This window comes from Cyprinodon tularosa, unplaced genomic scaffold (assembly GCF_016077235.1).
Source record: "Cyprinodon tularosa strain WSP-4 unplaced genomic scaffold, ASM1607723v1 ctg974, whole genome shotgun sequence".
In the NCBI taxonomy this organism is placed as follows: Eukaryota; Metazoa; Chordata; class Actinopteri; order Cyprinodontiformes; family Cyprinodontidae; genus Cyprinodon; species Cyprinodon tularosa.
Genome location: NW_024039756.1, coordinates 115,199 through 187,287, shown reverse-complemented (window position 1 = coordinate 187,287; position 72,089 = coordinate 115,199). Strand labels below are relative to the sequence as shown.

The 72,089-nt window shown below is 39.1% G+C and overlaps 1 protein-coding gene and 1 non-coding gene across 2 annotated transcripts; both read left to right on the top strand.

Moving 5' to 3' along the window:
• Positions 1-12,585: 12,585 nt before the first annotated feature.
• On the top strand, positions 12,586-24,809 carry LOC119776988 (transcriptional repressor scratch 1-like). The gene is made up of 2 exons (XM_038275711.1): positions 12,586-13,428; positions 20,389-24,809. The coding sequence occupies exons 1-2, from the start codon at positions 13,314-13,316 to the stop codon at positions 21,114-21,116; spliced, it is 843 nt and encodes a 280-aa protein (XP_038131639.1). The 5' UTR covers positions 12,586-13,313; the 3' UTR covers positions 21,117-24,809.
• An 11,903-nt stretch (positions 24,810-36,712) lies between these two features.
• LOC119776990 lies at positions 36,713-36,831 on the top strand. Its single transcript, XR_005279856.1, has one exon. It is a non-coding gene; the product is annotated as a U6atac minor spliceosomal RNA (small nuclear RNA).
• The last annotated feature ends 35,258 nt before the right edge of the window (positions 36,832-72,089 follow it).

Sequence of the window (72,089 nt, the reverse complement as noted above, 5' to 3'; positions counted from 1 at the left end):
AGCTATCTGAGTAAATGCAATCTGTCCTGATTCAGACAATTACCCCAAGATAGAGAGCGGAAAAGAAATATCTCTTACAATAGTATTGTGGGTCAGAAAGAGTTTAGGGAAATACAAGGTGAAAGATAAGTGAGCAGTTATGTCAGAGCTTTTTCCACATTTTGTGTTTGTACAGCTACGTTCAAAATAATAACAGTGTGTTTAAAAAGATCTCCAGAACTTCAAATTTTAGAAAGGTTTTATTCTACTTTATTGGGAACACTGCACATTATACTCTAAACTGAACCATGAAGAACATTGCTTCAATAAAGAAAACAATAACATTGGGCTGTTAAAAAAGTAAGAGTGTCAGCTATGTTTCAAATGTACAGCATATGAAGTAAACATCTTTAGAATTTTACTATTATTATAATCATTAAGCTAGCATGTATTTGAATTATTATATTTTCTAAGGACAGCTTCACACAGATTTGTGGACATGCATTCAAGTCCAGGATGATTTGATGAAGTGCTATAGTTCCTGTGCATGTTTTGGTTTTGGTCTTTTGTCACTTTACAAGTTTTTAATTGGATTAAGATTAGGAGATCTAGCTGGTTACTGAGTAACTTTAATTTTGCTGCTCTTGAACAAAGATGCCACCTGCCTTAATGCTGGATTTTCTTGTCAAAAAAGCCATTTTAAAGGTAATTCCTCTTCAGTGAATAGCAACATGAACTCCGGAAATATGTTCAGTTATATGCATCTGATACATTATGCCATGTTTCCGCATTTGGGGGTCAGTCTGACAAACTGCAGCTCTGAGACTCAAAATGAACAATCTTACCTTCATCAGTCCACAGTTTTCTGTCCATTTCTATTTAGACCACTTAAATTTTCCCTTAGCAACTTGTATCCTCTTCTCCGTTTTCTTAAGCAGTGGGACCATGCAGGGCTTCTTGCTGATAGATTAGCTTCCACTAGATGTCTTCTAGTTGTCTCCAACTCACTAACTTTAGACCTTCTTTGATCATCCTGCAGCTAGTATTGCTGGAGCCTTTTTTTAATACTGACTTTTCATTCATCTGGTACTCTGTCCAGTTAAAGCATTTGAGATCCTTTTTGCCAAATATGCTATCTTTTTCTGCACTTCTTTGTATCCCCTCTCCAACCAACATGTTGATCAGAGTATGCTGTTCTCCTTAGCAATGCCTGGAATGACCAAGTATTGTAAGGTTTTCAGCGATAACTGCATGTACAACATGTGTTTGCTTTATCTTTAAAAAAGGACAAACTTAATAACCCCAATTTCACAATATAATAAAACACCTGAGTAACCTGTCTTTCGATCCTGATGTTCCTGACTTGGTGACCATAGTTGAGGAAACATTTCCATCATACTAAACATAATATCCCCTTTGCTAAGACAATTACTGGTAAAAGCATTGTCACATAACGCTCCATACTATATCACAGCTCTGACTGTTCCATGTTTTACTACCAGAGTACTCTCAACCTGCAGATTTACTAGTGGTTCCTAAAATTTCTACTTGTAGAATGGGCGTGAGATCTGTCTCCTCTCCTGTGGGACCAAATAACACTTTTAGTCTGTGAAACAGACATCCTGTCTACTTTCAAGACTAGGATAAAAACCTTTTCCCCTTTTGAAAAAGCTCATAGTTAGTTTGGCTGAGGAGAGCCAGAGTAATCTCTATAGTTTTACTGCTATAGGCTTAGACTACTGGAGGACATATGGACCACTTTGCTTCATTCCACTTCCAATATCCAGTTTTGCATTCTTTGTTAGTTCATCTTCTAACCGTTTATTCTGTCAATTTTTTCTTGTCATAGTTGCTACATCTGGCCTGGTCCTCTATGTAGCTGTGACACATAATGGATGTTTGCATCAGCTGGGCTTCTGCCATCAACAACTTAAATTGTGAATAATAGAGTTGGGCCTGTTTCTTGCTGTTTAGTCCTTTTTTTGTCACATCTAGTTTTTGGATTAGCCTTTACTGTGACGAAGCGTAGGTGTTCTGCTTAAATATTTCTTTCAAAGAAAGAGCCACTTTTTTCAGTGTTGGACAGTAGCACAGAAACAATTATCTTAGCATTTATACCACATTCACAGCGAAAGCGCTTTGGGCAGCAGAAGTAGCCGTTTTACATGCAAAGTCTACGGTTGACATGCATCGAAAGGTCCTGCAGCACCTTTCAAGCAGCAAGAGCGATGCATTTTGGCACACCTGAGGAGTCAAAGAATTTCGTCATGAGAGGTTCACAAGCAGCAGATGCTGGATTTGGAAAACCTGAATATTTCCTGCTCTACGTCCCACATCAACTACGGTAATCAGAGAAGCCGATGTGAGGCTGGCAGGGAGACAGATACAGCGCTGCTGATGCAGAGAGATAAGATCACTCCCCTGATACAGTTTATTAATGCCTAAATTAAATGAAATTGTCAAAACCTGAAGGCAAACTATGCTTGCTTTTTGTTATTTGGGTGTTTGCAGTTTGTGTTATGTACATGAAAAACGCTAACATCTACTACCAGCCGTCATGAACAGTAGGGGAAAACCTCCAAGAGTTGACCCGGCCTGAGGCAGCCTCTACTGGGGATTCCCAGCGACAGCTCACCGCCGATTTAAGGTGGACTTTCTCACTAAAAAACATATTAAAACTACTTTAAACCCACTTATCACAATAAATGTAGCAATGCTGCTCTCTGACATTGAACACAGGGGAAGCACAAGCATCAGAAGCATCTGAACACATTTTATAGGACCCGCCTTAGGAGCATAAAAGATGCTCTTGATTCTCTTCTGATCTTTATGTGTACAAGCATGAAAATGAAGCAGCATTTGCTGTTTTTGCACTCAAATTGCCTCCAATGAGAATGCAGCTTAAGTCTTCATTTACCTGAGTTATATTTGAAATTATTTGTACGTACTAGTTTAGTTGAGAAAGAACAGTTTGATAAACAATTAAACTGCTCCGATCTTTTTTGTCTGTTTCATTGACCGTTAGATAGCAATGACTTGGAAAGCAATGTTAAAAAATAGGCTTTGATGTAGTTAAGCTACTTTTGTTATTTTAATGTAGCTTTCTCTGGTGGTTAGTTTTGGTGCAGTGACGCTTTATTTATACATAGAATAACTTGTAGCTTAACTCATTACATTTTCTAAGTAGCTTTTCCCAACACTGCCTATTATGCTTGTGTACCAGTATTTTCTCTAGCCTCGGCAGGAGGCTATTCACTCTGACCCTTGATCTGCAAGGTTCTTTTTCCCTTCAAGAGGGCATTTTTTTTTGCATGCATGCTTGTGTGATTGATGCAAAATCAAGAACACAACGCATGTTGGCACAAGGTTTTGTTTACTGTCGCTACATGCTCATCCAGAGAGAAAAAGTTCTGCATAGGGAATGCATAGCCAATGACTCAATATAGTCGGCTGGGTTTCCTTAGAAAACTTTTAACCTACTTGTTTGTATGCTTTGTTTGAATTATTAAGTGCTTTGAGATGACATGTGCATCAGTGCTATATAAAATTAATTGAATCAAATAAATTGAATTCAACTGAACAGGACTCTGCATCCATACATGAGTATCCCAATCATTAACATAAATTAATTCATTGAAGATAGGAATTAAAAAACAGTAAGGAGATCAAACAGCTTTATGACTGGAGTATGGGCAATAACGTAATGCTCAACGGGCACAAAAGGAAGATGGTAATCAATTTCAAGAGGTCAGAGAGAAAATGAGAGCATGTATATTTAATATTTTAAAGAATTCATAAATATTACAGATTTCTGAAGGCCAGACTAAAATAACACTAGGATTGGCAAACAGGCAAAGCACAAAATGCAACTTCTGAAAATTCAGATCCAAGTTTCCCTTCCTACCAACATGCTTAGATTTTCAGAGGACTCTGGTTGAAAAGGTTTTGCCATCTGACAGCTTGGTGTGTTTCGGCAGTTCCAATTTGGTGGACAATATGGTGCTTCAGACAATAGTGAAGGTAACTGAAAGGGTTATTTGATTATTTTTTTATCCCTATACAGGATATATTTCAGAGATTCTTCCGTAATAAGACTTATGACATTGTTTAAGACTTTTTGATTTGTTTCTATCAGGCAAATCTTCTGCACATCTTTCTGCCTCAAGCTTTTTATATATAAACACCTATTAAAAGTGCACTTATCATTGCATTTCATATATTTTGGATCTTTTATTGTGTTTCTGTTTGTGTTTACTATAAATATATTTTTCTAAATTATTTCTATATCTGGAAAGATGCTTTTTGATTTATAATGAAATTACAATACATTTTTCATAGAACAGGACAGATGGACCAAGTATTCAAGGCTGCAGCAAGGTGGGGGTGGGGGGGGGGGGGGGGGGGGGGGGGGTGTGATGCGCATTCAGCTCGGCAAAGAACTCATGCTCTTCCTCAACACTGAAGTCCTCAGACATTTTTCTTTCGTTGTTTCTTTCTTTGCACAGGTAAACAGCACATTTCTTCTTCTACGCTTGCATTATTGGCAGAGCAGACGCTGAATGCGCACTTTCATCTGGTTTGGTCTGCCGGCTTCCGTAGCGTCGTGAGCGCGCATGTGCGCGCTTTCAGGAAATCCTATACACTACTGTTTATGCTCTAAAAACATTCTAAATGACTTCGTTTCGTAAATTATGGATGCTACCCACTCAGGACACTTGGAATACATTGGACGAGCAGTATGGAGGAATATTGACACGTTTTTTGTGGACTTTTATGGACCTTTCTGTCTCGGTCACCATAGACCTCCATTATTTGAATGTCAGCAGACAGCAAGAAGCCTCCCAGATCTCCAGATGCATTTGAGATATCAAAAAAGTACTCCAGAGTGTTGTTCAGCATGGGGGTGAGTAGAAAATGAAGGCTAATCATGTTTTGGGTGTACTATTCCTTTAAAGCTGTAGTATTAAATAAGACAACAAATAAGAACGAAAGATAGGGTGTTTCTAAACCTTTTCACTGGTAGTGATATAAAATATAATTTTGAAAAAAGTGCAGCGTTGCCTAAAACCCTGAAACTCTTATATGTATGCTTTCCAAAAAAAAATATTTAGATAAAAAATGCTAAATATGTATCTCCTCTCCTCTCCTCTCCTCTCCTCTCCTCTCCTCTCCTCTCCTCTCCTCTCCTCTCCTCTCCTCTCCTCTCCTCTCCTCTCCTCTCCTCTCCTCTCCTCTCCTCTCCTCTCCTCTCCTCTCCTCTCCTCTCCTCTCCTCTCCTCTCCTCTCCTCTCCTCTCCTCTCCTCTCCTCTCCTCTCCTCTCCTCTCCTCTCCTCTCCTCTCCTCTCCTCTCCTCTCCTCTCCTCTCCTCTCTTCCAGTTTTGGGACACTCTATCCTGTGCTAATGTAAGCTGCATTCAGTTTCACCCAGTACAACAAGAGTCATCAAAAACGGCAAAGAAACAGGCCACATTTCTCCCCTAGCCCAGCACTTCTGCATGTGCCTGCAAATGTGCATGTGTGTATGCGTGTTTTTGCATCTGTGTGTGTGTTTTTGTGTGTGTGCCTGATGGGAAGAGCTGCTCAGCAATATTTAGTGTTACTGCGACAGAACGGCTTTAGGACAGAACAAAGCCTCACCTTCACAAAAAGACCAAATGAGAGGCAAAGAGAGAGGTCGAGACAGAAATACATTCTGACTTTTCAGGTTACATGATTAATGTTTGGCTTTATTAAAAAACAAAGTGTTATAAAAAAAAAATTCTAACTGCCAAACCCTGACCTGAACCACATTTATTTCTCAAAGCACATTTTCAACAAGGAGGACGCTTATTTGTGTCAAATATCATTTGTGATAATAACTTTCTAAATATGGTACAAAAGCTTCAGTACTGCAGAGATTCCAGAACTTAAGAGTTAGTGTGTAATGAATTGTATCAAAGGCAATGTATGACAAAATGATTAGAATTTTGGCAATTTTTTGTTATTTTATTGAACCAATATATATTGAAAACATTGAATCTCACAACCTTTTTAGCATTATTCCACAGCTCCTCTCTGACTTCCTTGAGAATGTAGGAACAATGATGTGGTGCTCTCATTTCAAGGATGTCCCTGTAAGTTTGTGTCCTTTTAGATTAAAGACCAATCATGATATATAAACAAGTTTACACACACACAAAAAAGACCATACCACTTCATGCTTTACATAAGGACAATCACAGAGCAATGTTGTGTCAAGGCCAGCCAACTGATAAAAGTATAACTATAATGAAGATGGTTAAGAGAAGGGCGAATATTTAGATAATTGTTTAGCAAGTGATTGAAATAATAGTCCTGAACCATTTCTAAGGTTTTTAACATTCTGCTACTCCTCCACTTTCAGTAAATGGGGGTTGTAAGACCTGAATAATTTCTGAACTTGAAAGGGCTAAATGTAGGGGGCAAAATTTTCCATGCTTCTCGAATTTGCAAATGTAATTACACCCAAATCACAAGCTAATTTGTAGGTCACACAAAATGCGTGTATTGTGACAGCATCTTAAAAAACAGAATTCTGCATGAAGGATGTGGAACTCAAAGAAAGACTTTCCTTAAAAGCTTTGGCAGTATGTTCAACCTTTGATATTCTACATTTATCATTAAAGAAAATATTATTTTTCCATCTTATGATAGACAGACAGACAGACAGACAGACAGACAGACAGACAGACAGATAGATAGATAGATAGATAGATAGATGTGTCGGTGGAACAGTGGGTTCTCTCTGTGTACTCCAGCTTCCTCCCACAGCCCAAAAACATGACTGTCAGGTTAACTGGCTTCTCTAAATTCTCCTTGGGTGTGAGTCTGTGCGTGAATGGTTGTTTGTCTCTGTGTAAAATGTTATTTTTCCATCTTATGACAGACAGACAGACAGACAGACAGACAGACAGACAGACAGACAGACAGACAGACAGACAGACAGACAGACAGACAGACAGACAGACAGACAGACAGACAGACAGACAGACAGATAGATAGATAGATAGATAGATAGATAGATAGATAGATAGATAGATAGATAGATAGATAGATAGATAGATAGATAGATAGATAGATAGATAGCATTTGTCCCCAAAATACAATTTGCTATTTGGTGATACTGAAGACTGAAGTGTGATGATGACAGCATCTGAGATTTTCCTGTTTTGGCTCCACTTCACACTCAGTGTGTGATGCAGTAAAATGTTGTTACTTTTATCTTTAGAAATTGCACCCAAATGCTCAATTTGATACTTAAACCTTTGGAGATGTGCCCTCATTTTCAAAACATTTAGAGAAATTCCAAATGTCAAGTCCAATATAGTGAATATTTAAAATCAAAGAGGTTTGTAAATAAAAAGTGTAAAAATATGTTATGGGTTACCACTCACTGCTTTGAAATACTTCATATTTACATAAATGTGTCTAATGTCTGTGTATAGTCATGTTTTCACAGACTGATTTCTCTCCGTATGTGCATGTCGGGTTGTAAATGTGTATCCACAGAGGGTCTAATGATGATGAAATATGTTGTTAATGTTGGGGGTTATTTTAGTCAACTGGCAGTTGCTGTAAAGGCGTCAATGTATTGTTCATCAAGCCAGTTGTGCGTGTTTGTGTGTTTAATTGGACCTCCCTGAGCCAGTCTCCAGGTGACGGGACTCATCTGCTCTTCTCCTGATTAAGAACAACAGATGGACGGGTAGGAACATGCACCCCCAACACACACACACAAAGCTCTTCCAGTCATGATGCATCATCAAAAACATTGAGTATGTATATTTTAACCATCATCTTGGCTGTGATCTATAGAAAAACAAACCGTTTAACAGTGAAGCATCTTGACTTCTAATAAAATACATACAACTCCTCTGTCCTCAAGAATCCACACATGAGCTTTACACCATTCTATTAATGCCTCAATTGGCTCATCCCATTGTTATTACCTTTGACATTCCCCCTTCCAACTGAATGAATGTAGAAGCATCACCTTCATTTCTCTGCAGATCACCCTCATTCTGCTTCTATAACCTGGCACCTCTGCTGTCCATCTCCATCTGCCTTACTGGCAAAAATTATGACTTAATTCATAGCAACACTGAAGAACTAGTAGCATAGAGATGTGAGTAAAACTTATACAAAGTCTTAGCAGCAGAATATGTCTCTATTTGCATTGCAAGTAGTTTTTAATTGTAGTCATTGTAGAATTCTAAGGTATTGCACTGATAAAAAGCTTCAAGAGTTTAATAACATTGACATAAAGAACGTACACATATTCAAATAAGTCCTTGTGAATATGCATGTGTGTCTAATAACATGGGTGCGTTTGAAGTATCGTATTCCTGGATAATGAATATATTTGAGAAGTGCAATTGATTACTCAAAAAGATATTATTGAAGAGGTTGTATGAAATAAGTATAAAAAAAGTATAAAATAAATGTTTTTCTTTATCTCTAATTCTCTACTTTCATTGGAACCTTTATTGAAATATTTTGTTTGGTGCAACTTCGGTGTAAAAAATAAGACAGGGGTGTTGTGCAAATATTTACGCAACCTCAGGGATTTGGGCTTGCATAGCTCACAGAGCTCAGTCAGCTTGTTAAGACCAGACATTGTACACAGTCATCACACAAAAAGGACAGATGCTGCAGATTTCAAAGTTTTGCAAGTACTTAAACCTTGTTCCTAGAAGCAGCAGAAGTGGCTTCTGTGAAAAAAAAAGCTCCTACTGAAAATTTATTTGCCGGCAAAATAGAAACACATGGAGAGTATGTGGAAATATACTTTGATAGCAGTTTGCTAATTTGTTGAAAACTTAATGAGGTCTAGATGACTGAGGAAACTTTTGGAGTATAGGTCAGTGGATTGTTTTGTGATTATTTGACTTCAAATAAGTAGTCACTTAGTAAAGTTCAGACTCTGGGGCAGCAGTGGTCATGTATGTTGAACTAATGCACCAACATGGTATATATAGAATGGTCATATTAGAAGCGTGTTTTCTATAGCATTAGCTCAGTTAGCTTCTTAAAGAGATAAGAAAAGTAGCAGTTTAAAACTCTAGTAAGCCATTGTTTTAAAAGTTCTAAGATTATCTGTTTTTATTGTTTTTATTTATTTAGAAATGTAGTTGATACAAAAGCTAAGTGATTAAGGTAATTTTTTGCTTAATAGGGGTAATTATGAACAAGGGACATGCACAGACAGACAGACAGACAGACAGACAGACAGACAGACAGACAGACAGACAGACAGAGATAGATAGATGATAGATAGATAGAGAATACCGCAAGTGCTTATCTGTGCATCCCCATCACACAAAAGTGATGTGTCCCACTAGATTATCTCAGGGAACCCTCAGCACAAAAAGCAGCATGCTCTCTCCTCTCCTCTCCTCTCCTCTCCTCTCCTCTCCTCTCCTCTCCTCTCCTCTCCTCTCCTCTCCTCTCCTCTCCTCTCCTCTCCTCTCCTCTCCTCTCCTCTCCTCTCCTCTCCTCTCCTCTCCTCTCCTCTCCTCTCCTCTCCTCTCCTCTCCTCTCCTCTCCTCTCCTCTCCTCTCCATACTGATGAATGGCTTAATTGATGTTTTGCCCATTCCCTTATTAGAGCGCCACAATGGAACCTGATATTATCCCAAATTTTGATATAAGTACATTGGTTATTCACCTCAAACCGTCATTAACCAAAAGCATCCTAAAAACCTGAAAGAAAAGTAAGATAGTGCAAATTGTTTATTTAGCCCTAGTGTGACATAATGATAGAGAACCTCATGTTGCTCATAGCTGCAATTGTCACATTGCCAACATGCTGGCCTAGTACATCAACAATTACCTATGATCCAATGAGCCATCCCCTCTTTTTTCTTTTCGCGTAATTAAAATTTGTTTTATTCACAAATATATATTCATGGTTTATTTCACTGGCATCCAGTTTAAATATTCTCCATATGAGGAAAGGAAAAAACAAGTTCTCAAAGGTAAAAACAGAATCATACTGTAGCGAGTGTGATTTGAATCGTAAAAACAGAGTCTGATAGCATGTGGTAATATTTCGCTATGTTTAAATGTACAGTTACTTGGATATACTCATATCTGCGCTTTTTCATTCTCCCCAAGTTATACTCAAAAACGATTTTGTACAGTTACCGTATATGCAGCCGGTTGTTTTTACGGACGCAGTCAAAGGTGTAATGGATGACTGCTGGTTCCTTCAGAATTTACATTTTCTCCTATCACTCATTGTTTAATTTCTCTGTGTCTAACGGTGTGATATTAAAAGGATCATTCAACTATCAGGATCTCCTGCTGCTGAGAGAAGAAAGAGGTTCTTCCACCTCCTGGTAGTTTTACAATTATATACAAGTGAACATACAGACATAGTGAAAGCAAACCTTATTGAGCTTATTTTTTATCATGATCTGGAGTGGCTTTACTTAACTGTGGACTTTGTAGTGGACACTGTATACTGAACAAATTCACTACACATGTCCTGTTCTTTTACTGTAATCCCTACATTATTGAAGCTGGAGTGAATCAGCTAATGTTGGGCTGAAGTCCTGCTCCTCTCATTGTCATCTCTTAGATCACAACAGGGACAATGATTGTTAGCCGATTTCATAATTTGCTGAGTCCATGTCTTTTTCTGCCTCTTCTACCCCCCAAACCCCAGAACTGTGCTTTATTGCAAAGGGAGGTGTTCAGAGTTTAACAAAAGAGTGAATGAGTTTATAAAAAGCATCGACTTACCATAGGTAAAAGTAGTCTATGATTTGGACAAAAGATAGATTGAGTCAATAAATGTGTGCAGGCAGTTAAGTAATTTATTTAGACAGCAGGGTTTAGTGCTTTAGGAGTTGTGAAATACTCTAAATGGTCCCTAATGTCCTTATCTAACTCTTTGCTTTTGTATAGCAAAGATAGTAAACAAGGCACATCTTTGTTAAACATTTAATTTAAATGCACAGATAAGCCCAAATGAGCTTGTTAAGCTTCATGCACTACTTAAAATTCTGTTAACAAAGTATTGTTTTCTGTAAAGAACGGGGGATTTTAATTTCATTTCTGTGAATATCTGAAAATATTCTGTGATGATCATAGTATTTTGATATTTAAATTATTAGCGGACATCTTATGACTTATCAGGGCTTGTAGTTAATCTTACTGATCTGTTCATTTTTGTGATCTCATGTACACTTCTATTGCAATCAACTGGTAGATTGCAGTAATAACTTGTTTTGTTAATGCCAATTTGACTGCTTGAAAAACTAACATATGACATTATATAACATAAGTCAATTAATTAAACATAGCTATTGTTACATAATGTTCAAGCTATCTGTTCCTGTAATATATCTCTTATAATGACGGCAGCCAATGGATCCATATGCTACATAAGCTGCCCTTTTTCCACTTGAGCACCTGCTCCTGAAAATGCATCTACATGTAACTTTCACAACTACATGCAAGCTTGTATTAACATTAGCTAACTTTGTCAACTTTTACACGTCAGTTTACAAGCATATCTTTAATTATTTTGCTGGGAATATATTTGCAGTGAATAACCAGAATAATTATTTATAGGCTATCAGATTTGGTAAGATTTGTAATGTCAGTGAATATAGGCCACCATGATAACCATTGTGTTGTATATTGAGCATTTCCTCCAACAGTCATCTCTACAGCATTGTGTATTTGTGGGTCAAAACCAAATAGCACGGTAAACTGTGGATGGCTGTATGTTTTTCATAGCTAGTTCATAAAGGTGTATAAATTAAACGTAACCTAAGCTACATTAACAAGGGAATTTACTTTCTATATTTGAAAAGATGCCAGACTAACCAGAGAAAGAAAAAGTTGAAGAAAGCAAGGAATCCCTTATTCTGAAAAAGGTTCATTCAAAAAGTCTAGAAAGTTGCCAGTGAACCCACTCTGACCCTCAAGCGGATATTACCCTACCTACATATTAATCCTGTGGTTAGGCTACTGTAAAACACTCCATTTGGTCTACTCCCGCTTTGCCTTCAGGGCTACATTAATGATAATTACTAAGCTCTCAGCATGCCAGTTAATATCCCCCTTTAAAAATCCTTGTCATCGCAAAGGAAAAAATAGGAAAAAAGAAAAATTAGAGTAAGCTTAGAAGGAAGAGAAAGAAGTATTTTGTCCCCCCCAAAAAAATATGAACAGTGGGATAGTTAAACAAAACAAAAAAAAAAAACTGTTTAACAATGAGATAGCTAAATCGACGATTGCTTGAAAAAATTCTATTCTTATCTTCCCAAAACATGGCGCATTTTCTCTCTCTCTCTCTCTCTTGCTCGTTCATCCCCCCAACACACATCCCCCCCCCCCACACACACACACACATACACACAAAAGGAGAGTGAAAGACAGGAAAAGAAAGAGAAGAGGGGGTGATAACAGCTTTAATAAATCATCTGGGCCAGTCGCAGCTCCCAGGGGATGCGGGATGGATTAAATTAAGCACTCTCTCCACCCTTGTGTCTATCCATCCATCTATCCATCCATTCTCTCTCTCTTCCCCCTCTCTCTATTTCTCTCTCTCTTCTTGGTATAAATGCCAACAGCTGATCGCGAGACGACACACTTGCGGGAACAGCTCGAAGCAGAGAGAGAGGCGAGGAGAAGAGAGTGAAGAGAGAGGGATCCAGAGAGAGAAAGAGGGGAATCTGTTGATTCATAGGATCAATTTTTATACAATTCTTTGACTTAAAGGGAATTAAAGGACACTTTTTTTTTCGTATAAAGGGATTTTAAATCCATATATATTGGCGTCCTGTTATTCTTAGAGATTTTTAAACCTCTTATTTTTCTCGCATCCCTCCCTCATCATCTGCATCTTCCTCCTCCATTTCTTATTGAAAGAAGCCCGAGCTCTGCGGGGAGTCTTCAATCGCCTTTTATTTCTTTTGTTTTGTTGTTGTTGAAAGCCTTCAGTCTTCCTCTTGTCAGCGAGCGCAAAAGAAAAAAAAAAGCACGAGGCTCCCCACCCCTCCTCCTCCCTACACTGGGAGCTGTCCGGTGCTGAAGTTGCATTTCCTTCCTTCCCTGCAGGAGGACTGAACAGGGCAAGACAGGGACACTCATTTACTGTTTTGACTAAATCATTCGGCTGCTCGGTTCCCACCCCAACCTGAAGACAATCGGCCCCTTTACTCAGTGTGTTTACGGACGGGATCGCCACGCTGGCCAGGCCGTCGGCGATCGGCTTTGCATCCGCGCGAGTGTGTATCGCTGAGTCCGCGTGTACCTTGTGTTTGTGGTGCTCGCGTGTGTGCCGGCGTCTCTCATCACCATGCCAAGGTCTTTTCTGGTGAAAAAGGTGAAACTGGATGATTTCTCCACCGGGGCGGACCTGGAACACGCCTACCGGCACAGGACGGACCTCAGCCTGCGGCTGCATGACAAAGGTAGGTCAGGCTGTCTACACAGCGCGGGACTAACAGGTGTCTCAGATACAGATCGATTCCAGTAAGGCGGAAGGAGGTGAAGTCAGGAGAGGAGGGTGGGAGCAGGTTTCTGTAATAAGACTGGTCTTTGATGCTTCAGACAAAGAGCTGACTTTACCTGATATTTTGAATAATTTTTGTGTGTGATTGTTTTACATTTTACCAGGCTGATAAAAAAAAATCGGAACTATAGCGGGATAAAAAGGCTGCTTCAGATGTATATCTAAAGTATAGCAATAAAGAAAAAACAGACCAGCATAGTCAGGCTGGTTGGTACACAGTCCCATGTACAACCACATGGATAAACAATTCAGAAGCTTTAGAAGCACAATTTTATCAAACTCCTGAATAAGGAGGTCTACCTCTGCCTAAACACTTTACACTGAGAGGAATGACAACACCCAGAGCGATCACTCTTTATGTGCCATATAGGTGTGAGAATATATCCTGAGTAGATACTTTGAGAGAAGCCTCTAATCAAATGTCCTTCTTGACTGCAGTCAGTAATAAGAGATTGCACACCTGAAGGTCTTCCTGTTCCACCTGTGAACATCATATAATGAATCTAGCAGCAGTATTACAGTTTGAATATGTCTGTCTCTCTCTCCCCACAAGAGACACCTTCAAAAAGTTTTAAATGGGGTGGCCCTATGAGGAGGTCAGTTATAATGCAGTGTTGGCACACCAAACTAAAACCTAGAACATACTTTATGTTTGATTCAAGTTACTTTTTCTATCTTATTTTTCCTGCCACTTGGAGCAGGTATCAAAAAATACCTCAACAAACTGTACAGCAAATATCGTTGTGGAAACCTTAAGTGAATAAATGGAAATATATCGAATAAAAAAACAATACAAAGATAAATCTGGATAAAAATATGAAGTCTTTGTTTGTATGTATGGGTTTACATGTATGATGAAGCATATTATAATTTGTCAAAACGGGGAGTAAAAGCTCATCCTCTGGGATTATGCTCTGGAATGAATGAATGTCAATGGTCATAATGTTATGCCTGATTAGATTTTTATTGCATTTATTTCTTCTAGAAGTACATGTTTTTATATCATGGTATTGTCATATTGTTACAGCTAATCCTAATTTCAGTTTCCTTTTAAAACCCTTCAACAAAATGAGTGTTGTAGTAAGTAAGTCTGTTTAATCAATTATTAGTGAACAGCTTCAGACAGCATAGAGTTATCACATGGTCGTTACCACTCTCTTATCTTTCATTCTCTCGATCAGCTATTGAAAATATAACAAAGTTAAATTATACAGCTACTTGTCTTGGTGCAGTAAGGTTCACTTTGTGAAATTAACCATCTCAAGAACTTCTTGTCAGCTTCATTGATTCTGCCCAATGTTCAGCTGGGACCCTCTTGTGCCCACACAGAAAAATAAGAAAGAGCAAAAAAAGATAAAGACAGTGCATGTAATGTTAGTTGTTTACTTCTGTGGGAGTATAAATTCATAACTTTCACACATGCTTGACTGAAGATGTACCAGAGCCACCTCCTTGGTGTCTTGAAGGTTGCAGATAAAATTTCAGATCAAAAATGGACATTGTTCCCTGTTTAAAGCAGTATACTTTACACCTCTGACACACTGATACACTACTACCAGTGCAATATTGACAGCTAAACCAGTGATTTGTTTTCTAACATTAAACAGTGCAATACACTGCTGCAAAGCCAGTTTAGTATCTGACATGTTTGTATATTAAACTGACCTTATCGGAGGCTGGTCCTCCAAACACACTCTATACTGTTTCCTAGCACCAGGTGTTACTGCTCTATTTTTGCAGTGTAGGCATTTTTTTTTTTTTTTTGCACACTGGTTTTCTCGCTCTGGATGATTCCCTCTCTACCTGCAACAGCTACCATAATTTCATAATTTTAAACTGCAACATGAAAACTGTAACATGAAAAAAAAATCAAGTAGAGAAATAACTAATTCTGTTTATTCTAACACATAAGAAAACAGAGTAAAAAATAAACGTCAGAATATTTAAATTTTCAAGTGTAATTACTTATTAAATGCTTTCATTAAAACAGTTTCTCTATCAATTTTTTCAATAGTTTTTAGGAATTCCTGAAACATTTGTGGTCATTATAATTTGGTATAGAAATAGACCATTTTCTTTTTTTTATCTTTGGCAAAGTTATTTACTCAAACCAGACAGTCTCTTTTAATAAAAACTAACTCTTATCCTTTATATTTGTCTCTCAAAAAGATATAAAAAAAAATACTTTTATTGTGAAATTAAAAAATGTAAATTTAGATTTAGTTTTTTAGGTCTGCTTAATAGAAATAGACCCTGCTATGATCATTATAAGATAACTGATTATGAAAGCTCCATCATACATAACATTTTAGCTATGTGCATCAAGGAACAAACTGCTTTGTTTTCACCTGGGACTCGATGACAAATTGTTACACGCCAACACGCGTCCTTTAAGCCAGAAATCCTGTGCTCCTGAAATAAAATAGGTTTTTAATGTTGAGGTTAACAAACTTAACAACCTGCCTGGTTTGACAAAGAGCTGTGAGTAACGCAATCTGTCTCAGCCACCTTTTCTCTCCATCTCTCTGATTTAATCAGCTCAAAGCAGCTTCTTCAAACAGGGCCACAACAGAGGACAATTTAAGGAAAGTTTTTTTTTTTTTGCCTGAACCAACTAGCCTTAAGATTCATTATTTATATGTATATCTTATCAATGTTCCACCGCTGTGGAGATGTCGGCAATGTTTATTCTCATGGGAATGCGAACTTCTGTTATCAAATGTAAACAGATATATCTGCCAGATGGAATTTGTTACCTCTACAATGCAAAAACTAGCGGACCTAATATGCTAAGGGTCAATGAAATTGAAAATGAATGATGTCAAAGATGTCAACCACCAAATTAGACTAAACTGACTGCATATTTTACACAATTATCTTATTTTAGACATGTAAAGGGACCGTAGCAAGAGTGGCACAGGAGTAGAAGTAATAATGAAACATATGACTACAGCTAATTCTCAGTGTAAATGGAAATGTGTGGGTAAAAGTACCAGTGGGAAAAGTGTAGACTGGCATGACTAAGCAGACAAAGAAATAACTCTTAGACTGTTAAAAGTGCAACTGACAAAACAAAGCATTAACTATAACAATATCCAGAGCATATTTACATAAAAAAATAAGTATTTGGTGGATGTATAGTAGATCAGTTTAAAATACAATATCTTTGACTAAAGTGCAGTTAAAAATATTGTGCACCTAGCAGTTTTACAGATTTTGAGTCCTTTAATTTGTATTTGCTGGGATTGTTCTGTTTTAGAAAAAGCTGTGGTTTATTACTATACTATGATACCTGTCTTTAACTTTAATTATCATATAAAGAAACAGTCATTTTATGTGCAGATTCATATATAGAGCAATATAACTTGATGCCTTTACATATTTTGGTCAGTAGACATAATTGATTAGCAAATGATGAATGGCTTGTACATGCAAAGTGCTTTATGAAGTCCAAGGACTTTAAAGCACTGTACACTTGAATACATATACATTAAATTATTTAAAGAAATGATATATGTAATCTATTTTTTTTTTAACCAAAAATAAATTGCCTTGAAACAGCCTCCTCTGATAGCAGAACATAGGAACAAAGGGGTTTTAATAAAAGCTGCTTTATTCATCTGGTTAGTCAAAAGGTTAAAACCAACAGGTCACTAACCCGAGTGAAGCTGCATAGAGACCCAGTTGCCATTAAAATTGATCTGTCTGTGGTACTGATTCTTGCTTTTGCGTGCTGTATCAGCTTCTTTTCGCTCATGTTTAAGGTTAGCCAGTGTGAATTCTTCATTTAAAGAGGGAGTTTTTTTTTCTAAAAAAAAACTCCCTCTTTAAATGCTCTTGAGGGCCAAAAGGAAATGTATTACTAAATTAGTGCAAGACGTACTGCAGATCCTCTCACACCACCTCTTACAGTCACAGGTGTACAGGAGAAGAGGCAGCTGTCTGTCTCATGAAAAGATTTACTAACAGAAGTTTGAGACAAACTCTGAAATGAACTTCTGTTACTTTGGTTACACTAACTGAACGTTGATTTCACACTTAACCACTTATGCAGGACCTGGAAACAGTTGCTGCCGCATTACTACAGTACTGATACTGAAGGACTGCAACTGTCAGTGCAGGCAAGCTTTCACATCTGATGATTTTAAATGCTATATAGGAAACAATTAAAATCTATAATGATAATAATCTAATATACACTCCCTCCAACATGATTCCTCCATAATTTTCATGTCTTATTGCACCTTTTAATGCAAAAGCTTATTTCAATCTGAAAAACTCAGATGAAGAGAAAAGACAATTAGAATAAATTTATTGACACAATTACTTGGTCTTTGGAGCTCAGACCTCGGCAGGAAACATAGTGCTGAATTTTGATAGATATGCATGAACAGGAGTAAAGAACAGGGCTGTTTCCCCCCCAGGCCTGAAACTGTTGGTGGAGTGGAGGTAGATGAAGTTGGTCAGTCTGTAGGATGCTTGTTAGGGAGACGGTATGCTGAGCTTTAAGGGGAGATTCAGTTGACTGCGTGAACTGGAACTAGAGCTTTACTCAGGGACCTGGAAGATGAAAGTCCAGTTCGGATAACACAGGTTGAGAGAACCTGTCTATGACGAGAAAGCATGAAGCGACAGTGGAGAGGAAAAACTCTGTTGGGAAGAAGCCTCTAGCAGAACCCGGCTCAACATGGTGGTTTTCTGCTGGACCGGTTGCAAAGAGATGCAGGATGCAGTAGGAGTCCTGGAGTAATGAACTGCGATGAAGTTTTAGCTGCGATGTTGGAGGAGGGGCTGGAGGTGGGTTGAAACAGGGTCATCTGAATGAAGTCAGACGGTGCAACCACTGCCTGCGCACCAGGCAGACAAGTTGTGGATCGGAGGCCTTTTAAGATGAGCTTTGGATGCTGATTGGCTTTCGTGTAGGTGTGGTTCAAAGCTGATTTGTTGTGTCATACGTGGATGTAGAAGATCAATCAGTTTCTTCAGTTGAACTTCCGCCTAGGCCCCATTTAATACACAATAATCACAAGCTTGGTTTATAGTTCTCAACACCAAATTTCTATATCATTTTTTTTAAATCAATTTGTGTTGCATGCCATGGTGCTTATAGTGATTTTAACATGATCAAGTGCTTACCAATTGAAGGGATATGATATTTTCTGTAATAAAAATGTGCAACCAACTCTAAAGCCCTGCTGTGTCTTTTAATTGCTGTTTGCAACTAGGGTGGATAACTATCAATGTAAAGAAAGAATGTGGTAATTCATGCTCGATTAGCTTTTGTATACTTGGGTAGTGTTCTTCATTACTGTGCATGTCAAGAGAGATAAGCTTTTGAAACGTAGGTATTACATGACTAGCTGTTTGGAGGATTTTAATGGTTTTAATCCAACCTCATTGATGTATTAATCACTGCTTTGTTCTAGGGGAACTGTATGTATGAACAGCTATTAATAAATATTATTTTTATTGTATTAGCAGTTCTCTGAGAGTTTACTCTTATTATATACTGCCTTGCAAAAGCATTCATACACTTGAACTTTTTCAGATTTGTATTACATTGTGATCTACTATTCTAATCTGATACCTACTAACCTACTTAGGTGTAAAGACAATTAAGAAATGCTTAAAAAACAATTGTATGAATTAAAATTTGGAAGGTGGGGCTTGCATTTTTACACAGCTCTCAGATCTCTGATCTCCTTAAATGCAATGTAATTGCAAGTGTTTTATTGTCACCTAATTATAAACAAAATCCATTGGGGTGTAATTTTCTCTTAACGTGAATTGATCTGATCTGTGAATTTTAGAGGTTTAAAAGAGAAGATTAGTAAATAAACAGCATTAAGAGGACCACTGAACATATTAGAAGGTCAGCGATAAGGGTAGGGATTACTTATACAAATATATCATAAGCTTTTAATATTTATTGACACTTCACTCCATAGACAGTCCATAGGACATTTCACTCCTAGTGAAGATCCCTATGTTACAGTGGAGGAGCTGCAGATATCAACAATTTATAAAATATTGATATGTTAACTCATGCATATATTTTATCTTAAAAGAAGCATCAAATACAAGGACATAAAAAATTAAGGTCCAGTTTGCAGTTTGTGACCATCTATGTAGGGAATACAGCAAGCTTATGGGCGACTATACTCTGCCCAGACAAGACCAAAGCTAGCATTTTGCCTCACAACCAAGATGCTGTTGGTGGTAAAAAAAAAACTAACTGTAGATTATTAAGAAAACGTCATTCATGCTTGAAATTTTATTTTGCAGTGTCCTACCATGAAGAGGCTTTACTTAAAAAACAAGAAGAATACTGGTCAGAGTCAACTGGAAAATGGATGGAACAAAATATAGGACGCACTGTAAGAAAAGCTGTTAAAGTTTGCAGAAACTGAATCCCAGCAGGACAAAAACCCTAAACATGCAGACAGAGCTACAATTAAGTAATTTAGATGAGCATATTCATAGGAAGTTTATAAAAAAAAATTCAGACTGCACTTTAGTCATTTACCAAACAAGGGCAAACAACAATTTCAGTATCTAGTTGTGTAGAACTAAATCAAACAGTCTAACAATTATATATCAAAATTGTGCCCTACTTTGCCTTGCTCTGTAATATTAAACTTCTATAGAATTCACTGACGTTTGAAGTTGTAACATGACTGAGTGTAAAAGTTTAAATAAAGTTAGTTTTGTAAGACATGCATACTTATTTTATTCTTCAGAGTCTGACTAATATATCGAAGGTATTTCAAAGATAGTCATTCTAAGCCAGTTCTGTTTCTTTCAAACATTTCCTTGACTACAACTTTGTTATGACACTACTTTCTTTTTTCCACCTTAGCTGCCCACATCAGTGACTACATCAGTCCTGTGGTGTACGATGGGGAGAGCGATGGCGGCATCAAGGTACCCTCTCCTGATCCCCTCTATGATGGTATCCATAGCGACTACGGTGCCCCCGACTCAGAGTCTCCGGACAGCCCAGGCTCGGAAATCACGGATGGCTACATCAATGGGGACACCGCAGTGAGTGAAGGATACACAGTCGATGCCTTCTTCATCACAGATGGCCGTTCAAGAAGAAAAGCCCTCGGTAGCCCCCGGAGCGTCCAAAGGCATACCTGTAATGAGTGCGGCAAAACCTATGCCACGTCTTCCAACCTGAGTCGGCACAAACAGACACATCGCTCGCTTGACAGCAAGCTAGCTAAGAAGTGCCCCACCTGTGGGAAGGTGTACGTGTCCATGCCCGCCATGGCTATGCACCTGCTCACTCATGACCTCAAGCACAAGTGTGACGTCTGTGGGAAGGCATTCAGTCGGCCATGGCTCCTGCAGGGTCACATGCGCTCCCACACTGGGGAGAAACCATTTGGGTGCGCCCACTGCGGGAAGGCCTTCGCGGACCGCTCAAACCTGCGTGCCCACATGCAGACCCACTCAGCCTTCAAGCACTTCAAATGCAAACGCTGCAACAAGACCTTCGCACTCAAGAGTTATCTGAACAAGCACTATGAGTCCGCCTGCTTCAAAGGGCCCTTCTCCCCCCTTGGCCCATTAGAAGCATGACAACCTATAAAGAGATCAAATGAGCAACAAAACTGCAGACACAAATTACCCTATCCTTAAAGACTAAACTGCAGACGGTATATTTTTGGTCAGAATGCGACCTTGCTTTCCCTCCTTCTACCTCCCTAACCCCCACCCTCCCACACACTTCCTCTCCCTCGGAGCCTGTCCACAATGACGAAAATGATGAAGATAGCACAATTTTTCTCCTTGAGATTTTCCCACTTAAGGATTTAAATGATTGACGCATGCACTTCCTTGAAATCTCTTCACATCCTTTTTTTTCCTCTGTCTTTTCAGGGCAGAGACACTGATATTACTGCAGCTTTCTCCTGGCATCTAAATATGACTGCGTGTATTTTCAAACATTAATGATGATGAGAAAAGTGACAAAGACCATAGCGATTATATAGCTACTAGTTTTCCCCATGCACTGAAATGCAGTGAAAGTGTTGTTTTTTTTTCATTTGGATTCTGCTTTTTGGGGGAACAGTAGAAATAAGAATAGTAATAATGCTGAGGATAATATTAATAATGCTCTGCTGCACCAAGTGACCATAATCTCTCCAGTATTGAGGTAAAAATATTTATTTATTTATTTAAGCAATTTTCGTTTTTATTAATTTGTTGCATTTTTGTACTTGATTTTTTGACAACAGAGGCTGTTTATTTGCACTTTAAGTTCTGGATATGTCTTTTTACCACTACAGGCCAAAGCATATGTCACTTTTTTGAGTAGAATTGTTTTGATTATGTTATTTTCCTTCTTTTTTATTAACATTATTGCATGCAAAAAAAAAGAAAAGTAATGAAACCTATGCCAACCACTTAAAAAAAGCTTATGAATTTTTGCCAAAATTCCTATAGATACAACCCGAGGGCAATATTTTTTTCTCTTGGAGCCTCCATAGGACTCTTTAAAGCAATAATCACCTAATGCATGGAATTTTATGATGAAGTTATGAAGTATTACCTACTACTGTATAGCAGTTCGAAGAATCAGGTATGTTTTACTTCACCTATAGTCATAAACGGAAAAATACTAACATTGCAAACATCAGGGATCATGCCAATGTAATGTTAGAGTGACAAAAAAGTCCCATCCTTCCTTTCTTGTTATGCACTGCCTGCCTCTTAGAGAGTAGAACTATTGTAGGATGTAGGCTGGGATCAACTGCCTGCTGGGTGCGGGGCCTATTGCAGGATAACTGAGCTGTGATTATGACACGCCCGTCACTGTTCTGCATCATCCATTCAACTGATGCACAGGTGTGTTCAAAAAAGTTAATATGGAAAATTAATTCATTTCAGTAATTAAATTAATGAACTGGAACTGAAAAATGAAAATAGATTAATTTGACACAGAGTAATAATTTTTTACCATCTATTTTTGTAAATTTGCTGAGCTAATGAAAAGCCTAAATCAAGTTTATCAGAAAATTTGAATATTAGGTAAAACTGCTAAAAGCTTTGGCTAATTTATCACCGACAAAAGACTAATGACTCTTCTAGCAGCCTTTAAACCTCCACAAAAAGTAACTAGTGCTTTAAAAGAATTCTTACACTTTTCTCTCAGCTTATCGTCAACATCCTTATTGATGACTGTGTCAGCCATGAGACAACATTTTATTATATATACATTATTAACTGATACCATGCAGTATTAACATATTTCTGCAAGATATATACTTTTGGACTTTCATTAGCTGTAAACCATAATCATCGAAATGAAAAAAACAAAACAACTAAAAGTAATAAAGACAGAGTCTAAATAATGTGTGATTTTTTTAATGGAATTACTGAAATTAATTACTTTTTCCATAATATTCTTATTTATCAAGACTGACATCTACTTTGAATTGCTGTTCAGTAAGAAACCAAAAGGAATTGAAGATAGGATGTGTTTAAACCTTAACTGAGAGACGGCAAGGGACTCTCTGCATGCTGTCACTGGAACAAAGCAAAGTTTGATGCATTGCTGAAGCTGGACTCAGGTCAGTTCTGACGGCAATACATTATTTAATCATCTCTCACTGAGTGCTTCCACCACATAAACTGTCCAATCTTCAACAACAGAAACAGACTGCACTTTGTCTGACCAGCTTGCTTATAATTCCGTTTCTTACAGCAGCTGCATGGAGCAGAGTATTATTCTGCAACAGGCCCCCCATTCACCACCCTGTAGGCTCACCTATGAGTGATATACCTACAGACAGGTTAACTAAAATCAGCTCTGACCCCATAAATAATTTAGCTTGTAATGTAGGTGGTCAACAGCAGTGATGCTGAACCCAGTTCTCTGCAGCTCAGAAAAGTTTTTTTTTTTTTTCAGATTCATGGAGCTTCCAATGAGACAGACTGAGCACAAAAATGACATTCTTAGAGCCCATCAATGTGAAATTATGACAACATACACTTTGTACATATTGTAACCTTAAAAAGAAAAATTTAAAATGTTGAACAAGTGCATCAATATGCATGCAAGAAAACAGTGCCTCATGATGAACCATTTGAAATAACAGATCTGTCTGCAAATATGTTTGGAAGTGGGAATTCACAAACCTTGATAATTACACTGCTTCCTGAAGACTGATGCCATTTGGAGATGATTTTGACAAAGGAAATCTTTATGAAAACAAGGACCAATAGAGTACCTATAGTTTTGGAGAGTTTTGAAGAGAATCCTTTCATAGATTCTACTTTATCTGCAATGATGTCAAAAGAAACTGTCTAAAGATAGTAAGAGGTTTTGCCAGATTTAATCTTTGTTACAGCTGAAGCTAAAACAACAACACAAACTGTGTTATGCAGGCTTCTGTGAAAGGTAAAAATATTTTGCCATTAATTCGGAAAAAAGGAGCAAGAATCAACCAGATGTTGCTCTTGTTTAAGTGCGAAGAATTTTGGCTTAAGTTAGTGAAAATGTATTAAATCATCAGTCAGAGCTAAAATGTTTAAAAACTTACTTTTATTTCCCTTCAGCTTGCAAATAGAGGAAGACTAGTTTGTACAATACTTAAGTTCAATATTGAATTAAATGCTACAGTACTGCATATGAATCAATTCTTTTCACAGCAAATTCACACAACAGAACAAAGCTCTGATATAGCCCTTATATTTCTTAACCTTAACTCAAATATCTACTCTCTTAGAGATGTGGCATAAACAGCAGTTTTAAGAGCCATAGCAAACTTCTGTGCAGCGACTGATTATATGCGATGAGGCTCCGAAGCTGCTTCCTGCTTTAATGTCTCCAAGAGTTGGTTTATAGACTTTGCACGCTACTTTAACTGTCTCCTGGGCGTTTGGCTGAAACTCTCATGAGGCTTTTCAGTGGTATTAAACCAGAAGGAATACATTATGAGGTCTGTCTGCTTGGGTCTGTCTCCTAGTGAGCTCCTGGTCTGGCCTTTTTTAAGTACTTCCATTGTAGACATCTCCACCTTTTAAGAAAGTAGCACAATGAAACTAACTAGAAATCAGGTAGAGAAGAATTATATATATATAAAAAAAAAACAACTTGTACTAGCTTGACCTCTCTTCTTCTTCTTTTGTAATTCCAAGTTAAAGAATGATGAAAGCCTAAATAATGAATTATTTGAGAGGAGTTTGCAAAGAATCCTTAGGGTTGAGATGTTTTTACTGCTCTCTAGCGATTCTGACATACCTTTACTCAGGAGGGTTGGATCTCTGTTCCAGTATTGAGCCAGTATTCAGACAATGTAAGCACAATGATCACAAAGCATTTTGTGGCACTTCATAATAAAGAATACTCTTAACCAACCAAGAATAGTTGTTGTAGCGATATGTTTTTTGTCTTATGATTCAAGCTGCCTTTTAGTCATTGTGGATACTCAACAGTGCTTCACTCTTGGGGAAATAATACACATTGTACAGGTCTCTTCTACCTAAGTAGCTTTTAAACCAATTCATACTAATGTGCAAAGTTTTCTTTGCTCCTCAGAGGAGTGCTTAGTTCATTTACACAGGAGAAAAACACTTGACTCTGAACTAAACAGCTCTTAGTTTGCATTAGCTTTGTCAATATTGTATGTTTAAAGAGCCGCTGAGCTGACATTAATTCACAGCAAGCTCGTTAGCATTTTCTAAGCTGCCTGGGTGGTAGTTTGATACTGCAGTTTGATAATGCCTTAAAAGTTGTTTAAACTCTGATTTACAAAAGGTCATGTTTAATGCTACTATTTCAAGTACTTTTCTATATAGTTAACTGTATAGAAACATTCTAGATATATGCTCAAAAGAATATGAAGTTATGTTATACCCCTGACTAAAGGAATGTTTTAAACAGCTTAACAACTTGCTCATTTGCTTCACACAGGAATTATATCTCAAGACAGGAATATCTCATGTCTTAGGTATGAAGAAAAAGCATTTGGAAATGTTTGAAGTTTTATGTTGTCAGGTTTGAATTATTAGCTCATCTGTCTTAAGTTGTTATTACCTATTTTTTATATTGTCATGTATGTTGGTTTATGCAGCAACAGTCTTGAAGTGCTGAATAAAAGGTTATATTTAACCCTGTAGATAGAATCGATTTAGAAGCTAGCTTCCAGTTAATCTCTCTGCCAACCATTCAGTACGACACTTCCAATTTCCTACCTTTAGTATCTGTACTTGATTATTTTTTTTTTCTTTCTGTAACTGTTGCCTTTGATATTTAAAGTTGAACTTGTCAGCAAAATTTCTTACATTTTTTTTTAACGAGTTCATATTAATAGTCAAGAAAAGTTACTATTTTATCAACACTGTAACTCCTTTGAGATTATTATGTATGAAGGTATTGATTTGGCTGGTGTCTAGCAATATATCAAAGAGTACTCTAAGATTGATTGCCGTGATTGATTGTCTAAAGACACAACAGGAGCCACAATACTTCTGCTGTGTCTATAGATCTAAAGGAGAGGAAATTAAAGGAAAATTCCGGTTTTTAACACTTTTAGCCCCTTTTCTGTAGTGTCCAGGATGAAATCGAATGATCGACACCAAAATTTTGACAATTGGTCCTGTCTTGGCTATTTGGCTCATGCAGAATCCCCCCCTGGCTGCTTCAGAATGGCTTGCATAGTGCATGTTAGATAATGTCCTTAAAACAACCTTAAACGTTCTTTTTTTAAAATATGCTACTCACCGAGTCGTCAGCGCTGTTCATTGACGTTCCAAAAAAAGTTTCGTAAAGAAAAAACATTCCTGTAGTGTTTAATTTAGCATTTTGTAAATCCCATTGAGTTCTGTTGGAATAGTCAATATCCCTCCGACACCGGAAACGGAAAGGGGGCCTGTTTACGCTTAGTTGTAGTCTTTTCGCAAGGCCCAAGTGTTTCTGCTTCACTCTGTGTACTCCGACGTCGAGGTGCTAACGTCTCTGTTAAACACTTTAAAAAACTCTGAAAATGGAATACGAAAGGTGGATTCTTGAGGAGGACATATTGGACTTTGAGTTTGACGGTAGAGGATACCGTTTTGAACCGGAATATACTGAGGAGGAGTATATAGAGACATTGTCGCCAACTAGTGGTCTGGAGTGTGCAACGCTTCAGATTCGAACGGGAAGCGGAAGTTTATGAGCGGTTGTGATGTATTGGAAAAAATAGTTCTGGGATTTACAAAATGCTAAATAAAACGAGACAGGAACGGTTTTTCTTCACAAAACTTTTTTTGGAACGTCATTGAACAGCGCTGACGACCCGGTGAGTAGCATATTTTAAAAAAAGAACGTTTAAGGTTGTTTTAAGGACATTATCTGACATGCTCTATGCAAGCCATTCTGAAGCAGCCAGGGGGGGATTCTGCATGAGCCAAATAGCCGAGACAGGACCAATCGTCAAAATTTTGGTGTCGATCATTCGATTTCATCCTGGACACTACAGAAAAGGGGCTAAAAGTGTTAAAAACCGGAATTTTCCTTTAAGGGAATTGTATATAACAAGTTCTGTTATTAGGGCCGCACAGTGGCCCAGTGGGTAGCACTCCTGCTTTGCAGCAAGAGAGTTCCGGGTTCAATTTCCGACCCGGAGTCTTTAGCATGGAGTTTCCATGTTCTTCCTGTGCATGTATGGGTTCTCTCCGGATATTGTGTATTCCTCCCACAGTCCTAAAACTTACCTGTTTAAATTCTCCTTAGGTGTGAGTGTGTGTGTGAATGGTTGTTTGTCTCTGTTTTACATTGTGATAGACTGGCAATCTGTCCAGGCTGTACCCCGCCTCTCGCCCATTGACCCCAGCAGGGATAAGCATGACAGAAAAGGGATGGATGGATCGAAGTTATGAAAAAATTTATTTTATTTATGATGCACCTCTATGACACATGCATTAAGGAACTGATCGTGCCTATACTGCAATTATTATTGTATTAGCAGTTTTAATTGTTAATTCAGTTGACTAAAATCTAAAATATAAAGTAAAAAAAAATGACTAACACAAGAATGAATTTTGATAAATATGTTTTTTGTTTACAGTGCCCCATCAAGATTAACACTCAAATCATATGCTTCTATCCAACTGTCATTCGAATTTTGAGTGAATTAAAGGTTTTGCAGGAGAAAAAAAAAAAAGAAAAAAAAATAATATATCAGTTATGCACGCCTCAATAAACTGGTATTGAGAGTATTAACCAGGCTATACAAAGCATCATCAATAATTTGGGTATAGACACATGTGAATAGAAGTTTTTTTTGGTGAATACTTATTGTGCACAAAAATGAAACTGAAGAAACAATATGTCGTCCTCTGGAAAATGTTCTCATTTCCTGCAGAGTGCAACTCAGCCTTAAGTGAAGCTGCAGTCAAGCATTCCCCCAAATGCATTCACTCTCAAAATCTATTTTTGCTTTGCCAACATCTGTGTATCTACTGCAATAAACTATGTACAGTGTCTATACTAAGCTACCTGTGCAGCTTCAACAAAGAAAGAATGCAGCCTCTGGCAGCGTTATGAAGAGCAGTGTATTTGCCAACCCTCAACAGATTATTGGTTTCACAGTAGCTGCACAAAGTCAGAACAACGACTGCCTACACCCATGAATCACCTTCTTCTCTCTCAGTTCTGTCTTCAAGCATCTCCTCTCCTCATATTTTTTTCCTCTTATCTTTCACCTTTTCTTTCTCTTCTCTCACATAATTTTTTTTCCCTCTTGTCCAACCACCTCTTCTTTTTCCTTTCCTGCCGAGTCAAACCAGGCCATCGGGCCTTTGAGGACCTGAAAGTCATTTAACTCCTAGTAGATAATAAGTCTTAGAATATAGCTCTTCTCAGATAATAAGCTTTATCACTTGATTGCTCTGCACGCTCCCTACTGTCTCTAGATTCATGTCCGGGGACCTACTTGAGAGGATTTTACTCTTTCTTTCCGGGCAAGTCGAATGAACAGTGTGTGTGTATGGATCAGTAAAAGTGTGTGTGTGGATATGTCCATACACACTTGTGGGAACAAGCAAGTGCTGAAGAGGCAAAATAAAATAAAAAAAAATAAAGTGCTGTTTTGTGTGGAGTAGTTGTCCATTTGGTGAATAAAAACCTCATCAATGGGGTTGAATATCTGAGATATTAAACTGTTTACACTATCTCTGTTCAAATTTCACTCTGAATACCATATAGAGAAGAAATGTCTTTTGCTATTTTTAAGTTATCTTTTGCATTAACATTTTAGACTTGTGATTTCATGTTATTCCCTGTGCCTTATCTTGTCAGGATTTTTCTTGCTTGTCTTGTTACTAAGACTGGTTTCCTTTTTGAAATTGTGTAGAGTTAAAAATAGATTTCTGAGTGTTTGGCTGATTCGGTAGGTCTGCAAAGTGAAATGGAAAGAAAAAGCAACTGAAACCTAAAACCATTCAGAGTAAAATTGAGCCAACATTTAAATCCCCCTGAATTAAATGGAATAAGTCTGATACTTTACACATAGAGATTTGATTTTAATTTCATGCCTTGATTAATCAGTCGATCAGATCTTTGTTGTAGAACAGAACAAGGCCTCAGAAAGAAAAGTTTTTTTTTCAAATGAAAGCTATTTGTTTTTCTGCGTTAGCTTGGGGTTTTTACTTTGCTATGGACATGGGTCAGAAATCTAACTTCCAAGTCCAATCCTCGTTGTCATTTAAAGTGAAGGCTTAAAGTTATCCATTTGTAAATTCATCCACCCAACAATAGCCTACATATAGGCTATAACTTTGTAATACTTTCACAGAAAATATTACAAAGTGTTTTACAGACTGTAAATAAAATAATAACACCAATAAAAGCTAAATATAAAACAAAGACAGTAGGAGCAGGTCATACAACAATAAGCAGAATGCTTGAGTAAAAGCTTATCTTGATAAAAGTGTCTTAAGCTTTTTATTAAAGGAGTCAAGTAAGAGATTCAACAAAACAGAGAGACAGGGGCAGGGCGATACAAATAGTGGGGGTTTCTACCTGAAAGGACAGGTTGCCCTGAGATTTCAAGTCTTGGGGGCATTCAGGAGGACTGAATACTGCAGCCTTAAGAATAAGGGACTTACATTCAGTTGATGGATTTGGGGTGTGTGTGTGTGGGGGGGTGGGGGGTGGGGGGGGTTACCATAAAAGCGTAGTCATGACTAAAATTTATTCAAAATTTGACAGGTTGAGACATGTAGAGATGATAAAACTGTTGCTTAGGTGTTCCTGTTAACACCTAAGCATTCTGGACCAACTCCAGTAGTGGCAAAAGATTTGTTAAAACAGGTAAATACAGAATAACAATAAAATAGAGGAGAGGAAATAACAGCATGAATTATAATCTCCGGATCACCTTTAGATGAATTCTAGAAATGTTTATCAAATGATAACTTTCTACCAAGAGTCCTAAATATCCATTGACATTGATTGGTAAAATTGAACAAAAAGACTTCTGAGGCTAGGAAGAGAAGCTCAGAATTTCCAAGTGTGGTTTAATCCAAGGAACTCTCTGTTCAGTAACAAGGATCAAGGTTTCAGTCTTGCTAGAGTTAAACTGCAGGCAGGTTATGGAAAGCCAGTTCCTAATACAGGGACATAATTTAATTTTTTTTTTTTTACATGTGTTATTCAGTCACTGAAGAAACAATAGAACTCGATGTTATTATTATCATACAAACAGCAGGAAAAATTTTAAAATACAGGTAATATAGCTAAGGGGACTGATGTATAAAATCAAATTCATTACACAGAACGCATTATGTTTTAAAAAAAAAGTTATTCACACTGTTCAGCAGTGTTGATATAAAAAAAATATTTTTTTCTTTTACTTAAAGCTACAGTGTGTAATAATTACAGGGATATACAGTCAGAAATGTATTATATTATACATAACTATGTTATTTATCATCATCTACTAGCTCGGCCTCTTAACCTTAATATTTGCGTTGCCTTAGAATTCGTTATTTATAATTACATAGGAGCGGGTCTCGCAGCCATGGAGGCAGACATCTTTGCGCTACGGCAGCGCAGAGCCAACAAACTAGCGATTGCGAGATCGCCAAAACGTCACAACGATGTAGAAAAAATAACGGGTATATTTATTATCTTAAGTCTACATGAAATCTATACCCTACACAGACTAATGAAATACTATCTGTAAAATTATCTATGTAAACAAACCTCATCACTTGAGAAGGTAGGTGATGCGGACGTCGTGGAAGACATTTTGTCCCGTAACGCTCGCCGTACTGTTGGGGGGGAGAAGCGGTGGGGGGGAGATGTTCATGTTGCTGCAGTCTGCAGTCTGACCGCTAGATGTCGCTAAAAGTTACACACTGTAGCTTTAAAGTGGCAGCAAAAGGTGTATGACAGTCAAGGTCAATATTTGTATCATGACCAATGTAATACATAACATTAGAAAAAATAGTAAGTGAAATAATTTTGTGAGAATGTCTTATCATGAATATTGTTATGAAAGGTAGCTGACCTAAAATCACCAATATTCCTCATTATGCTATCCATTTTCTTACAGTTTTAAAAAAAATGTTTAATCCTTTTTCTGACTGTTATAAGAAAATGTTCAGCTGACTAATCACTTCATTGTTGTCATTTATTCAGAATAACACTACCTGTACCAATGGTATGGCAATTCTTCTAAGATATGAGCCTTTCTACCATGTCATATTTATTTCCCCAGATATAGAAAGTAAATGATTACTAATTCACAGAGATCATTTTGTGAAAAAAATTGATTTCTTAAGCATTTTTTTACTCCTTTGAAAATATTTCTGTGTTGCATACATTTTGTGCCACCAGAGGCATTTATTTAGTGTTTCCAGACAGTATATGGACAGTGACAGAGGAGGAGAAACAGGCCATGAGGCTGACACTTGAACCTAAAGCTAATGTATCAAGGAGTAACAGCCTCTACAGTAAATGATGAGCACCTTCTGTATTACTGCAGAGCATTATGTACCAGGTTAGATTTTTCTCAGTACTTTATTTTAACACTATGGTGCTACAATATGAAGAGGAATGTATTTGAAGGGTTTTTAAAGTCGTAGGGAAGCGGCTGTTCCAACAGTTGCAGTTCCGAATTCTCTCGAGTGGTGCCCGACTTTAGTGAATAAAGTGAATGCAATTGGTCGATTATCAAGGGGGCGGATTTGTTGTGGCAGAGAGTTTACAAGCTTTTTGGTTGTGGCTGGTTTGTCGGAAGCATCTTGCTAACCAGTTGGCAACTTAGTGCTAGTAGGTTCCCAATGGGAAATTACATTGGGACCAAGTAGCACTTAGCAACGAAACTGTCAAGGAATGCTATGGACAGGGAAAACATGCAAGAGGAGGAGAGTTTTATGTCGTAGGTCGTGGATGAGTGTCCTACTGTACTGTATGTCATCAATTTTTTTATTTTTGGGAGGAAAGTGGGGACAAAGATGTTGTGAAAGAGGAGAAGCTTTGTTTGGTGGACAAGGCTTAGAGCCGTACATGTTTGAGCCCTTGCCTCGCAACGCTGCCAGTTCTGTTAGCTCTACGCCTGCTGAAGACACAGACGTCCATCCCTGGGAGACTGGGACGTAACTCAATGGTAAAGTATATGATTCTGATTTCAACAGTTGCGTATATTAGCTGCGACATATGAATCAAAATGCTATGACCGAAAAAATTTGATTGACACATGACCGTTGATATATGATTGGCTGAATTTAGGTGTTCAAGCTCAGGTATAACTAACTGGCCTGCATAAAATAACGGAAAAACCCCCCACAGATTATAAGGCAGGATTTTTTTTTTTTAAATAGAAATTTTCAAACTTTTGGGACAATAGGGTCTGATAAAGAACACATTTATATACATGTTTAAGCCAGAATGATTTGAAATTCAAATATGGCTTCGCTACTACTTTAATTATCCTTATCATAAGGGCCAATAACTGTGTGTGGACTTTACTTCTTTACAGGAATTGTACTGTCTATTACCAAAAATATAAATAAAACTTGAGTATGGTTCCAGCTAAGAAAATTTATATGAAACAATATCTAAAATATCTTATCATTATAAAGAATATCTCAACATTATTTTGACAGTATAAGAGATAATCCGCAAAAAGAAAAAAAAGGACATAGTTACTGTTGTAGTTGTAGCTTTTCTATATGCTGCCAGAGAGTAAGCGGTAAAATATCTATATCAGTGTAGCAATATCTTCCAAACACCCACTCCAGATATGATGCAGGATGTTGAGAGCAAAGCCGTAGAGGACAGGATTGTGAATGTTCTCACTGCTTCCTAGGCTATTTGTAGAAATGTCAGCTGTCATCAGAAACATCAGCAAAGAGACAAGCGCTGTTCACAACTGTGGTAGGTTGTGGTGTGGAATGAAGGGAAATGTTGAGCTGGGATAAAATCATTCAGTATCACCGGCTTTGTTCATCATTTTGATCACTAGGCAGAGATACTGTTAAGCCAATAAGCTTTTAGAAAATATATAAGCAGATGATCTAAAATAGCTGAGAAGTAGAACAGCTTAAATATCTCTTTTCAGAATAGGATGCATTACAAAACACTGCATCCACCGTCTCCAACATTAAAAATAGCCACATATACAGTAATACAAGTAGCAATATGCAGCTAAAAGCAGGCTGATAAACTGTGCGAATGTGCAGAAAAGCAGAAGGTAGCACATGCATATTTGCATTTGTAACGAAAGCAAAACGAAATGTTTTCAACACATGAATATATGTGCATCATCGTTTGCCTAAACGCTACATATTTCACCTCCAGATGATGATTCAGCAGTTCAAAGATGCATAAATGCTTATATTTCTAGCCCATTGCCAGAAAATAACAGGTTGTTTAAGCAGAGCACAAAGAGATAAAAAAATAAATTGCAACATGCAATGTTCCTTTTGAGGTGTCTCCAACATATCTCCATATCTTTCACTTTAAATGTCCTTATTATATGGGAGAACGTGATGTGGGCTACAACCACAATCTCTAATATAATCCTGATGAAGACTCTTAGATTGAAAACAAGAAGGTTTGAAATTATTGCTAATGGATATTAACCTTGTTTTAGGTTTAACCTTATACTGCAAAAGAAAAAAAAAACAGATAAAGAATCAGAAGTAGAAGACAAAATAATAAGTTTGGCAAATAATGAAAAATTTTAAATTCAATAAGTTTTGTCATCAGCTGTAAAATATTGAGATGCCAAAATATTCTTAGAAATGCTCAATATGTGTTTTCCAGTAAGCTAGTGGGATCACTCCCAATGAATATTCAAGGTCTGAAAGTGACATGTATTTGTTTATGTCTATTAAGTGTCGCTGACGTAACCGGAACTACTCCCCTCTGAAGACACATCCCTCTGGCTGAGGTTTTAAAAGGTAACTTCCTGTTCAGCGTCCAATTTGCCGGTGGTCCTCGACTGCCAAAGGCTAGATACTAAAGCATTTCGCTGAAGGCTATGCTAAGTAGTGACCAAATCCCTCTTGAGAAGTCTGCGCTCATTGGACAGAGTCAGACTGCCTTTTTCCTGTGATTCAGAAGGTGCTAAACGCAGTGTTTTTATTCTTCCTGCAAATCAAATGGATTTCAACGCAGTGTTCCCTGAAGCCTGCTGCAGCAGAGACAGAGAAGAACTAATCCAGCTCTGCTAACCTGAACCTAACCGCAGAACAATGGGGACCCAAACACTGTTAGCAGAAGGAGCCTATACAGGCCGCCAGACCCGTGACTGCCTGAGACGGAGAGACGGAGTAGCACTGAGGAGGGGCTGCTAAAGGCTGCTGCTTCAAGCTACCCACCGTAGATACGTAAAAGGGAGACGTCCCGTGCCACCGTGAGTTATAAAATTAACCCCCTTGCAAAATCGCCTCTTATTATTGCATTTGATTGATCCAAATCTCTCTGAGCTGCTGTTGGACTGAAGACGGGGCCTGCAGAAAACCAGACCGAAGGCCTTCACTCCACTGAACCAAAACAGTAACATCATCCTTCCCCCTCTTTTCCATCTGATGCTTAATAAGTATTCTGCTTGGGTGAACAAGGTAGAATAGGTAGTCGTGTTGGTGTTTTATTTGAAATAAGCTTTCTGATTCACCTGCTGATGGTTTTAAGAGTTTAACTGAATGCTAATACTCACTACATAGCAATGGCGGCTGGTGGAGTTTTCTCCAGGGGGGGCTATAAATTCAAAATAGACATATACCAAAAACCAATCAAACATATACTAAGTTATAACACCAATATATTCATATGAATGCAAACAACAAAAAACATTATAAAAACACTTTAAAAAAATATTAATTCCACAAACAGATGTACCTTTTGTACATAAATGTTGCTCTTCTGAGGCTTTGTGAATACAAATCTGTGTTTTGGTCCTGGTCCATTATTGTTTCACAGAAAATAAGCATCAGTTTAATAATGGAGAAGCTATTTATATATTTTTCAATATATAAAAAGTATTTATTTTCTGAGCATGTGTATAAGGGAAACTATGGAAATAACAAGTGCCTAGAAAAAGTACAAAATATCATAATATTTTCCATGTGAATCCCAGATTGTTCATGTTTCTTTGCATTTTCTTTGTGGCGGGAGGTGGTTAGCACACTTTCAAATGCATTAAGCCTTAAACTTTGAACATCCCTCAGACTTTGAACTGAGTTTTAAATCCCTATTTCCCTTTTATTTCTTTATTTTGGTTAGTTATTAGATATAATACTGTGTGATTGTAGCCAATAAAGGTACCATTGTAACTTAACCCGCAGTGTTTTGTATTTTATTTTACTCAGTGAACGATTTATCACTCTGGCTGGATTCACTCTTCATCAGTAGCTTCCGAGTGAACAGAAACACATTTAGTTGATAGGTGTTTAATAATATTGCTACGAGCCATAGCCTAAATGACTAAATTGGTGAAAGACAACTGAATTTTTAACAGCGGGATTCAGGGGTCCAATCTTTTTAGTAAGAGGCTAAAAAACCTGGTCAGTAAGCAAATTAGAGTTGTAATCTTTCAACTGATAATAATTAATTATTTTTACCGTGGATTTGAATGACCTAGTAATTAACTATAAGTTCCAGTTCTAGTTATTTACTATATTCATAATCTTCTGGTAAAAACACACAACATTTGCTTTAGTCAGAGTGCCCAAAACAGGGGGACAAATCACCTCAACAGAGGTTAGAGGAGATAGCATTCTGAGCTCAGACAGAAGCAGTGGGGAATCAATGACAAAGAGAGCACTTTAATAGGTGGCCAGCCATACCCGCTTTTAGAGCTAAGGAACCAAAGCAGTAGATTTGTTGAAGTCCTCTGGGCAGAAAGTGCAAGGGAGGGGATAGGTTACAGTTGATCACAGCTAGACCATAAGGGCTAAGAGCAGAGAGTTGAAGGAGCCCAGTGAAAGATCAAATAAGTATTTGGAAAACAGAATGCGGAAGGTACGGGAGAGGCAACTGCTGGCCAAGAGCAGGCAAGCAGAAGCCTGCCTGGGAGAGTGAGCAGGGAAGGGCCAAAGCTAGCCGAGACTAGGCTTTAGTGTCTACCTGTTGGATGTTGAACAATGACAGCGGTGGATCACAGGAGCCTGCAAGGCAAACAGAGGTAGAGCCATGAAACAGTCCTAGAGCTAGATTAAAAAAAGCTTTTGTAATAGCGCCCTACAAACTCCTTAAGAGAATTCCCACATCATCCTTTGTCAAAATTATTTTCTCTATTGTTTGTTTTGATTGAAAAAAAGCTTATCTCTGCAGCCTCCTTCACTAAAACAGTCATGAAACTGTCTCATCTCCTATAATTTTGAGACCTAATAACACAATGTCAATGTACATGAGAAAACAGTTGAAAAATTTGCTGTTATCGCCTATTGGCAATCAGCAAATACTGATTTTTGTCATCAGTGATTAACTGTCAAAATCCTGATCGGTGCATTTCCAGGTTTACCATTTGATCAATTTTGATCAGAGATTTTAAATGGCTTTCTTAGCACTTATAACCTCAGTTGCGATTACGTTTTTAAGGCTCCATTACTTGAGCATTTTCAAAATACTGACATTCAAAGAAAGAGCATTACGCTTTTGCACCCTAGTTTTTAAGCTTTTGATTTTGCAACATGAGCAGTAACTGCAATAGTATTTAACACAGACACCACACCTATTCACAAAGAGAAGGTTACCACTACCCTTGTGAAGGTTTGAATTGGTCCTTGTGGCAACACATAAACAGTTAAGGCAATGCCATCTAATTTGTGGTAGCTCTAACCATACTTTTTTTAATACTTCTCTTTGCAAGCCTGTTCTCGTTTGATTACAAAAACTAAATGAGATCAGGCTTGGTTAGTGGATGAATGGGAGACCACCTTGGATTAGCAGGTGGTCTAAGCGTTATTTCTACTGCTGACCTGTCCAGGGTGTGCCTCGTTTTTCGCCCATAGACTACTAGTGATAGCCACCAGTCCCACTGTGACCCTGATGGATAAAGCGGGAGAAGATGGATGGATGTAATGCCCACAAATCTATCTGCCTAATTGAAGCAAGAGGCTGCAGAAACTTTAAACTGCCACTGTTTTAACTTTCTTTAAAGATAATTGTGCTGCAAATGTAATACTTGCTTCTATATATAAGATGTAAATGTTAGGAGATTCACATTTAGCCATCTTACATCGAAAAGTGTAGGATCCAACCATAAAAATCTAGGGGTAAAATATTACACAGTCACAATGCTATATAAACGAAATACAGGTTCAAAGAAGAGTCAAATAAGTCATTATAGAACGCTTTCAGCAGTGCTAAGTGTAGGAGTTGGCAGTGGTTTCTGTAAACAGTGTGGGCATGCACAGGAGTAATAGTGAGTGTAAAGCGGCCACATAATGCAGCCTGCAAGTTGAATTTCACCAGTTGTTGCTGTAGCTGATAAGCTGCTGCTGAGGCATAAATGAAACAGCTAATGCTGATGCAACTCAGAAATCTGAATGCAACACCCTTTCAGTTATGAAGTGCTAATGACAATTCTAAAATGTCTAAACCACTCCTACATGCACACACATAATCGCTGAAAACAGTACAAAAAAATATTCAGAACCTCTTTCAAAAATTTATGGCTGCCTTTATTTGACTTGGAGACTGGAAGAGAGCATGGGCCTGGCTTGGAGCACTGTAGTTAAGCAAATACTCCCTTTAGAGAGTTGAAGAGAGGAAGAGAAACGGATGAAAGCAGAAAAGGAATGATAACTGGAGAAAAAAAGAGTATAAAATGAAACACAGGGTAACAGAGAAATGGAAAGCAGAGACAGAGAGGGAGATGCAAGAAAAGGATGGAGGGATAGAGGTAGCTCAGGGAAGCAGAGCAGGGAGACGTGACCCAGATTGGGAGCCTAACAGGAGCAGCAGCTGAGTGAGCCGGTGAATCTTTAATAGCTGAAACCACTTGCACGCAGATACACACATACAAACACATGCACAGATCCACGACCGCCCCCCACACATACGCTGTTGACTGTGACTCTTGTTGCTCGAGTTAAACTCAAGCCTGTTGAATCACTTTATGTATGAAGAACACAAACAGAGTCCAGTCATGCAGTGGTTTTACTGGTGATACTAGTGAGTAAGGCTAGAAACTAAGGACATGTTTTTTGGTTTTTTTTTTAAGCTGTATTACATTAGGTGCTCATTGAGAAAAAAAAAAAAACTTTTGTCCAGCATCTTTTGTACAAACAAAATTAAACAGATCAAAATTTAACAAACTTTAATTTACATATACACTTGAATTGATATACAGTATGCAACAAGAGCAGGGAATTTTCCATTTATCCAAAACACGTGAAAAAATTGCTCTGCTTCAGTTTTTAGGGGGGATCAAACAACAATTAGGAAAGGAATTGGGTGTCATATAATTAAGTGTGATGCAAAAAAAAAAAAATATGTTAATCCTTGATCAGTAATATTCATTTCTAATAAGACATTCACCAAAACTAAGGAATTTCCACCAGTGGATGTTCAGCAGACATTGTCATGGCAACATTCAGCTGAGTTGTGTTAATAGTTGACATGTAGTTTGCCATATTACTTACTCCTCAATCAGTGGTGTAAAACTCATATTCTTGTGGGCCATTGTCCAGCATATTTTAGATGCCTTACACCTGAATCAAATGGCTATGCTGTGCTGAACCAGAGACACATCACAAAGTGTAGGAAATGAGGCCTCCTGGACTGGAGATAAATAAATGTGATTTTAAACCACAGTTTTATTTTAAGAAAAGATATAGACAGGCATTATGTACATTCTATGGATTAATGCAATGATCTGGATATAATAGCCATTGCTTAGAAAATCAGGATCCAAAAAACGTCAATAAAAAAGCTTTTTTAAGGCTTCTCCTGTTGCATAAACATGTGCCACAGCTTAATTGCTTTTTTTTAACCCTTTGAACACCTCAGCCTATCTGAAATTACAGACAAGGAGTTCAACACCAGTTGCCAAATCTGAACCTTGGTTTTTTCATACAGCCTCTGAAAAACAGAACTTATCTTCCACCGTCCTCACGTGGAGACAGTGGCGCTGGATGCAGGAGTTTGCCCTGTAACCAAAGGGTCATCAGTAAGGCTTTCAATTTTTTTGAGTCCTTTGGAAAGACACCTCATGCCTACTGATGCTGGTCAGAGGGTCTGATGGTGCCTGTGTACAGCAGCCTCGCTTTTGTCAGGGGTTAAAACCAGGGGTTAAGGTAAGGTGGAACAATCTGGTACCGTGTACCTGTAAAGGCTTTAGTGCCGTATTCAGTTCCAGGAAGACCTACTGCCTGCTATTAAGTCACTATATTCAGTGTGCAGTTAGCAATCTAAACATCCAATGAGATGAGTGTAAAGTGTTGAAATCTCATCTTTAAGACAACGTTGCTTGCCTCGATTTCGTGGCTATCATAAGTGTATTTTGATGCCCCTGGGAGACATAACCAGGGGCATTTAACCCCTTACCTCCCACATTTTTAAAGCTTGTGAACAGATGTATTGCATACCGAAATGCCATTGGTCAGTGAAATAATACAAATCCCACATGCTCATTTGAAAGCTGAGAGCTTCTGCTTTCTCTATATCTTTACAAACTCTGTACGTTCTACTCAACTTGAGCTATGTAATTCAACAAGTCGCAAAAAATAAAAATTTCCCTTGCATAGAAATAAGCAATGTTTAGATTAGATTGCTTCAGAAAAAGCAACGTTTAGATAAGATTGATTCGGATAGAGCATCTCTTATGCTAACTCTTACCCATACCTTCGAACCCCCTCTATTACTCTTTCAATCTCTTTGCTGTCACCACTGATTCTGACTAGGGATTGTCCTCTAACCTATTGAGATATTGATGATAACTGTTACTTTGTGTCTACTTTGTGAGTCGCTTTAGATACTGTACAGTATAAGCAATTGGTATAAATCATATTGACCTCTCCAACTCACTATGTGGTAATGTGGCCTTTTTGTTTAGTTGCATGTTTTCTAATTTTGGATTTTCTTTATTTTTGAACTTGTTTGCTTGTTTCAATTTTGTGTATTGCATGTTTTTTGGGGATTTTGTTTGGAGGCCACATTGACACTCACACCTGGACACGCCCACAGCAACGGCACAGGTGTTCCCCATCAACCAGGCAGCGTGCTGACTGGGACGCTGATTTAAAAAGGCAGCTGTTTGGTTGGGGAGACAGACACCGGACATGGGAAGGCCGATCATGGAGGAAGCCGGACGGAGCGGGTGAGAGGGAAGCAGCGGGAGAGGTTTGGGGACGCACGCCGGAGCGAGGTGCAGGGACGCGCACCGGAGAGACGCGCACCGGAGAGGCGCGCACCGGAGAGACGCGCACCGGAGCGAGGTGCAGGGACGGAGCGAGGTGCAGAGACGCACACCGGAGCGAGGTGCAGGGACGCGCACCGGAGCGAGGTGCAGAGACGCACGCTGGAGCGGGGTGCAGAGAGGCCCGTCATGGAGCGAGGCGCAGAGGCACGCTGGGGAGAGGCGCGTGTTGGAGGAGACCTCGCAGGCCAGCTACGCTGGAGAGGCCCACATGCGCAGCGTGCCGGAACGAGGACCCAGCGCTGGGGTGGATGCGCGTGTTGAAGGCGACCTCGCTAAGGCCAGCTATGCTGGAGAGGCCCACATGCGCAGCGTGCCGGAACGCGGATCCAGCGCTGGGGTGGATGGTGCCCTCCATTATACCCGCCAAGTGCGCGTCTTTTAACAGACTTGCCCATTGACTCTGCTGCTCTTCACCATCCGTATTTTTATCTTTCTTTTTAACCCTTTTCCTTTTAACTTATCTTTTTATCTCTTTTTTATTGGATTTTAATCCATTAAACTTTTTGAGGCCCTGCTCACAATCGCCGCAGTCTGTCCGGTTTTTTTTTTTTTTTAAGATGATCGCACCTCTCGGGTGCCACAGATTCTGGCGTTTTGCTTTCTAGGATTGCGGGGTTGTGAGCAATGTTTTAACGGATTTTATTTTATTTATTTTTTTAAGATCAGATGGGAAGGTGCTCTCCCATAAGACTATGGATCGGCCGGGACGGGCCTTGTTAAAGTGTGGGGGGATGTGGTAATGTGGCCTTTTTGTTTAGGTGCATGTTTTCTAAGTTTGGATTTTCTTTATTTTGAACTTGTTTGCTTGTTTCAATTTTGTGTATTGCATGTTTTTTTGGGATTTTGTTTGGAGGCCACATTGCCACTCACACCTGGACACGCCCACAGCAACGGCACAGGTGTTCCCCATCAACCAGGCAGCGTGCTGACTGGGACGCTGATTTAAAAAGGCAGCTGTTTGGTTGGGGAGACAGACACCGGACATGGGAAGGCCGATCATGGAGGAAGCCGGACGGAGCGGGTGAGAGGGAAGCAGCGGGAGAGGTTTGGGGACGCACGCCGGAGCGAGGTGCAGGGACGCGCACCGGAGAGACGCGCACCGGAGAGACGCACGCCGGAGAGACGCGCACCGGAGAGGCGCGCACCGGAGAGACGCGCACCGGAGCGAGGTGCAGGGACGGAGCGAGGTGCAGAGACACGCGCCGGAGCGAGGTGCAGGGACGCGCACCGGAGCGAGGTGCAGAGACGCACGCCGGAGCGAGGTGCAGGGACGCGCACTGGAGCGGGGTGCAGAGACGCACGCTGGAGCGGGGTGCAGAGAGGCCCGTCATGGAGTGAGGCGCAGAGGCACGCTGGCGAGAGGCGCGTGTTGGAGGAGACCTCGCAGGCCAGCTACGCTGGAGAGGCCCACATGCGCAGCGTGCCGGAACGAGGACCCAGCGCTGGGGTGGATGCGCGTGTTGAAGGCGACCTCGCTAAGGCCAGCTATGCTGGAGAGGCCCACATGCGCAGCGTGCCGGAACGAGGATCCAGCGCTGGGGTGGATGGTGCCCTCCATTATACCCGCCAAGTGCGCGTCTTTTAACAGACTTGCCCATTGACTCTGCTGCTCTTCACCATCCGTATTTTTATCTTTCTTTTTAACCCTTTTCCTTTTAACTTATCTTTTTATCTCTTTTTTATTGGATTTTAATCCATTAAACTTTTTAAGGCCCTGCTCACAATCGCCGCAGTCTGTCCGTTTTTTTTTTTTTTTTAAGATGATCGCACCTCTCGGGTGCCACAGATTCTGGCGTTTTGCTTTCTAGGATTGCGGGGTTGTGAGCAATGTTTTAACGGATTTTATTTTATTTATTTTTTTAAGATCAGATGGGAAGGTGCTCTCCCATAAGACTATGGATCGGCCGGGACGGGCCTTGTTAAAGTGTGGGGGGATGTGGTAATGTGGCCTTTTTGTTTAGTTGCATGTTTTCTAATTTTGGATTTTCTTTATTTTGAACTTGTTTGCTTGTTTCAATTTTGTGTATTGCATGTTTTTTTGGGATTTTGTTTGGAGGCCACATTGCCACTCACACCTGGACACGTCCACAGCAACGGCACAGGTGTTCCCCATCAACCAGGCAGCGTGCTGACTGGGACGCTGATTTAAAAAGGCAGCTGTTTGGTTGGGGAGACAGACACCGGACATGGGAAGGCCGATCATGGAGGAAGCCGGACGGAGCGGGTGAGAGGGAAGCAGCGGGAGAGGTTTGGGGACGCACGCCGGAGCGAGGTGCAGGGACGCGCACCGGAGAGACGCGCACCGGCGAGACGCACGCCGGAGAGACGCGCACCGGAGAGGCGCGCACCGGAGAGACGCGCACCGGAGCGAGGTGCAGGGACGGAGCGAGGTGCAGAGACACGCGCCGGAGCGAGGTGCAGGGACGCGCACCGGAGCGAGGTGCAGAGACGCACGCCGGAGCGAGGTGCAGGGACGCGCACTGGAGCGGGGTGCAGAGACGCACGCTGGAGCGGGGTGCAGAGAGGCCCGTCATGGAGTGAGGCGCAGAGGCACGCTGGCGAGAGGCGCGTGTTGGAGGAGACCTCGCAGGCCAGCTACGCTGGAGAGGCCCACATGCGCAGCATGCTGGAACGAAGACCCAGCGCTGGGGTGGATGCGCGTGTTGGAGGCGACCTCGCTAAGGCCAGCTACGCTGGAGAGGCCCACACGCGCAGCGTGCCGGAATGAGGATCCAGCGCTGGGGTGGACGGTGCCCTCCATTATACCCGCCAAGTGCGCGTCTTTTAACAGACTTGCCCATTGACTCTGCTGCTCTTCACCATCTGTATTTTTATCTTTCTTTTTAACCCTTTTCCTTTTAACTTATCTTTTTATCTCTTTTTTATTGGATTTTAATCCATTAAACTTTTTGAGGCCCTGCTCACAATCGCCGCAGTCTGTCTGTTTTTTTTTTTTTTAAGATGATCGCACCTCTCGGGTGCCACAACTACACTTGTTGTTCATGTTTCAAAAAACAACTGTTTAAGATTTTAAACCTCTACTGATGCACAATATCAAACTGTGACCTTCTTTTGTATATCTATGCTTTCTATTTGAAAATTATAATTGAAATACATTTACATATAACCAGTGTCTGATGCTTCAGCTACTTATGTCATAAAGGACAATTTTCAGGACAATTTGGTGCTAGCCAGAGTGTCTGAGATGCAGGAAAAAGCAGCAGAACAAGAAGGCATCCTGACAGAATTTACACCCATAGAGTTGCTTACTGGATCTCAGTTCCACTCAAACTAGTTGCAGAGGTAGTGATGTTTTGCTTTTGTGGATAGGAATGATTAGTTTTCATACTCCATCATTCAATTAATGGGTTTGATGATATGAAATAGATTCCAAATAAGCTAAAATAAACTATCAATAAAGCTATGCATTGTATTATTTTATACATCTGGCTGATCAAGGTCAAAGTGCTTTTCATTCTACCCAAAGCATGTTGGAACAAGACAGGAATAAGTTAAGACATAAAGAGGAAGAAAGTAGAAAAAAGGCTTCGCTCTCTCGGGTAAAGGTGCGCTAACTAATTAAGAGAAACAATCTCACATCCTAACAACATATTAATTATTGCAATGACAAAATTTGTTTTGATGTGTCCAACCAATCTTTTGGTTAAAATAACCAATCTAATCTAATTTGCTAGTCTTTTTAACCAATCTATGTGTATAAAAGTTAAAAAGAGTACAAATTGGTCACTTTGACCAAAATATTGGTCAATTGGTGTAACATCATTGAAATCCAGGACCAGCGCTTGAACCACCAATCCTTTGGCTGCAAGCCTACATCCAACACTAGTGTCTACTAATGCTTCTTGGAATTTACTAATATAAAAAATAAAATAAAATTGGAATGCTATACATTTACACATCACTGTAAATGTTCTCTAGGTCCATAACTATTACACACTACACTAGCAAACCGTCAGTCACCATTTTTATTGGTTGTTGGGTTTATAAGTTAAATTGGTTCCGGTGCCGGAACGAGGACCCAGCGCTGGGGTGGATGCGCGTGTTGAAGGCGACCTCGCTAAGGCCAGCTATGCTGGAGAGGCCCACATGCGCAGCGTGCCGGAACGAGGATCCAGCGCTGGGGTGGATGGTGCCCTCCATTATACCCGCCAAGTGCGCGTCTTTTAACAGACTTGCCCATTGACTCTGCTGCTCTTCACCATCCGTATTTTTATCTTTCTTTTTAACCCTTTTCCTTTTAACTTATCTTTTTATCTCTTTTTTATTGGATTTTAATCCATTAAACTTTTTAAGGCCCTGCTCACAATCGCCGCAGTCTGTCCGTTTTTTTTTTTTTTTTAAGATGATCGCACCTCTCGGGTGCCACAGATTCTGGCGTTTTGCTTTCTAGGATTGCGGGGTTGTGAGCAATGTTTTAACGGATTTTATTTTATTTATTTTTTTAAGATCAGATGGGAAGGTGCTCTCCCATAAGACTATGGATCGGCCGGGACGGGCCTTGTTAAAGTGTGGGGGGATGTGGTAATGTGGCCTTTTTGTTTAGTTGCATGTTTTCTAATTTTGGATTTTCTTTATTTTGAACTTGTTTGCTTGTTTCAATTTTGTGTATTGCATGTTTTTTTGGGATTTTGTTTGGAGGCCACATTGCCACTCACACCTGGACACGTCCACAGCAACGGCACAGGTGTTCCCCATCAACCAGGCAGCGTGCTGACTGGGACGCTGATTTAAAAAGGCAGCTGTTTGGTTGGGGAGACAGACACCGGACATGGGAAGGCCGATCATGGAGGAAGCCGGACGGAGCGGGTGAGAGGGAAGCAGCGGGAGAGGTTTGGGGACGCACGCCGGAGCGAGGTGCAGGGACGCGCACCGGAGAGACGCGCACCGGCGAGACGCACGCCGGAGAGACGCGCACCGGAGAGGCGCGCACCGGAGAGACGCGCACCGGAGCGAGGTGCAGGGACGGAGCGAGGTGCAGAGACACGCGCCGGAGCGAGGTGCAGGGACGCGCACCGGAGCGAGGTGCAGAGACGCACGCCGGAGCGAGGTGCAGGGACGCGCACTGGAGCGGGGTGCAGAGACGCACGCTGGAGCGGGGTGCAGAGAGGCCCGTCATGGAGTGAGGCGCAGAGGCACGCTGGCGAGAGGCGCGTGTTGGAGGAGACCTCGCAGGCCAGCTACGCTGGAGAGGCCCACATGCGCAGCATGCTGGAACGAAGACCCAGCGCTGGGGTGGATGCGCGTGTTGGAGGCGACCTCGCTAAGGCCAGCTACGCTGGAGAGGCCCACACGCGCAGCGTGCCGGAATGAGGATCCAGCGCTGGGGTGGACGGTGCCCTCCATTATACCCGCCAAGTGCGCGTCTTTTAACAGACTTGCCCATTGACTCTGCTGCTCTTCACCATCTGTATTTTTATCTTTCTTTTTAACCCTTTTCCTTTTAACTTATCTTTTTATCTCTTTTTTATTGGATTTTAATCCATTAAACTTTTTGAGGCCCTGCTCACAATCGCCGCAGTCTGTCTGTTTTTTTTTTTTTTAAGATGATCGCACCTCTCGGGTGCCACAACTACACTTGTTGTTCATGTTTCAAAAAACAACTGTTTAAGATTTTAAACCTCTACTGATGCACAATATCAAACTGTGACCTTCTTTTGTATATCTATGCTTTCTATTTGAAAATTATAATTGAAATACATTTACATATAACCAGTGTCTGATGCTTCAGCTACTTATGTCATAAAGGACAATTTTCAGGACAATTTGGTGCTAGCCAGAGTGTCTGAGATGCAGGAAAAAGCAGCAGAACAAGAAGGCATCCTGACAGAATTTACACCCATAGAGTTGCTTACTGGATCTCAGTTCCACTCAAACTAGTTGCAGAGGTAGTGATGTTTTGCTTTTGTGGATAGGAATGATTAGTTTTCATACTCCATCATTCAATTAATGGGTTTGATGATATGAAATAGATTCCAAATAAGCTAAAATAAACTATCAATAAAGCTATGCATTGTATTATTTTATACATCTGGCTGATCAAGGTCAAAGTGCTTTTCATTCTACCCAAAGCATGTTGGAACAAGACAGGAATAAGTTAAGACATAAAGAGGAAGAAAGTAGAAAAAAGGCTTCGCTCTCTCGGGTAAAGGTGCGCTAACTAATTAAGAGAAACAATCTCACATCCTAACAACATATTAATTATTGCAATGACAAAATTTGTTTTGATGTGTCCAACCAATCTTTTGGTTAAAATAACCAATCTAATCTAATTTGCTAGTCTTTTTAACCAATCTATGTGTATAAAAGTTAAAAAGAGTACAAATTGGTCACTTTGACCAAAATATTGGTCAATTGGTGTAACATCATTGAAATCCAGGACCAGCGCTTGAACCACCAATCCTTTGGCTGCAAGCCTACATCCAACACTAGTGTCTACTAATGCTTCTTGGAATTTACTAATATAAAAAATAAAATAAAATTGGAATGCTATACATTTACACATCACTGTAAATGTTCTCTAGGTCCATAACTATTACACACTACACTAGCAAACCGTCAGTCACCATTTTTATTGGTTGTTGGGTTTATAAGTTAAATTGGTTCATCCAAAACCAATGACTTGGTCAGTTTCTGACCAAGATATTGGTAAATCTAACTAACATTGGTTTCACCAACTAAACTGCAGGTAACCTAGCCTGATAAACCAGAATAACTGTGTGATTAAATGTGTAATTTAGTCTGGCCCTCATGAATGAGACATCGAACGATTGTTTATGAGACCAACCCGTTGTCTTTGAAACCATGTCTGTGCCTATTGGCCAACGCTCTGACCAATGAGTGCAACTGACTGTGACATAATAAGCGCGACAGGAAGCTGGTGGGGGAGTGTAAACAAACAGCCTGTAGGTAAAACGGCAAATACATCTTTCTTAAAAATGATTGAGCGTAGAGCCTCTTCCTGCTCACTTTTCAATAAAAACCCCAATTCTAATCCTTCCAAAACTGATTTCAAAGCTGAGTCAAACGAGAACTGTTCAATAGTTGTTGCTATCTTCCTTGCTTTGTTGTCCCGCCCTCAAAACCCTGCCTGCTTTGCATCCAAAAATTCAAAACACATCTCCGCGTGATGATTGGCCCGCCAGTTCTAGGGCCTGGGGCATTGATCGAGGCTAGACCAAACTCGCAGGCAAAAATGATTTTGGCCGCCGGCGGGTGGGTCTAGTTTACTAGGCTAAAGGGAACCCACCCTACACCACTGTTGCTGTGGGTCAAGGAAGATTTTGCTAGTGTCTAATCATGTTGGGTGTGCCCAGTCCTCTGCATAATATCATCCCATCAACAGTGTTGCAGAAAGCTGACTTTTTTATTTCTTCTTTTTATCTATTTTACGCCATTTTTTTGAATACCAAAGCACAAAGAGATGGTTGCGCACACACTCCTGTGGATTCTTCTTTGCTAACGATATGTAGATTCTGTTTCCTGTCAACAGTCTGGGCATCAAAACTACAAACTAAAAATAAAGAAAATTGAACAATTCCAGGAGAAATTAAAGGCCAGAACTGGTTTGGATCTATTATCACACCTCTGTTGCTGCACTAAGTTTTAAAACCAACCACTTCTATCAATACTAATGCAGCCCTTTAGTGTATTGCACATTCTCAACTTAGAATGATACCAAGTTCTTTGTTACCAAGTAAGGAAGATGCTAAGTTATTTAAGATCGAATGAGTGTTGTAGAAACTGGAAAGACAGAGCATTTTGACATTTTCAATTCAACAAAAGCCACCCTTACAGGTCCAAATGTTGTAGTTAAATCAGAGGTATTTGGATTGCTTTCTTCTTTGACAATCTTTCTTTCTCTGTGTGTGTTTGCCTTGTTTCAGAAGTCAGGTCTCTTGTTTATGATTTCTGCTCAAGTGAGTCGCTCATCTGTATCTGTGAATGTGGTGTTTGGGTGTATGTATATAGGTGTGTGTGTGTGCCCATGCATCAGGCTGCTATTTCAGCACTTTCCAGCACTATCGATTCAAACCAGCCTGCAGGGGAAAAAAGCCCCTTACAGCTAGCCTCACATAGACACTAAAACGCTATACCTTACTCATACAGTTATGTATTACAGGAACACAAATGGAAACATAGCCTTACACTCATGTCCACATACTTTTTTTAAAGTAATGATATGCACATATCAAGTTTATGACCTTACTGTGCCAGTATAAAAACAAATACTCATATAACCAGAATCAATTAATGATGTTACATATGCTTACCCATAAACAAGGAGCATCTATGGTAAAGAGCAGAGCGTCTAAGTCCTGTTTTGTACTTAATATAGTTTTTATTTTGAATAGATTAAATGAAGAAACTATTAAAACGTAAATCAGATAAACGTGCATGTTTCTTGGGATGCTTAATAAATAAGATGTTTCCATAATTTTATCATGTTATGATTTGCATAAGCACCATACTAACTAGACCCCATGTCTTCTTGCTGCTGGTGAGAATTATTGCAGATTTGTTTCAGCATCCAAGAACATTAATTTTAGAACAAGTCATGCTCCTCCTATATGATCTTTCCAATTATAGGTACACCAAGAAATAGACTTGTCAGCTTTTTAGCATGATTGACCTTGACTGGTGGCCACCTGTTCGGAAAATCTAAAAAAAAAAAAAATTTTTTTTTTTTTTGGGCTTGCACCATATGGTGCACTGCCAGGTTACACTAACAGCAAAACTTTGGTGTTATTACACAAGGGAGTAATAAACAAATTAAATTTGTATTCAGGTTCCAAGAGAGAACAAGACTTAATGCAGATAGCTGCAAGGCTAAACGGAAAACAAAACTACAATCTGTCTCTTTATTCCTTTGATTTTGGATGTCTGGAAATCTCAGAGTTAAGAGGATACACACGGAGACTATTAACAAAATATGCTTAAAATCTTGACATTTTCTCATATTTTTTAGTTGACCAAAATGTTATTACCCATGATCAATGTAAGGGCGTCCACATAGAATAGTTTAAATCAAAAGGCTGCTGCCATTCAGCAGACTCTAGTGCCATTTAGTAACTGAGGGAGAAAGCAGGAGTGACATATACAGGAGATCAACTCAGAGTTGGAACAGTGGTTTTGTGCCGCTGCTGAAGTTTTCATGGATTAAGATACAGCTATGTCTCCGCATTGTGTCGAAGGATGCTGTCGGCTTATTTAAGATTACTAATGATCTTGAGCTGCTTTCACAGAGGGTAAAGCACGTCAGATGAGATTTGGAGAAGTGGAAGTTCTCAACCGCATGTCTTCTGTCCGTGGAACATTTCAACGTTTTTTTTTTCTTTGTGTATTATTTTGTTCCCTCATTGAAAGAGTTGCTTGGTTGTTCAGTAAAATCCTAACGTGTGCTGCTGCCACAGCAGTTGTCCATACAAAACACCACACTGACTTCTCCCTCGGGATCCTTGAATCTCCTTGGTTTTCATCTTCCACTCCAACCATTAAACCTTCTTCAGCACCCTCAACAGTCCTCTCTGTGTTATTTCCTTGTTCACCTCTACCTCTCCTAGTGATTCTGCTGACCTTATCCGTCAGGAGGGTTCTTGATCAAAATTCCCTTGGGGTCAGACATTTAAACAAAACCAGGACAACTAAATTGTTTTGTGTAAAGGTAGTGGTATAGCAGCCTAGCTCAATGACTAATATATGAGGTAATGATATAATCAGGCAAAGAAATACCAGAAGTGGTGAAGGCTGTCTGACACTACATTAACTTCCCTACAATTGCAAACTTTTCACACAACTTGCAGCAGAAAAGCAAAGCTTTCCTTGTGTCATTTATGTTACAGATTTTGATGAGGAAGTCTTTATTTGCTAAGGTAAGTGGTAAAACAATATTAGAACATCAAAACTTTGTAAAAGAAAAAAAAAATCACACTCCCAAATTCTGATTGCACATTTCTAACAATAATACACACACACTATTGAAAGTACTGTATGTATGTGACCTTCAATTTGAGTTCTATAGGCTCTACAGTGAGCGGAAGGACTTACAGCGGAGGACTGATGACTAATGCTCCTCTAAAGCCTCCGAAGAGTGTGTGTGGGAGCATGTGTGTGAGTCTGAATGAGAGACAAATAGAGAGTGAAATGGAATATGTTCACATGTGTCAGTTTTCAAGGTTAAACTATTTTTGTGTGTCTGTTTACATATGCACACACGATGGCTTGTAGCAGCATGTGTAGTTATTTGCCTCTGTTAATCGGACAGGTAGAACACATGTTTGTGTGAAGTTTACCAAGTGATATCTGCACAAGAGAATCAGGGCTTATGTCAAAAGCCTAATGAGTCGTTCACAACCAAATGATTATAAATTTCAATGTGTAAGTACAGTAACCAGGGAGTAACAATAAGGGAGATGTGTGTGTACTTTTAGTAATGGGTAGGTTTACAACAATAAACAAACAAATGCAGAGGTTTATGGGACATTTCATAACAGTTACCTGCTTAAAGAAGGACAAATGTTATGTTTATGCCTTTATGCTTATTCACATAATGACAAACTCTCTTGCATTTGAATGAAGGATACGCAGTAGGTGAGGGTCAAACCAACAGAGCCACATCACACCTCCTGGAGTGTCATACTCTTCTATTTGCTGACCTCAGTTCAAAATAGAACCAGGAAGTTGTTATTTCAGGATCTCATATCCACTCACACCAGGGGTATACCATAATTAGCACAACATCGCTGTTTCTTTGACTGCCACCCTTGGATCTTCAATTCTGTCTGTAGCTCAGTGGACTCCCTATTTGAAAACAATACTATGACACAGTGACAGAAAAACACAACACAACAAAACAATATTATTCCTACATTTACTGTATAAATCATTTGAATTTGAGGCACATATTTGATAAAAGAAATGATTCCCCCCAACTAGCATTAGGGTAAGCTAAAATATAGAAAGTTGCAGCTGACCACCAAAACTATGTTTTTTTTTCTGTCTCACTAACCAATAGTTGATCCCATGCTAATTTACATATTGATTCCTTGATACTTTTTTTAAAGCTGTTATTTTTTGAATTAGAGAAGGACAAATTATGAGTCTCAGTGTATCCTGACTTATTATATTATAAGAGAGTGTTTTTATGTTTAACGACCACATCAGTTGGACTTAATGTCTCCTGCTGCTTGAGAAACTTAAAGATTTGTTTATAAGATAAGGTCTCACAGTGGAGAAATTCACTTGTCACATAAGCTCGATAGTCAAAAGGATGTACCGTATATGTATGTATATATATATATATTTATAAAAAATATGCTTGCTTTTTGGGTTCTGTTTCTCATACCTCTTGTTCTTTATCACTTTAGCTCTTTGTCAGGACATTTTAGGCTTTGTTTAACCAGAATGGATAAGAATGGAGTGTAAAAAAGTCAATTATAAAAGTCAAGTTTTGCAGAAAGAAAATTTTGTATTCTTGCCTTGTTCTAAGTTGATACATTTTGAAAATATGTATCTACATTTATGTATCAATATCTCATTGTGGCAGAAGTGAAAATCCATGCTTATGCAAATGGATCAGATGCCTCTGAGTTAGATCATTCTCATTCCCCTGGAGTACGTTCATTTGCTAGTAAATGAAAGCATGCCATATAATCTTTGCTCATAATGCACTGTTTTGGAAAGAGATTTAACAGTCATTATAGGTGCATCAGTAAAATGCACAGCAGCATGTCCTGCACTAAAACAATGTCTTGCAAACAAATACACTGTCTCTCTATCTGACTCTTTTTAATTCTCTGTTTATGTGTCAGCATGAGCTTTATAGCTGTGCTAAAACTGTACACTTTTTAATAAAATGAGATCAAAGTATAATTGACTGCTTGCTAATCTAAGCTTTATTTCTTTACATTAGTTTCATTTGCATCCTTGTCTTTCATTATAAACACTTCAGGGTTCTTTTTTCTTAGAGACAGCCTTATTCTATTCACATGGATACATACAAATAAGAAAACATTTGGGAAACTTAGACCGAGAAGGACAGCATTCAGATGTGTATTAGTTGCAGCATTTTCATCCCCATTGTCAGACGCTGTGACATCAAAAGATATCTGCCTAATTGTTTGTTTGTCCTACTGTAGTTAATATGAATCCCTTTCTTATTACTTGCCATTAAAAGCTGAGGAAAATATAGAAACCTTAAATTCTGTTTTCTTATAGGATTGAGTTTCTTGCCAAACTGATAATGCTCCGGTGAGTGGGTGATGCAATGCCTCTGTCAAAAACTAGCAATCCATTATGATATTTTAGGCCATTATGCTGACAGACAGCATTATTTATTTTTTTTTTTCATTTTTTTTTCTTTTTTTTTTTTTAAGATCATTACTTATCATACTGTGGGTGGGATAGGTTTATAAGTGATAGTGATAACTAAAAGTAAAAAAATGCAACCAAATTCATTCTGATCATTTATTCCTTTCTCATGTATCTGTCTTCCTGTTTCATAAAAGAGCCATATAGACCCTTTCAGTCATTAAACAGGAAATATAAACTGTAACCCTTGGTAAATACGCATTAACCTAGAAACTGCTTAAATGATGTTTGCGAATGATTCAATTCAATTCATTTCAGTTTATTTATATAGCGCCAATTCACAACACATGTATTCTCAAGGCACTTTACAGTTCAACCAGATCATACAGTCAAATTGATTGACAAATGTATAAAGAATATCTGTGATTTGATTTGCAACAGCAGTGCTGAAAGATAGGTAACACACAGCATTTGTAGGATGTAATAATACCATGTGATCATATTAAATTTCTGACCATCAGTGTGTGCTATGTAGTCTGTTTATGACTAGACATTATGTCGGTAAAACGTGGGCTATTTAATATCTAACATATTGATCCTCACCCATTACTTTCAATCCAACCAGGAAACAAGCTTTACATCACCATTGTCTGAATATGGTGACTGAATCTTCACAGAGACTCATTTAAGTACTAAAGGTTAAGGCAGCAGCCTTCAGACTCTACCTTCCATTTTCCCCTTTCTTTAAATTGAATAATTACACCTCTGTGACAGTTTTCAGATGTGAAGCACAAATGCAACTCCCGCTTCTGCACCCTTCTTTATTTCAGTCCCCATGCCTGTCAGTTTTCCTCTTTGCCCATCTCCCTACATTTATCTAGTTTACATCTTCTATCTACAAAAGTGAGGAGATCTTCTTACACTTTCCTTCTACCTCCCTGACTGTGTCTCTGCTTTAGGACAGAGATAATTAATCTAAGATGCAACTCTGAGCCTGACTACTTGTTTACATCTCAGATGTGTGTGCATATGTGTGTTTCTGTACGTCTGTACTCTAACGTGTTTCAGTGCATGTGACATATGTTTGTGAGTGGTTTAGCTTAGTGAATAAGTGTGTGAAGCTGTGTGTGTGCTTGAGAGCGACTTGCTAATTTGATTAACGAGAGTAAACAGTTAAGCTAACGGTAATGACTACCAAGCAGCCTGCTGCTGTAGCCAGTGGGCTTTATACTGATTACTATCATCATGAAGATAAACCCATGGAGCAGGGAGGGTGTGGGTTTCTGTGTGTAAACACAGAAACCCAGTGGGCAGTGTGTGTTTCTGTGCTGTCTGGTTGTTTGTCTATGTGAGCTGAAACAGTGCTAAGGATGCCTGTTTTTTTTAAGTATGTGTACTGAAAATATTTTCTAATCTATAACTGCTCAAAGAGATCTTCTGTTGAAAAAACATATTCCTGCTACCAACTCTCTTAATGAAACAATAGAATAAAAATATCTGCCAACAGGACAAAAACTATTGTTGATAACTTTGAATTAAATCCTCTCCCTAGCAAGTCCAAAGCAATTACATGTATTTCTTTTTCTTGTATGCACACTAATAACAAACCCAGACTAACGTTATGAAGATGTTAAGTGTTCTCTACTCACTTTTTTTACTGTAGCTTAAAACCAATGGCGATATGCTGATTGGTCAACTGTCAGCTTAAAAGAGAAGGATTAGGACAGAGTTTCTTGAATCAGGACACAAGATCTGATGTCCTGCAGAGACACATCCTTTAGATGAATTAAATGACTAAATCACTTCTTTAGTATGCAGTTACCTTCTCCATAGTCCTGCTAATGACTGGATTATTTTACTTAGGTGTCATGAAGAAATCTAAAGGGTAAAGGACACCATACCTGGAGGACTGGAATTGAGAAAGCATAGATTGGAATATTAAGACCTTTACTAGCAGGAATCCAGCACACAACCATCCACTGCCTTCCACACAAAAGGCAGGGAAGTGAACATGTTTGGAAAGACTGCAGGTTTGCATCTGTTTACTATCCTCTTTGCATTTACATATACTTTGTAAATATTAATTCTGTGGTACTAAAAAACACAGATGATGTCGCAAATCTTGTTAAGTAGAGGTGATTTTTCTGAAATTTTATGTAAAAATATGTAATACTTTTTATGTGATATTCAAATGTTCTTAATGTTCTTTAAAGTGTTTCATAACCTTTAACCCATATTCATCTAAATAACAAGAAACAAAGTCTTAAAATATTTTACTCTGCTTAATGAAGCTTTGAAAAAATTGAGTATTCCTTTTTAAAAATATTAACAAAAAATTTAAGTTTATCACAATATTTCAAATATTAAGATATACTTTGAGAATCTGTTGTTCACACGAATCCCTGTTTTCTTTCTTTTTTTGGGGGGGGTGCATCATGTTTGTCCTTATGCCAGACCTGAGTTGAATAACGAGTGGCAGGTTTGGCACATTATAGAAAAGGGCTGAATGGTTTAATAATTAAGAAGATAAATGTTAAACAAATTTCACATTATTTATTTTAAAATCTTAACTTTGAAAAGTTAAGATTTTAAAATAAATAAGATTTAGACAATCTTAATACATTACTCTTTGGTAAAGACAGGAATTCATGGTTTATTTATTAACCACAACATGCTGTCAAATGCTAAGCAAGCCCTTATCATGATCATATTAGCTTACCTGATTGCTATTATTTTTTTTTTTTTTTTGCCCATAAGCGGAATATGTCTTGGTTCTTCTTTACTTTTGTTCTTAATTTTTGGTCTTTATCAGCGCTACAAGGTTCATTATTTGTTACTTTTGTCAATGTGTGTATGTTATTTCTTCTTTGTTATTTCTTCTTTTATTCTGTAAAGGGCTTATCTTCCACTGCCACAGTCATGAGTGTTTTTTTTCTAACAAGGTTTTATGAGTTTCTAGTCTGTTAAACTTTTTTTTAACATAAAAGATTTAAACGCTGCTTAATTTCAATATTTTAGCACTACATATCATAGCAATATTTAAATGACCTGAAGGCTGTTCTGGCATCTAACCAAAACCAGGTTTACTTAAAGTCTTGCTTTGCTTACTGAGTGTGTTTTGGACTTTTAGAGAAAAGTACACTAACAGCTGATTTGCTCTATTTAGATAAACACATCCCCTGTTTTATGGATTTATATTATGATATAAATCAGTATGAAGCCTATTAACAGAAGAACAAGTTTTTTCAATTCTTTGTGGTGAGCATTCACACCCTCTGTTTAAAAACAAGAAAAAAGTTACAAATTAGTTATATATATGTAATTTCAGATTAGTCAAATGTTCTACTATCAGCACATTTGTTGGCAGATCAATGTGTTTAAGTTTTATCCTTACAAAAGGTTCAAATATAATCTTTAATTCAGTCTTTGGGATGGCTCTTAGTTGTTATTTTAAATCAATTTGATTTTAGTTCCATTTAGTTTGATTTAATTCAATTTATTTCAACATCAATAACCTGCTTACACAGTTTATTCTGCAATTGAGTCATATTCTAATATGTTTCACTGTGTGCCCCTATTCTTCCCTTAAGGCTCTTTGCTCAGCACTGGGGCTCTCACTGCACTCAATCACAGATGTACCCCAAACCCACCCACTCCTCAAAAACACATACACAAAGACACACTGACGTTGTATGTTGTAGGGGAAAACACAGGCGTGAAAGCTCCCAAGCAGAGACACTAATAAACAGAACACACACATATGAACATGCCTGCACTCACTTAGAGGCAGAATGCATCTGGGAGGCTGCTCTCTTGGCTTGCCTGGAGAGGGAGAAGCTTATTATGGAGACTTATTGAAGGCTTCAAAGAGTTTAAATTGGGGTGGAGAGGAGGGATTAGAAGATGACTGAGAGAAAGAGGAGGGGAACGAAAGAGGAAAAACAGGGATGAGAAGGAGAAAGAAGGGAGAAAAGAAAAGGAGTCAGAAAAAGAGAATAAAATAAGGAAAGGGATGGGGGAGATGGGAAAAAGTAGGGACAATGAGGACCAGGTGGAAGTCAAACAGCTTGTTGTTGCTCTTAAACTAGACAATGTTTGAATTTTCATTTGTTAACAATTATTTTCACATATTAGTTACAACTCTCTACTTATACAATCGCCAAAGAAAAATATTACACTTTAGAAAATATTCATATCAATAGAGAGACTGTTTTTGAAAGGACTAAAGCAATCTGCATTACCTTGATTAAACAACGGTTAAAAAAATCTTCAGGTTTTCCTAAGTAAAAACAGGTAATAACAATACTTTTATTATCAACGAACTATGGTTATTCAACAAGTTTGTTTTGTAATTGTCTCAGTTCCGTAAAAATTCAAAAAATATCCACTGGACTTGGTTTTCAAGATTTGAAGACGTTTCGCCACCTCTCCAGGAAGCTTTCTCAATTCAAATGTCTGGATCCGCAGTGAGTTTGAGTCTTATATGGACAAGGCCTTGTATTGCTTGGAAACATGCAAATAGTAACCGATGAATGGGTCGTTAGTTCCATCGTTAGCCTGTAATATCTGAACCTGTCTATGATTCTAGGGGTCGGTCTCAGTCTTCATTCATTATTTCAGATGAATTTGGGTACTTCAGATTGTCTTTGATAAATGTAATCTCAAGTGCCTTAGCATACATAACAAGCAGGCTGCTTTGCTTTATGAGGTATGACTCCTTGATTTTGCAATGGGCTTTATGCACAGTTCTAGTACTTCCCGAACATTATGTAGCTCTTTTGTTTTCTGTCTTTTTCTACTTGATGAACTAATTAATCCAGGTGTGCCTGACCTCAGTAATGATGGCAAGACACACCTGGATTCATCAGTTCATCCAATAATGAAAGGCAGGAAACCAAAAAGCTGCCTTAAGTTGAGGAAATTAAATTAAAGTAAATAAGTGGCAACAAAAATATTAAGGTTGATGGAGAGGAAGTCTGTATGCATGTAAAGTTGTAAACTTATTTGGGCTGTCAGATATAGTAACAGTAAAAAAAACAACTTTTGTATGTATAACTTTGTTGTACGATATTTCGCTTTATCTTTTGATCATTTTCATCCATCCATCCATGGGGTCGCGAGGGGTGCTGGTGCCTATCTCCAGCTCTCTGTGGGCGAGAGGTGGCGTACACCCTGGACAGGTCGCGCCAGTCCATTGCAGGGCAACTAATTGTTACAATCTTTTAAATAATTATCATCAAAATTACGTCCATCTACATGACTTAGTATCTCATCTGTCTTTTACAGCCACTCCAACTGCGAGTAGCAGAATGCAATATGTTCATTTTATGAGGGCTAAACCAAGCTGGTTATAACATATTAACATTTATGCAAGAATCTTTGTATGTTATGAAAGTAATGGAGTGGCTGTCAGATCAAAAATCTTTTTTTTTTTTCATTTTAACTCTAGCACATTGAGTATTTCATACTTTTATCTGGAGAAGCTTAATAACCAAGAAGCTTTGTCAGCAGCAAAACGTTTTATGTAACTTATATATTAAGCCTATGTATCTCTTCACAAGCAGATCCGTCTTTGGTTAAAAAAGGCTCTTTGTCAGAGGAGGAAGAGCAGGTTCCAACTATCCTCTCTCTCTTAGACCCAGGGAGAACTGACCAACGATTGCCCCCCTGTTGGTGGACATGCTCCCTACCATCAGGTTTGTGAGCCGAGTTATCCACCTGACCTTCACTGGCATTAGCTGAGAACAAAGAGGTGGACTCAGCAAAATCCTGCAGAAATGGTGCTGCAGCACCCCAAAGAGATTAGGTGGAGAAGGACCTTCACCATTACAGGAGAGGAATACAGGTGAACATATCTTCTGGGCAAGGCAGAGGTGAGCCAAAAAGATGCTGTGTGGGACCTGGAAAAGGGTGGTGGGGATGTGGCTGATGTGAGCAGTGACACCACTGCTACACCTGAAGCCATGACCAGAGCAGGGGATTAGGAGGTGAAAGCCAGCCCTTTATGGTATCCAATCGTTTGGGATCCAATGAAGCAGGAAGAAGAAGATGCTATGACTACAGAAATAAAGTGGGGGCAACAGGATGAGCTGAGCACTCTCAAAGAGGCTGCAGAGGAGCTTCTGTTCAATACTCCTGACCCAGAAGGAGATGCTACGGAAGCAGCCATTCAAAATGGCCCTTCCCAGTGAAATGCCAGCCGAATGGCAGCCAACTTCCAGCCACTGGGGTAACCCCCTCCTTCTCTTGGACATGCACATTTTTTTACTCTGACTTCACCATTTCAGTGAATTACAGGGTTTGACCAGGAACAGGCACTTCTCTTTAGATCTTAATGTCCACAAATCATAACAGAAAGAATATTTTAGTACAAAGATTGATATTTAAAAAAGGAATCTTAGGGGACCAGCCAAGGGCCCGTCAAGGAAAGTCGGGACATTTTTAATGGCTACTACTGTATGGAATGTAAAAACATTTTCACCCATGAGAAGAAAATTAAACGGCAATCTATTTATATAACCTGGCATAAAAAAAAACCCAAAAAACTATTATCAAATGGAGAAGATGGGAACAAAAATACTAACTATGTAGCTAGCTAGGACTAAAACATACTATAAATAATCACTTTTTAAAGTAAAACATGTTCAGCACAAACAACTATATGTTGGCATGGTTGTAGGCCAAAAAGGATGTCGTGTAGTGATCTTAAGGAAGGACTGGAGAGGCCTCTGAAGAAACTCTGTTTATACAAATGTTGATGACAAGAACGCTGTGGTTTGTCAATAATTTTTCTATTTTATGAAGAGTTCTTCTTTGTAAAGTCATCTCTAGAGGTTCTAGAGGAGTTTCCAGAACAAAGCCATCCTTCATTATTAGCCTTATAGCCTCATTAAGTCAATTGCTCCCATGATGCTACCCCAACACATGGTGGCAGAACAGATCACACTCCATAACAGAGTTAAAGATTTGCAGCATCACTGCAATCAATGGAAGACTGGCTTCCCATCACCTGCAGAGTTCAATACAAAATCGCGCTCATCACCCATCAGTGTTTAAACGGATCCTCACCGGATTATCTGAAGGACCTTCTCACTCCACATTCATCCACCAGATCTCTTCGATCACAAGACTGCAACTTCCTTCACCTTCCTCGCTCCAGATTAAGGTCCATGGGAGATCGGGCCTTCGCTGTCGCTGCCCCCCATCTCTGGAACTCTCTCCCAGATCATCTGAGAGCTCCACAACCATTGAATGATTTTAAAAGAGGCTTGAAGACTTTTTTATTTAAGCAAGCCTATTCTGCCTCCACATGATTTTTATGTTGTTTATTTTTATCTTTGATTTTATTGACCACATGATTTTTATGTTGTTTATTTTTATCTTTGATTTTATTGACCACATGATTTTTATGTTGTTTATTTTTATCTTTGATTTTATTGACCACATGATTTTTATGGTTGATTTTTATCTTTGATTTTATTAGCACTGTGTAGCACTTTGAGATTTTTCTTAATGAAAAGTGCGGTACAAAATTGGATTTATTATTATTATTATTATTATTATTAAGACCAAAGCTTACCTAAGAAGTACAGTCTGTTCACTGTGGTTCACTCACCAGTCACTACACAACCCCCCCCCCCCAGAAGAAATCTAAATGTAATCAACCACCAGAATAAGTAAGAAATAAGTACACAAGGGAATACCCAAGAAGGTAACACCCAGGTGTACAGTTGCCCACTGCTCCTCTGAGCTTAACTGCAAACTTCACAGCAAACATCCAGGCACTGTGATCGATGAACACATTGATCAGTGCACACAACTCATATGTAGCAAGAAAAGTGTCTAGTGTACTTAGATATTATAGAATATACAGCAGCTTGTAAAAATATCTGGATGCCAAAATATGAAGACTGAAGCGGTTTTAACCATTATTAAATCCATAGGAGTTGTTGACTCCTGTGCTTATCACTGTCTTTAAAGCAAATGCTTTTTTGAGCTCTTCAGGGCTTTACACACTATTTTGTAAATTAGGAGGGCAGGAAATCATCACCACAGCAGGGCCTGATGCAATGTAAATTAGGAGTAATACTAATATAGACAACAAAGAAAGAAAGAGACATTTGTAGAAAACCCAAAATTCAAATTACCTGAGGATCATGACAATGGGAATAACATCAGCACTGTTTCTACCCATCCATCCGTCCGCCCTTCCGTCCGTCCATTCGTCCGTCCATTTTTCTTGCTTGCATACCTAATATACTGTGAAGTAAATACTTTCCACATCACACAGACAAAACATAGGCTACAAATCTCTTATGCACACAAAATACAAAACCTAGAGGGTTCACAAAAATCCTGCACTTATTGTGATCGAGATTTTGAATTGTTCATCTATGCTGCATAGCAAAATTTTATTGGATGAAGCCAAAACAATTTTAAGTTAATACATACCCGAAGCATTGGCTGCCATTTGTCAAAATTATTAGGCTGTAGCTTCATCACGAGGGAACCATAGCCAGTCACCCTTTAAATTCTCTACTGATGAAATCACACCAGCGAGTATTTGCCCCACATGGATAAAACACCAGTGCATATTGCTGCATATGCTGTACCCTTGAGCGACATATGCTACCATAAGAAAATTTAACAACAGCCTTCTCACCTCTGAATGTTTGCGCATGATCAAAACTTTGGGAGAACTCTCAATCTCCATCACACCTAATGGGGGGAGCACTACCTCAAACACCCTAGAGGACCACTTCAACAGCTTGCAAAGACCATCTGTTCTGGCGGATTTTGCACGTCATGCGTCTTAGGACATTATAAAAGAAGCAAAGAGGAAAGACCAAGATAAAAGTAGGAACAGAGATTAGAGAAGATCAGAGGAAAATGAAGAGAGGCAACAAAAGAGCAGCGAAGAGGCAGACAGGAAAGAGGAGGAACAAACAGTGGGAATAGTGCAACTCAGAGGGAAAGCAAAAGGCTGTCAAGGTCACTAAACAAGTAGCAGAAACAAGGACCTGAAGGGATTGGCTGCAGTGCTGAACAGCAGTGACCTGTTAGTCATGGTCACACACACAAGCACACTAAAAGAGAAGAGAGAATGATAAAAAAAAAAAAAAACTGAGAGACTAGCAACAGAGACGACAGGGATATTTTTAGTCAGACTAAAGATGTAGAGACATACAAACAGTCAATTCAAGTAAGAATTAATGTATCTGTGATTTGGCTCAGATTGAACTGTGGATCTAATTTCTCAAAATTCATCCCCAAACATTAACAGGTTTTTACACTTCGGGAAAAGTTTTTGCCTAAAATATATCCGACATCGAGTCCAAGACATTAAAACTACATTTAATGTGCTTATCCTCTTTCTCCCCTTCAAGCTAAACAAATTTGGGTCAACTTGATGTGACTAAAAATTTTATTGGTTTAAAAAAATAAAAAGGGCCATCAAACAGTGAAAACCGCTGGGGTATATACATTCATGTACAAGAACATGGCAGTATAAAACCCCGTCTGTTAGTAGTGAAAAAGATGAAGAGCGATTAAGGATGGTATAGGGGTGGTGTGTGTGTGTGTGTGTGTCAGCTTAGTCCTTTGTGTCTAACTGCTGTATAACTGCCCCTGGGGAAAGCAACATGGCATTAAGCATGTTGTGTTAACGTTGATTTAATTCATTTCGTTTTATCCTGTATAAAAGAGAGAGTTTGCTTACCTTCATAAAATCACTTTTTAGATGTCTGACAGCTGTGTTTGTGTAAAAATTAAATCAAGGGTAAATAAATAAATGAACCGTGTTTGTGAAAACGCCACCATCCCTTAGATAAGAAACAGTGCACAGTGCTGAAAAAACATAGTTCTTTAATACTCACTGCAAATTACTTAGAACAATTCAGTGTAACCTGCTGCTTGCTAAAACTGACAATATGGGAATGGACGATATTTATCAGGGAAGAAGGAAGGCTGATTTATACTCCGAAACTAGGTCGTATGCATAGGTGTCGCAATGAACACAGAGAGTCCCAGCCCCCTCCGCAGACACTCTACTGCACCTCTCCAAAATTGTAGGTGACCGCAGACAGTGCCGCAGTGCGGAGGAATCTGATTGGTCAAATCTGCATCCGCCTTACACTATGCGTCTCCTGTTTGGTACCTTACCAGTTGTTTTGTTTGTATGACCGCAATTGCGGAAACTCATGAAGTTTGAACAGAGAGAACGCTGGGACCATTTTTCCACCTGGATCCCCGCTCTTTTTCGCCCTCATGTCCCTCCTATGTTGGACAAAATGCCCCATTTCCTCACCGCCTCGGCCGTATCTAGATCCACAGCTAGTTGGTAATTTTCCCCTTTGCGTTGTGGCATGTAATAAACATAGGGCAGACAACGCTTCAATAGTGAGTATAAATCAAAAATGTCTGCGTCATAACTACAACATGATCACTGCTTAAGGAGTATAACCAGCCCTGGAGTGTCAAAGAGCCCAGCTCACATGCAAGAACACACTGGCAAGGCAACTATACGGTTTGTTTTTTAAGTGCACTTTAGGATGCTAGTTTTGGCTTGGAAAGCTAAACAATGACACCAATTCTATTAAATTCCTCCACCCATATTTAGGCCCTGAGTTTCTCAGATCAAGACCAGGTGACTGTACTTCATTCAAAATTTAAAACTAAAGGAGATAGAGCTTTATCTGTGGCTCCAGAACTTAGGAACTTGTTTAGACCGTAAGATCAGATGTTTCCTCTAAAAGCCTGCCAAAAATTTATAAAATATTATTTTCGGTATTTATATGTAGTGATTTTTTCAATTTCTAATTTTTTTAACCTTTTTTTTTGTATCCTGAAAGGTACTTGAGAAATAAAGTTTTTCTTACCAACTTTCTTTCCCTCACAAGTGGAAAGAAGAAAGCCACCATTGATTGATACCCTAAAGTCCAGTTTCAAGTTGCGACAGGGCATTCGGGGGACACAACCAACATAGACAAGATGATTCTGTTGTCAGGTAAGACTAAAGTAAACTTTCTTGTCTACATGTTTACAAGTGAAATGTTGGGAGGGAAATAAACTCCCCAAATCACAGACATCATTCTGATATATGGTGGTAGCAGCATCCTGCTGTGGGGTTGTTTTTTGTTTCTTAGGGAAAACTTAGGGAAAAGAAAGTTGATTGAAACTGATGTAGCTAAATACAAGACAATTATGACAGAAAACCTATTTGTGGCAGTAAAATACTTGACAATGGAGGGAGGTTGATCTAACAGCAGGACAACTGACCAAGAGCTACAATGGGGTGGTTTACGTAGGCATAATTAATGGCCAGGGGATTACATACTTTTCAAAGAAAAGTATGTAATCATACTTTAAATGATAGTAAAATCATGCTTTACAGCAAATACTCGACTACACATGTCTGTTCCTATTCTGGATATAAGAAGAGAACTCAATTAAGGAGGAATTGAAAATAAATTATGGTATAATAAAAGATAAACTTGATAAATATGATCAGCTGAAACTAATGTATAACTCATGGTAAAATCTGGTAGAGCCTTAAGCCTACGTCTAATGAAAAATGAGAAATGGTGGTGGTGTTAATATTATATAACAGATTGATATCACATAGAAATTCTTAAATTTCTTTTTAAAGAATGCCAAATAACATTTAGAGATGCTAACTTTTACATTTGAAAAATATAAAACTTTTTTTGCAATTTTTAGTGTTGAATAAAATATGTAATAATCAATTATAATACAATTAATAAGTTAAAACATTTACTTTTAGTTATATTGGTAATGTAAACTCTCATTGTTAAGACACCAATATTTGTTTGATTTGCCAATCAAACAAACCTCAATAATACAGCACATCATACACACACAAGCGTCAACAAAGACATAAAATCACTGTAGCGATCTGATCAACAAAAAAATCAAAAAGTATACCACCTCAAATGCATTTCGGGAATAATCCAAAAAGGTAGCGTAACTTTTTGCAGAATGGTTCCAGTGGACTTTCAAGGAAAAAATTCTGTGAAAGGGTGAAAGTTCTCTAAATATCTCATAGAGAAGTAATGAAGGAGTTACTCTTCAAGGGTGATTATTAGTCAGACAGAAAGGTTGGTCTTATTCACATTTGACTTGTTCCATTCCTTTCTCTCCCTGTTTTATGATGTGTCAGCAGCTCCCTAAAGCAGGATAATTCAGCTCTCACTTCCCGGATAAGGAGTTCTATCCAGCTTTAGTCTGTCACAACATTTGTTCCACATTTAAATGAGACTGCTCTAGTAGGAGAATTGCGTATAGACTTGCAAAGAATAGGAAGAACAAGAAAAGAGAAAGAAGAGATCATATGTTAAATGCATGGAGCAAAATAAAAGAAGAAAGACGACAGAAAACAGCGTAGAAGAGGAGAGAGTAGAGGGACAGGGAGGGGGGCTAGACAAGGGAGAAGACACAAAGGAGCAGTGCTACTTTTTGTGCAAGAAACATTCAGTACAATCAAGTGTTGTTGTTTCAGCATCAGTCTTCTCCCCATGACAACTGTCCTGGATTCTGATGCATGCACCCCACACAATAACACACATCTATTATGAATTGGCTGGAAATCAGACATGAAACATTGCAAAAATGTAATTAATGCATCTCAGTAAGAGAAATGCACTCTGGTTAAGATTGTAGTGCTCCTATCACAAAGGTGTTAAGGGTTTTGGTTTGATTTTTGAAACATCATTCCAATTGTTGTTTAATCATTAATAATTAATTGGTAGTAGAATCTGTGGTCTCTGCTTTTATGCACTTAGAGGTCAATTTAATTACTTTAAGAACCTGATAAAAATTTTGGCTTTATTTATAAAGGCTGCCTAAGCAAAAATATGGGCCTGAAACTTTTGTGTGCGACTGTACTCGCAATGGCTGTAAATACAACAGAGGACAGTGTGTATTCCTCATGGTAACTGACCTTTGCATATGCTCATTTTGGAGATATTGGAAACTTGCAACAAATATAGTGAGAAATGGAATTAAACCCAAGCTAAATCATGACTTGACTCAGACATTACATATTAATATATCAAACTTTGATCATAGATAGACTTAATAATATGCATAAAAAAACGTAGTGTGATGTTTATGCTTGAACTGGTGAGCTATAACTTTACATGAGGACCTGTCAAATAATTAAGAATAGACCTACAAAGAAAGAGGATTTACACTGTCTGAACAATATTTAAACAATTTGTCACCAGTATAGTCCTTTCCCTTATGATTGCCAGAGTGATGGATCATATAAAAGAACTTACTTGTGTAACCTGCACAAAATAACCATAACAATTTTAATGTGGTGGGTTAAAGAAGCAGAACACCATAAGTTCCGGGCTAGAGGTGAACTTGACATCTCCTCCATCGGTGTTGCTGCTGTCCCTGTGGCTAGCTGCTCGTGTTGCCGTTTTCCTGAACTCACTGGAGTATGTTTCCAAACTTACCGAGACGAAGTATTCTAATAAGTGTTTCCTGTCAAACACTCAACGGTCAGTTTTATTTTATTTTTTTTTTTGCATATCCCTGTTTCAACCTTGGATGGCGACCTACTAGATCACTGAAATAGTGCGGTACAACCAAAATGTTCTTGTTTTTTCCTATCGGACCTATTGCCAGGGATCTTGGGAAGAGTTTGGACTGTCGTTGAATAGATCATTGACCATCTTCCAACAAAATAGTGAACTTGAAAAAAAAAAAACTCTTGGGTGTTATCTGGGTTTATATGTTCCTATGTTTTTGTTGTTATCCGTCTTATTTCTTATTGTATTATTGCTTATTAATATTTTTTTCTTGAATATATTTGAAACAAATATAATTTTCAATACAGTAACTTAAACTAACTACTTGTTGCTTTGTAAATTATTCACCCACAGACTCCATAGTCAAACCTATCTGAAATCCAGCCTCGAGCTGCACGAACTTAATGATTAGGTCAACAAATCTGTTGAACTAATCATTTTAATAGATTAGAAAAAAAAGAATTCAATTTATTGTCATTACATTGTCACAAGTACAAAGCAATGACTTTCACTCTCTGCATTTAACCTATTCCTTTAAAGAGCAGTGGGCTGCCATTATGCGAGCAGTGTTGGGGTTAGGGGTCTTGCTCGGGGACCCATATTGGCAGTCTGTGGGAGTGGGGCTTAAACTCAGAACCACTGGAATCCAAGCACAATGCCCTAACCACTAGGCCACCACTCCCCTTAAAATGTTTACCTCTGCATTTATGCTATTCCCTTGGGGAGCAGTGGGCTTCCATTGTGTGGTTCCCAGGGAGCAGTGTGGGTTTAAGAGTCATGCTCAGGGACCCAGCGTGCAGGCCAACACTCCCCTTAATGAATTAGTGATTAAATTTGCTCAAAAGAACTGCTATTCAAGGATATCAAGGATATGTGAGCTGTCTAAACACTTGAGAAATATATCCTGTCATTTTGAGAAGCATATAATGGAAGCAGCCTCCTCTCACTACTGACTGTATTTTCAGTAAATGTCTTTAAAAAGCCATTCCCTATTCATTCCAAAGCTAGAGGCAAAATGTTCACTGAGTATGAGTAAGAAAATGCCTGTTTTTGCCTGAGTATTAGTGTGTGTTTGAGAATCTGTGTTTGCCCTTTGTGTGTGAGCTCAATGTGTACACAGTTTGAACAGCTTTATATGTCTTTGTATGAATGTGTGTGTTGTGTGGGTGTCTGTCAATGTTTATTATTTCTAGCAAAGGAATCCCTTCCTTGGTGTGATCCCCATGTCTCCGTTTCACCTCCTCCCCTCCCTCTCTAACTCCTGGTGACAGGCGTTCTTTTTAAAGCCGAGTGGATCCGAATGCAGGCGGAGCTGCCGTTAATTATGGATGGCCTGTTTATCCTTGCAGGAGCACCCAGGGAGGGAAAACATCCATTCTAACTTTGCCAGCAAACGCTTCAGTTACGCTAATATGACAGTCCACTTAGTGATTCTCCAAGCTAACACCTCAAAGATATACACTCCGATCATGGAGACAAAAAGATGATATTAATTTACTTGTAGTCCATAGAAAATAACTATCCAAGTAAGAACACAGCTACAATATCTTAAATATTCATTAGCTTTTTGATAAAAAATTTTGGTCACTGGGTCTATGTATGTGCTCTGTCCAAAACCTTATGGCCGGTAAAATTATTATTTTTTTTTGTTGTATATTTTCAGGAGCTTAACAATTTTCTTTATCGAAAAGTAATAATAGCAAGTCAGCTCCAGGAGAGAGCTAGTGCAAAACATAAGATTGGGCTACTGTGACAAATATGTTTTAAAATAATAAAATACATCTCAAAGACCAGTTTTGTGTTTTAAAAGAAAGAAATTAAAACTCAAATATTTATGAGTAACCTCTACGTTCCAGTGGCATCTATGTGCCGAAGCTGTCACAGCTGATATTTGCTATTCTAGTCAATCAGAGAGGTTCCACCTGCTGCTTCAAATCCATGTCAACCTAAAGCAGACCTGAACGCTCAGGCAGGAAGTTAGTTAATGAAAAGCAAAGCAGATCCAGTCAAGTTTACAAATAAAAGACGCTGCAGACTTTCGATCACATCTCCTCTGCATTTATGTTTATGCAGTTAACCAGCAGCCTGGATAAATATGATTACATTGAAAAAAAAAATAAGTGTAGTGTAAATTTTTCTTTAGAAATTAAGAAGAAAATTTCATGTATTTGCTACAACATTGTCAGAACAAATGTAGTTTTCCTAACCTAGGGTGACCAGTTCTTCCTAACATCTTGGCATGGGGACTGTCAGGGGGATTGTTTCTGTCTTGGACAATCTTTTACCGGGAAAAGCTGCCCCCTATTTTAGGTTTTGATGATTGAGAATAAAATGTTGTCTATAAACTTTTACTACAGTATACCTGTAACAATTATGGCAGCTGTTTAGTAGAGCCAATAACACTGCCTTTAAAATAAACTAAAGAAGTAAGCACTATGCAAGCTTATTTCACTTACCAGTGTTAAATCATGATCTGTGACCTGCTTGATTAACACTAGTTCTAGGCCCATTGGTTAATTTCTTCCCTGATACGGACCTTGCGTAATTATACGGAGTCATGAAACATTGTCCCCAGAAAGACAGAAATTTGGTCACCGTATCCTAAATTAGCAACAGAAACTGAGATCCAATAACGTTTCTATTGCTTGTATATTATGGTTTTATACACAAATCATTTATTGTTGCTTTTATTTTTAAAAAGTCGATGGTGCCATAGATGAAATGTGACTTTGCACATTTCACCTACAGCAAATGTGCTTTATGACTACAACTCATAAAGGCCAGTACACATGCTTGCATCTAAAACATTTCTTTTCTTTTTTTTTCCACTTTCCTGACTTTGACCCAGTCAAACACAGGGCATTGATTAATTTTGTGGGACTAAGACAGAAGTGAAAAATGTGGCACAGTCCCACAGAAATCGGTTCACCCTGTGAGTAGCAGTGATGGGAGTAACCGCATTGAAAATTCCCGTTTTGGGGAAGTTTGACAGTGATTTTTTAAATTTCATACAGAGGGGAGTATTGAGTATAGCAGTCCCATGTAAAAGTGAGTCACACAGGAAACTATTGCTGTTAGTGTGCGGCATGATCCATAATAAGCATTTTTGTTATCCCACATTTGTTTGTTGAAGCTCAAAAAGATCACAACTTCAACTGTTTTCTGTACTCCAGAGGTCCTAACTTGGGCCAATACCAACGGTTATTTAAATGTTTTATTGATATTATATGTCCAAGTCTTCCCAATTTTCTATAAACAGTGTGTTTCTAAATTAACATTTATTACGTTGGTTTACCTGACATTTGTTTATGGTTTGGAAAAAAATTTGGAGCATACACATTTAGAATTAAGTTCATGTTTTTTGTAACTAAAGAGCTTTTTTGAGTTACAGTAATCATCATGACTAGAACTCTCACCCTTTGGAGCTCTGCTGTGCTGCTGCCCATGGAGCAAACCCATATCCCCCATAAGCAGAGGAGGAGAGGAGGTACAGTAGCAGTCGTGTGGCAGTCGGGCAATACCAGCGGGAAATGAGATGCAGACCAGTCATCCCATCCGTATGTCATCATGGGCAATGTCAGATCTCTCTCTAACAAGGTGGAAGAGCTGGTGTCTCTAACACAACACAACAGCATCCAATGCCTGACTGAGAGGTGGCAAACCACACTGACTCCGGACTCTCATGTTAAAGGTACACTATGCAACCGGTGTTGATTTTCCAGTGAGGCTCCCTTCAGAGGGCGAAAGTAAAAGTGCACTGTCGTAAATATGCTCAGCTGTTCTCCTGGTTTCTCCATCAAGCTAGGCGCGGTTGTTTTGAGCTTAGCAGCGAATGGCTGCGTTCACACTGGATGTAGCTGGCGCGACAGAAGCAGCGAGTTTACATGCAAAGGTCCCGCGGCGCGTTTTGAGCTGCAGGCGCAGCACGTCTGAGCGGCTGCAGCAGCGCGTCGGGCGCGTTTAACGCAGGGAGAGAGACACAGTGCGGATGATCACAGCTCTTAAACAGTTTATTGACGCCTAAATTAACTTAAAATGCAGAAATCTGCCGGCAGAATATGCAGTTTGGATTATTTAGATGAAAAACACCTACCAGCTGCCGCGGTGAACCGCTGCTGATGAAGGGATCCATACTGTCGGCGCATCCCTGGTATGTGGGGGTCTGAGCGGCTCCGACAGAAAAAATATTGAAGGCAGGATAATAATCTGAATGAACTGACGGCACTGATTACGTTTTCAGGTGTATTTTCTCACTTAAAAACATATTAAAACTACTTTATTCCCACTGATCACAGCAAATATAGCTGCAAGGCAGAGAAAGGATAGTGAAGCTCCGCCCAACGCGCCTCAGACACACTTTTGCAGCCAGTGCAGCAAAGCTGCTTCAGCCGTGCGTCAGAACTAACTGGTACAAGCAGCAAAAAGGAAGCAGCAGACGCGATTTTGCTGCTTTTGCTGCGTGAACGTAGCATAACTGCACAAAGATTGCCACTGTGCTAGCAACGAGAATGCTTTTAACTGGGGGGTGTAGCAGTTCTCGCCGTAAAGCAAGACTGACTCTCACGAGACTTCTGAGCCTGTGGGTGCGGGTCGGTGCTCCTGCAATTGCAAGTGCAGTATTTCCCCCACAGACCACCAGGGCGGCCGAGAATACCTTTGTTCAACCTGAAATGACTCATTTAGTCATCCATAACGTTATGGAACACATTAATTAACTGAAAAATGTTGCATAGTGTCCCTTTAACATGGGAAGATTTCATCTACTTTGGGCTGACAAAACCGGGGATAGTTGTAAGAAGAGAGGAGGGGGTCTGGATGTGTTTGTGAACAATAGATGCTATGTAGCAAGGAGATTGAGCTGCTAGCAGTTACTATGAGGCAAAATTATCTACCCTGTTGATTTACTAATATTATTGTGATGGCTGTGTATGCGCTGTCCCCCTGCAAGCCCAACCCCCTGCGGGTCCAGATGGCATCAGCTCCAGGCTTCTAAGATGTTGTGCATATGAACTGTGTGGCATCTTGTGCTACATGTTCAACTTAAGCCTGAGGCTCAGAGAACAACTGTGAAAGACCTCTTGTGTGGTTCCAGTACAAAGGCCAAAACATCACAAGTACCTCAGCAGCTACAGGTCGGTGGTGCTGGCTTCAGACCTGATGAAGACCCCTTGAACGGTTGGTCTTACACCATCTACACCCCCTGGTGAGGACATCATTTAATCCACTGCAGTTTACCTACCAGCCTGGGATTGGGGAAGATGATGCCATCATCTTCTTCCTGCATCAAGCTCTGACCCACCTTGAGAAACCTGGAACCACTGTGAGGATTGTGTTCTTTGCTTTCTCCAGTGATTTCAACACCATCCAGCCAGGACTTTTAAGGGACAAGCTGTACTACCTCACTGTTTTCCCACAGCATGTGAGGGCAAAGGGCTGTGTCCCAGATAGGTTGATCTGCAGTAGGGGGGTCCCACAGGTAACAGTTCTGGCACCATTCTTTACCCTCTACACTGCAGACTTCTCCTTTAACTCCCCACACTGCCACCTCCAGAAGTTCTCTGACGACTCTGCCATACTTGACTTAACTCTCTGCATTTGACCCATCCCCTTGGGGAGCAGTGAGCTTCCACTGTACGGCACCCAAGGGATCAGTGTGGGCTTAAAGATCTTTGCTCAGGGACCCAGAGTTGCAATCTGTGGGAGTAGGGGTCAGAACTTCAGGATCCCAAGCATGCCCTAACCACTAGGCTGCCACTCCCCTTCGTAAATTTACCTCTGCATTTAACCCATCCCTTTGGGGA

Coding starts and splice junctions, on each gene's coding strand:
- LOC119776988 (XM_038275711.1), top strand. CDS start 13,314: ATGCCAAGGTCTTTTCTGGTGAAAAAGGTGAAACTGGATGATTTCTCC. Junction 13,429..20,388: donor CCTGCGGCTGCATGACAAAG/GTAGGTCAGGCT, acceptor TTTCCACCTTAG/CTGCCCACATCAGTGACTAC.